Source organism: Heterodontus francisci, unplaced genomic scaffold (assembly GCF_036365525.1).
Source record: "Heterodontus francisci isolate sHetFra1 unplaced genomic scaffold, sHetFra1.hap1 HAP1_SCAFFOLD_573, whole genome shotgun sequence".
In the NCBI taxonomy this organism is placed as follows: domain Eukaryota; kingdom Metazoa; phylum Chordata; class Chondrichthyes; order Heterodontiformes; family Heterodontidae; genus Heterodontus; species Heterodontus francisci.
In genome coordinates this window covers 27,831-99,919 of record NW_027140646.1, presented here as the reverse complement: position 1 = coordinate 99,919, position 72,089 = coordinate 27,831, and the positions used below count along the sequence as shown (strand labels likewise).

At 44.6% G+C, this 72,089-nt stretch overlaps 3 protein-coding genes and 1 pseudogene across 3 annotated transcripts; 1 reads left to right on the top strand and 3 right to left on the bottom strand.

Moving 5' to 3' along the window:
• Positions 1-11,557: 11,557 nt before the first annotated feature.
• On the bottom strand, positions 11,558-12,905 carry LOC137360389 (histone H2B 1/2-like; annotated as a pseudogene).
• A 12,770-nt stretch (positions 12,906-25,675) lies between these two features.
• Positions 25,676-26,053, top strand: LOC137360392 (histone H2B 1/2-like). The gene has a single exon (XM_068025871.1). The coding sequence runs from the start codon at positions 25,676-25,678 to the stop codon at positions 26,051-26,053; it is 378 nt and encodes a 125-aa protein (XP_067881972.1).
• A 3,245-nt stretch (positions 26,054-29,298) lies between these two features.
• Positions 29,299-53,110, bottom strand: LOC137360388 (histone H2A-like). Its single transcript, XM_068025868.1, has 2 exons — positions 52,745-53,110; positions 29,299-29,367 (listed from the first exon to the last, which is right to left on the bottom strand). Exons 1-2 carry the CDS (start codon positions 53,108-53,110, stop codon positions 29,299-29,301), a joined length of 435 nt encoding a protein of 144 aa, XP_067881969.1.
• An 898-nt stretch (positions 53,111-54,008) lies between these two features.
• LOC137360391 (histone H2B 1/2-like) lies at positions 54,009-54,386 on the bottom strand. Its single transcript, XM_068025870.1, has one exon. It carries the CDS (start codon positions 54,384-54,386, stop codon positions 54,009-54,011), a length of 378 nt encoding a protein of 125 aa, XP_067881971.1.
• Between the last annotated feature and the right edge of the window lie 17,703 nt (positions 54,387-72,089).

Genomic DNA, 72,089 nt, shown 5'->3' with positions numbered 1-72,089 from the left:
GTCTCCACAGACTGCACCTCTCCACGGAGGTTGTCACTGATCTCTCTGCCATGATGCAGCTGTGCCCCATGGGACTTGGTGGGCACCTGATGCCGGTGTCACTGAAGGTCACTGTGCCACTGGACTTCTGGATGACCAGATCATTGCGGGGATCCACTGGAGATATGTGTGGAATCTCACAGTCTGTGGTGAATCAGTGCATCAAGGAGGTCACCAATGTCCTGTTCAGGAGGGCCGGCGACTATGTGCACATTGATCCAAACAGTCAAGCTGAGAGGGCTATAGGATTTGGGGCCATCGCTGGATTCCCCCAGGTGTAGGGTGTCATTGACTGCACCCATGTGACCATCATGGCTCCTGCAGACCAGCCAGCAGCCTTCAACAGGAAGGGCTTCCATTTGCTCAGTGTGTAACTAGTCTGTGACCATCACAAATGGATCCTCCAGGTGTGTGAACAAATCCCGGGAAGCAGCCGCAACGCCTGCATGCCAAGGCAGTCGTAGGTGCCTGAACTTTTCCGTGGCCCCATGCGCTTTCTGAGATGGATCCTTGGAGACAAGGGCAACCCAGTGAGGACATGAGTACTGACGCCTGTGAGGAACCCACACAACTTTTCAGAGGAGAGGTACAACACCTGCTGCGGGTCAACCCGAGTGACCATCAAGGAGGCAATTGGACTCCTGAAGATGAGATTGAAGTGCCTGGATTGTTCCAGTGGAGTCCTTCAGTATGTCCCGGCGAGGGTCTCGCATATGACGGTGGTTTGCTGTGCACTGCACAATCTGGCATTACAGAGGGGTGAGGTGTTGACAAGTGAGGATATCATGGAGTGTGATGTCTCCTCTGATGATGAGGATGTGGAGGAGGACGCTGCTCAGGCAGTGCCAGATGAAGGACCTCAGGCACAGCAGGAAAGCCACCATGAGATGCACACAAGGGAGACACGAGACACCCTTATACATTCACGTTTCCTTTGAGCCTTACCCCCTTCTGGAACCAAGGCAATAAAGTCTTAGCTTTAAACAGCCCTGTTGTCGCCTCCTTCCTTCTGCACGACAGCGCCCAGGTACACATCGCACAGTGGCAAGGCCAAAGCTTTGTGAACTCAGGGCTTGGTCCCTCACTTCCAGCCCCTTGGGAGGAGGATTTAAATGAAGTCCCAAAGGGCATCAACAATTAGAAGGAGACATAGTGAGAGAACATCATTTCTTTATTCTGTGTGACACCAAACACAACCCTATCCATCTGGAATGTGCATTCACCTGTGAACCCCTCAGTGAATCTAGGTGCTCTTCTTAAATCTTTTCCGGGTGCTCCTACGTGGTGCTCCCCCTGCTCTGGCAGCTGAGGTGGAGACAGGCTGCTGACCTTGCTGCCCCATGGCTTGGGATGACATTGGTGTCCGTCCTCTGGCAGCCTGAGGCCTGGAGGGCCCCGGCACACTGAGGGCCTCCTGCACAGGTACAGGGACCCCCCTCTGTCATCGAGGATGATGGAGGCACTGGCATCACTGGTGTCACTGGCAGAGGGACTTTCGAGCTACTGTCCACACCAGGAGCACCCTGAGAGGAGGTCCCACATGTAGCAGCCAGCTGCTCCTCCCCCTTATAAGACACTCTTGAACCTCCCTGCTGACCTGAGAGGGACGTGGACCTGGTGGAGAATTCAGGTGCCTTGTCCCCCCTCTCACCTTGTCACCGCCGGATGGAGCTCATGGACAAAGTGATGGAGTGCAGGTCTGCGAACATCTCTGGCAGCCACTGATTGATCGGCTGGATCTGGCTCTCCATGAGAGTCACCAATCTCTCAATGGAGGAAGCCAGACACACCCCCATCAGAGACAGTGCAGCATCCAAGGCCTGGATGGACTCCTCCACCATCCTTGTTTGGGTACACATAGCCTCTGGCAACTCTGCCAGATGTTACCTGACCTCTCGCTGCAGCTGCGGTATTTCCCGTGTTGCTGGTGACACCAGAGGCATGTCATCAGCCTGGGGCTCAGTGTGGGCCTGGCCTCCCACAGACCACCAACTGTCAGTGGCCTTGGCTGTCACAGCCTCCGTCAGCTGCCCGGGCCTGTCTGTGATGTGCTCATCAGTTTGCGTGAGCGTTTCTGTTCTGGTGGAGGGTGAAGGGGAATGATGTGATGGTGCACCATCTGAGGCTCCCTCCTCCTCCTCAGACGTGTCCGGCTGTCTCCCAGTCTCTCCAGCTCTTTGCTTTTGTCGTTCATCCGGACCTTCAAGAGAAAACAGGGACATTGAAGGGTTACGGTCTGCCCATCGTGACATTCCAACCACTCCTACTGTGCAGCTCCATTGATGCAGTGGTGAACAGATGAGCAGTGTGGCTCTTTTGCAGCAGATGCTCCCTTGTGCCCCAGGCGATGTTCACTCACTCTCTTGGGTAGATGCCCCTGTCTCTCCATCAGCTATGGAGCAGCTGCTTTGCTGCCCTGCCTGTTCCATGGCCTCCTCCTCCATCGGGATGAGGACATGGAGATAAAGCATCCACCGCCAGTCTTGACACGCTCTTTCCAATTGTGGGATGTCTTCTCCTGCAGCCACTATGATGAACAAAGTTAGCCTCCCAGCTGGGACAAGCCCAACATCTCTGATGGTGATAGTCCAACAGTCCATGATGTGGACACACATATGCCTCCTGCATGCGGCCCCTCTCGAGGGACTGTGTGAGGTTATATAATGACTGACGTGTGCCTCTCCTGCTGCCCTTCCCTAATACACATGACTGGGTGTTCACTCCCTTTCCACTAATCATTCCCTCTCACTCTGCCACATGCAATGTCCAAAGGGTCCAAAGTGTTTTGAGTTGTCGCCTGAGCAACCTGGATCAGGTCATTGACCAACTTCCTGCACTGGATCCATGTCCTGGGGGTGAACCCATGGCTGCTGACCTCACCTACTATCTCCAGCCAGCTTTGCTTGGTCAAGTGGACAGGTCTCCACCCCCCATCCCTGGGGAAGAGGATCTTCCACCTTTCTCTTGCCACCTGGAGGAGAACCTGCAGGGAGGCATCGCTAAAACATGGGACCATGGTCAGGGCAGGCTGGCATTCAGCTCCTTACCCATCAGGCAACAGAGGCAGCAGAACGGGTCCTGGGACAGCAGAGGCAGCAGAACGGGTTCTGGGACAGCAGAGGGCTCTCAGGAAGACACTTCTTTAAACCAGGCAGCAGTGAATGCAGGGCTGGCAACCCTTTAAATATGGTGCCAGCACCTGCCGTTGTGTCAGGTGTCGGTGCCATCGGCACCTCGTTCCCTGCCTCTGGTCCTTGTTTACATGGGCCCCACGCCTCCCCTTCATTAATTGGTTGGCTGCTCCGTGATCGGGGTCGGCCAGCCACATTTCACTCGTGTCGTGACGACACCTGCTTCCGGTGCCTCTGCCGAGAGCCGCACCGTTAGTTTAAAATTCAGCCCATGTGGTCAAGAGTGGAAAATCTCCCCTCTGATTCTCTCTACTTAAAATGAAGGAGACACCAAATTAAAACTGATGAAACCAGGGATTGTATCCTGGTTCTTCAATCTAGTGTTCTCCCAACTGAGCTATTCCATCCTCACTGTGAACTCATCTTCATTGGAGACAAATATAACTCCAGGTGGAATTTCCCACCCGTCCATTCCTCACTTCAGGGGAATGGGACCCGAGCAGATCGCGGAACTCAGATTATGTTCATGTTCTGCTCTTGATATCTTCATATTATTTTGCGTTTGAGCCACTTTTAATCAGGTTCACGGACAAATTCTTCCATCATCCCTTCTCCCACATTCTCTCTCTCTCATTCATTCTTTATTCCTCACAATCCAGAAAGGGTTAGGAATCAGAGCTCACCTCCAAACCCTCTGCACACAGACCTCTGTCTGTCACCCTGTTTGCTCCAAGATCCAAGAGACCAGTCAATAAATTACACTCTTTATAAACACAGAAAGCTGCCTCACAGTGTTGGACACAGAGTTAAATACACTGAAGTCTTTTGAAAAAAGTTCATCTTACGGGTTGTGTTACTGAGCCCACAGAGCAGGACAGGCCCAGGCTCCAGCCCCAGCCCCACCTGGGCTGTGTTAGCTGATGTCACCTGGTGTGATACTGAGCCTCATGGAGCAGGAAAGGGCCTGGTTGTATTCATGGCCTGTGTTCAGTTAACTGAACCCACCCAATGTTGTAGGAGCCACACAGAACAGAATGGGCCCAGGCTACTTCCTCAGCCTGAGGGATGATAGTTCATCTCACACGGTGTTGTACAGAGCCCCACATAGAACAGGAAAATCCCAGGCTCCATCCCCGGCCTGTGGTATTTTTCTTCAACACACCTGGTATGGTACGGAGTCCCCAGAGCCGGAAAGATCCAGCTTCCATCTCCGGCCTGTGCTGAATTAGCTGATCTGACCTGGTTGGCACTGAACCACAATCAGGAGAGGATGGGCCGAGGCTCCCTGGCCTGTGGTGTGTTAGTTATTCTCATTTGGTGAGGTACTGAGCACCATCTAGAGCAGGAAGGGCCTGTGCTCAGTGAGCTGATCTCACCTTGTGCCGTCCTGAGACCCACACACAGAGCAGGACAGGCCTAGGCCTCATCCCCGGCCTGTGTTCAATTTGCGGATCTCAGCCAAAATATTTTGATAAGGTTCCACACAAGAGGCTTCTCTATAAGATTAACGTCCCTGGTATCAGTGGTAATATATTGATCTGGATTGGGAACTGACTGGCACGACGTAGGCAGAAAGTAGTTACAGATGGATCTGGATCTGTTTGGAGACCAGTTACCAGTGGTGTCCCACAGGGATCGGTGTTGGGTCTGTTGCTCTTTATTACTTTTATTAATGATCTGGATGTAGGTGTAGGGGGAACCATCTGTAAATTTACAGATGATTTGAAGATCTGTGCGAGTGTTCAGACTGTAGACGATGCTCGACTGTTTCAGGCTGATCTTAATGTGTTGGGAGATTGGGTTCATGACTGGTAAATGATGTTTCGCTTGGGTAAGTGCAGTGTCATTCATGTGGACAGGGCGAATGCTCAACATTCATACACCCTTCAGGGAAAAACATTAAAGCAGGTGGAGAAAGAAATTAATTTTGAGCAGAGATCTGGATGTTCCAGCGCACAGATCTCGAAAGGTACAGCAGCAATGCTGTGAAGTGATAGCTGGAGCAAATAGGGGGTTGGGCTGCATTCAGAGGATAATTGCATCTAAGATGGGGCATATTCTTTCATGGGATGTGAGCGACACTGGCAAGGCCAGAATTTGTTACCTATCCCTAATTGTCCTTGACAAGGTGGCGGTGAGCTGCCTTCTTGAATTGCTGCACTCCATGTGGTGTAGGTACACCCACAGTGCTGTTAGGAAGGCAGATCCAGGATTTTGACCCAACATCAGTGAATGAACAGCGATATTGTTGCAGATCAGATGGTGTGTGAATTGAAGGGGAATTTGCAGATGGTGGTGGTTCCATGCATCTGCAGCCCTTGTCCTTCAAGGTGGTGGAGGTCTTCGGTTTGGAAGGTGTTTTCGAAGGAGCCTTGGTGAGTTGCAGCAGTGCATCTGGTAGATGGTACACACTACTGCCACTGTGCGTCACTGGTGAAGGGAGTGAATGTTTAAGGTGGTGAATGGGGTGACAATCAAGGCAGCTGCTTTGCCCTGAACAGTGTCGAGTTTCTGGAGTATTGTGGGAGCTGCACTCATCCTGGCTTGTGCCTTGTAGATGGTGGACAAGTTTTGGAGAGTCAAAAATCACAAAATTATTACAGTGCAGAAGGAGGCTATTCGTCCCATTGCGTCTGCATAGAATCATTGAACATCGAAAATTCGCAGCACAGGAAGGCCAAAAATCGAGCAACCCAGCGGAATCCCATTGTCCAGCATTTGGACCGTAGCCCTGCAGGTTCAGGTACTTGAGGTGAACATCCAGACTCCTCTTAAATGAGTTGAGGGTTTCTGCCTCAACTACCCTTATAGGCAGTGAGTTTCAGACCCCTCGCACCCTCTGGGTGAAAAAACGTTTCCTCATCTCCCCTCTAATCGTTCAACGAATCACTTTAAATTAATGCCCCTTAGTCATTGACCTACCTGCTGAGGTAAATAGACCCTTCCCATCCACTCTATCCAGACCCCTCACAATTTTATACATTTCAATCAAATCTCCCCTCAGCCTCCTCTATTCAACCCCAGCCGATCCAATCTTTCCTCATCGCTGCATTTTTCCAGAGCTGGCAACATCCTCGTAAATCTCCTCTGTAACCTCTCGAGTGCAATTACATCCTTTCTGTAATGAGGTGACCAGAACTGCACACAGAACTGAAGTTGTGTCCTAACTAATGATTGATACAGTTCCAGCATAACCTCCCTGCTCTGATATTCTATACCTCGGCTAATAAAGGAAAGGATTCCATAAGCCTTCTCAACCAACTTATCAACCTGTCCTGCTACTTTCAGGGATCTGTGGACATTCACTTCAAGGTCCCTCACTTCCTCTACACCTCTCATTATTCTCCCATTAATTGTGTATTCCCTTGCCCTGTTTGACCTCACCAAAGGCATCACCTCACACTTCTCCAAGTTGAATTCCGTTTGCCACTTTACTGCACACCTGACCAGTCCATTTTTCCAGCTCTCCAAATGAGCATTTCACCTCGTGCCGAGAGCTGAATTATTCATTGCAGAATTCTCACTATCTGTTTTACCCTTGGTGCCACAGTATTTATATGAATGGTCCAGTTAAGCAAGTGTCTATGGTTACCCCCAGGATGTTGATGGTGGGGGGATTCAGCGATGGTAATGCTGTTGAACGTCAAAGGGAGATGGTTACATTCTCTCTTGTTGGAGATGGTCATTGCCTGGTACTTATGTGATGTGAATGTTACTTGCCACTTAGCAGGCCAAGCCTGAATGTTGTCCAGGTCTTGCTGCTTTTAGACACGGACTCCTTCAGTATCTGAGATGTCCCGAATTTGTCCTTTTATGAAACCTTGGTCAGGACTCACTTGGAATATTGTATCCAGTCTTGGTCTGCTCACATGATGGGTGATATTGAGGCTTTTGACAGGGTACAGAGGAGAGACATTAAACTAATTCACAGTGTCAGACATCTTCGTTATCAAGTTAGACTAAAAGAGTTGGGACCCTACACCTTAGAGAAACCTAGACTGAGGGGTGATACAATTGAGGTTCATAAGTTTTGAAGGGTCCAATTTAGCATGGGAGAGGAGTCATAATTGTATATTGTAAAAGGCCAGATGTCACCCGGATCACATTAAATTTCATTTTCAGCAACGGGTTAATGAACCAGGAGGGCTGAGTGGTTAAGGTGTTGGACTTAAAATCCAATGAATTTATGTCTGTGTGTGTTCAAACCCCACTCCTGGTATCTGTGCTGGCCAAATGTTACTTGTTGTTACCCTGACTTTTGCCTTGCACCATCATCTCTTCTGTCATTTAATCACTGCTGCCTTCCAACCGATCATAGCTTCCTATTATTTGCCCCAGCACCGTTCCTTGTCTCTGCACTTGCTTATAAGCTGGTAAACCTTGAACTTAATCTCCTCTGTCCCCTCACAATGACCTTCTCATCTTTCCTGAACTGTGGTTCCTCACAGGATCCGCTGCCTCTCCGACTCCCCTCCAGGGGTCACTGAAGGTCCTGAGCCTGGGTCGTGCTTTATCCGCTTGCTGGTAGTTGAGTCCTTGCATGTCCAGACTCCTCCAGGAAGGGCTTGCCATAATCTTCCAATCTTCCCTGGATAAGGGGATTGGAGAGTGGCAAATGACACCCTTATTCAAGAAAGGGTGTAAGGACAGTCCAAGCAACTCCATGCCAGTTAATTTAACATCAATGCTGGGTCAGGTTTCAGAAATGATAATCGGGGAAAATATCAATGGACATTTGGAGAGGTTTTAGTTAATTAAGGATATCCAGCATGGATTTGTAAAAGGCAGATCATGCTTCACTAATCTAATTGAATTTTTTGATGAAGGAGCAGAGACGTTTGATGAAGGAAATGCAGTGGATGTTGTTTCCATGGATTTTACGAAAGCATTTGATAAGGTATCACATAAAAGGCTGGTTAACAAAATTGAGGCTCATGGAATAGGAAGGTCAGTGTCCAATTGGTTAAAAAATTGGATTCAGGGCAGAAACAAGCAAGTTGTAGTAAATGGTTTATTTTCAGACTAGGGGATGGTCGACAGTGGTGTTCCCCGAGGGTCAGTGCTCGGATCACTGCTTTTCTTGCTATGTATAAAATATGTGGATCTTGGAATACGGAACAGAATCTCAAAATTTGCTGACAATACCAAACTTGGAGGTGAGGCAAACAGTGAGGATATGAACCGCCTGCAATTGGACATAGATAGGCTAGCAGAATGAGCAGAGAGGTGACGGATGGAATTTAATACTGTTAAGTGTGAGGTGATGCATTTTGACAGAAGGAATAGGGAGAGGCAATGTATACTTAATGGCACAGTTCTAAAGAGTGTTCAGGGACAGAGGGACCTGGGGGTGCATGTGCATCGATCTTTGCAGGTAGCAGGGCATATTGAGAGAGTAGTAGTAAAATATATGGCATCTTGGGCTTTATACAAACATACATGCATACGAACAAATGAATTAGGAGCAGGGGTAGGCCACTCGGCCCATCAAGCCTGCTCCACCATTCAATAATTTCATAGCTGAACTGATGACCCACATTTCCAGCTACCCCTGACCACCCCCTTGCTTATCAAGAATCTATCTACATCTGCCTTAAAAATATTCAAAGACTCTGCTTCCACTGCGTTTTGAGGAAGAGAACTGCAAAGACTCACAACCCTCAAAGAGAAAAAAATTCTCCTCATCTCTGTCTTAAATGGGCGACCCCATATTTTTAAACAGTGACCCCTAATTTTAGGTTCTCCCACAAGGGGAAACATCCTTTCTACATCCACCCTGTCAAGACCCTCAGGATCATATGTGTTTCAATCAAGTTGCCTCTTACTCTTCTAAACTTTGGTGGATACAAGCCAAGCCTGTCCAATTTTTCCTCATAAGACAGCCCACTATTCCAGGTATTTGTCCAGTAAACCTTCTCTGAACTGCCTCCAATGCATTCACATCCTTCCTTAAATAAGGAGACCAGTTCTGTAGACAGTACTCCAGATGTGGTCTTACCAATGCCCTGTATAGCTGAAGCATAACCTCCCTACTTTTGTATTCAGTTCCCCTCGCGATAAACACGAGCATTCTATTAGCTTTCCTAATTACGTGCTGTACCTGCATACTAACCTTGTGCGATTCATACACGAGGACACCCAGATCCCTCTGCATCTCAGGGCGCTGCAATCTCTCACCATTTAGATAATATGCTTCTTTTTTATTCTTCCTGCCAAAGTGGACAATTTCACACTTTCCCACATTTTACTCCACTTGCCAGGTTGTTGCCCACTCACTTAACCGATCTACATCTCTTTGTAGCCCCCTTATAAGAACATAAGAAATAGGAGCAGGAGTAGGCCATTCAGTCCCCAAAGCCTGCCCCACCATTTAATAAGATCAGGGATGATTTGCCCCAGACCTCAACTCCTCTTTCGTGCCAGCTCCTCATAGCCCTCAACTCCCCAATATTTCAAAAATCTATCTACCTTCTCTTTAAATGCTTTCAGTGATTTAGCCACCACAACTCTCTGGGTAGAGAATTCCAGACATTCACTACCCTCTGAGAGAAGAAATTCCTTTGCATCTCAGTTTTAAATGACTGTCCCCTTCTTCTGTAACTATGTCACCTACTTTGAGATTCCCCCACTAGTGGAAACATCTACCCTGTCAAGCCCCCTCAGAATCTTATACATTTCAATAAGATCACCCTTATTCTTCTAAACTTTAATGTATAAAGGCCTAACTTGTAAGCCATTCTTGTTCAAGAAGGGGAGTAGAGACAGCCCTGGTGATTATTTGCGATAGTCAGCACGGTTTTGTGACGGGTAGGTCGTGCCTCACAAACTTTATTGAGTTTTTCGAGAAGGTGACCAAACAGGTGGATGAGGGTAAAGCAGTGGATGTGGTGTATATGGATTTCAGTAAGGCGTTTGATAAGGTTCCCCACGGTAGGCTATTGCAGAAAATACGGAAGTATGGGGTTGAAGGTTATTTAGAGCTTTGGATCAGAAATTGGCGAGCTGAAAGAAGACAGAGGTTGGTGATTGATGGCAAATGTTCATCCTGGAGTTTAGTTACTAGTGGTGTACCGCAAGGATCTGTTTTGGGGCCACTGCTGTTTGTCATTTTAATAAATGACCTGGAAGAGGGTGTAGAAGGGTGGGTTAGTAAATTTGCAGATGACACTAAGGTCGGTGGAGTTGTGGATAGTGCCGAAGGATGTTGTAGGGTACAGAGGGACAGAGATAGGCTGCAGAGCTGGGCTGAGAGATGGCAAATGGAGTTTAATGCGGAAAAGTGTGAGGTGATTCACTTTGGAAGGAGTAACAGGAATGCAGAGTACTAGGCTAATGGGAAGATTCTTGGTAGTGTAGATGAGCAGAGAGATCTTGGTGTCCAGGTGCATAAATCCCTGAAGGTTGCTAACCAGGTTAATAGGGCTGTTAAGAAGGCATATGGTGTGTTAGCTTTTATTTGTAGGGGGGTCGAGTTTCGGAGCCACGAGGTCATGCTGCAGCTGTACAAAACTCTGGTGAGACCGCACCTGGAGTATTGCGTGCAGTTCTGGTCACCGCATTATAGGAAGGATGTGGAAGCTATGGAAAGGGTGCAGAGGAGATTTACTAGGATGTTGCCTGGTATGGAGGGAAGGTCTTACGAGGAAAGGCTGAGGGACTTGAGGTTGCTTTCGTTGGAGAGAAGGAGGAGGAGAGGTGACTTAATAGAGACATATAAGATAATCAGAGGGTTAGATAGGGTGGATAGTGAGCGTCTTTTTCCTCGGATGGTGATGGAAAACACGAGGGGACATAGCTTCAAGTTGAGGGGTGATAGATATAGGACAGATGTGAGAGGTAGCTTCTTTACTCAGAGAGTAGTAAGGGCATGGAACGCCCTGCCTGCAGCAGTAGTAGTTTCGCCAACTTTAAGGGCATTTAAGTGGTCATTGGATAGACATATGGATGAAAATGGAATCGTGTAGGTCAGATGGTTTCACAGGTCTACGCAACATCGAGGGCCGAAGGGCCTGCACTGCGCTGTAATGTTCTAATTCTAATTCTAATTCTAATTAAAATAAATGTCATCCTTAGTCAAAGATTTGAAGTCCCATCTCCAGATTTTGTTTTATTCAACTTGTATAATGTGATTTAAATTTTGACTCATTCCACAATCGCTTTCAAACTGTCCCGGGTGGGGGCTGCATTGACCTGAAGTGAAATACTCAGTTTAGTTTTGAATCAGAGCCCAGTGTCCTTCTCTGAAAAGAGGGAGCCGGATCAAGTCCTCAAACGGCCCTAAACTTGCTCTGTAATAATCCCATCCCAGGCTGTTACACTGCGGAGAATTGCTGTTAATAAAATTATTAATCAGTGAAGGGATTAAGGTCTAATCCTTGCCGCTGAAATCAACTGTTAATGCGGTCATTCAGGGGCTGTGAAAAAACAGAAACAGAGCAGCTTTAGGCAAAAAAAGTGAAGGCGGATGATCAGATTATGGGTTCGTGTTCGGTTAATAACAGGAGATACAAACACAGCAGTGGGACCGTTATTATATTATACATTGTCTTAAAGTGATTTCATAAAGATGTCGGATGCAGCTTTTTCAGAGATTGTGGGTGGCTCTTAAAAGAGCCGTTGTGTTTGGGATGTTTTTCAGTCCATTGTATAGTTTTACTTGGAGCTGGTGTCCCTTCCGACACGGCGTGCTTGGCCAGCTCCCCGGGCAGCAGCAGGCGCACGGCGGTCTGGATCTCCCGGGAGCTGATGGTGCTGTGCTTGTTGCAATGGACCAGGCGGGAAGCCTCACCCGCGATGCGCTCGAAAATATCGTTCACAAACGAGTTAATGATGCTCATGGCCTTGGAGGAGATGCCGGTGTCGGGATGAACCTGCTTCGTCACTTTGTAGGAGTGTCCTTGGAGTAACCCTCCTTCCTCCGCTTCTTGCCGCCCTTTGTTGACGGTTTATTTAAGGTTTTCTTGGCGCCCTTCTTAGGAGCTGCTTTCTTTTTTTTTATTTCCAAAATATACTTTATTCATAAAAATCTGTAAAAAATACATTGCCAAACAGCACCAAAAAATACAAACATTGCAAGGGAGATCAGTTTCCTTCAATACAATCATGAGTTGCTTCACAACCCTTCCATTTCACATTTGTCATGCCAATTACATTTTTACATTTACAGCAAATGAAAATTTTCCCGATACAGTTCGAGGGGTTTCCCAGGGGTCCAGCCCCTCAGTTCAGCTTGGTGGGGGGACCTTACCATTTTCAGTTTCAATTTCAGATACAGAAATAAACCAAACCCCTTCCGAGTGCGGATTAAATAGACAATCCCACAGCTCTATGCTAATGAGGGATGGGAGAAAGTAATGATTGTGATGGGTGATTGGCAGTGATGTCAGAATAGTTTTCTATCTGCAACCAATCACAAACTCTCTCACTGCATTCAGGAATTCCATTTCCCAAAGACTCTCTCCAGCCCCAGTTTCTATTGAAAAATACACCGGGAAATGACGCCTGACTGCGAGGGTCTCTTATTTTCAGCAGCTTCTCACATTCCGGCCTCGAAATTGAGCGCTTTGTTGGGCGGAAATATTTATTCAGGCAATTCCAACAGCTCAGAGCCGACACTGGGTTAGAAACCAGAAATGGGAGTAAGGGTCACAAACAAGGAGTTTATGCTGAACCTTTATAAATCTCACTGGTTATTGGCCTCAGCTGGAGCATTGTGTCTAATTCTAGGTTCCACATTTTAGCATGGATATCAAAGCCTGAGAGAGAGTGCAGAGGAGATTGACTAGAATGGCACTAGAGATGCGTGAAAGAATAGCAAAGCTAGGGTCGTTCTTCTTGGTGCAGAGATGTTAATGTAATATTTAATAGTTGTGTTCTACATTCTAATGGGTTGAAGAGGAACTGTTCCCACTGGCAGAAGGGTCTGTGACCAATGGACACAGAATTGTTAAAAGAATCAGGGGGAGATGAGGTGATATTTTAACACGCATTCTGATGATCAGAAATGTACTGCTTGAAAAGGGAGGTAAAAACAGATTCAATAATAACTTTCCTGAGGGAATTGGATCATTATTTGATGGGGAAATTACAGGGCAATGTGAAAATGACAGGGAGGTGGGACTGATTGGACAGCTCTTTCAAAGAGCAGCACAATTGTGCAAATGAACTCTTTCCGTGTTGTAAAATTGTGATTTTTGCTGTTCAGAAACATCCTGACACATCCTGAAACATCATGTCGCCTTTCAGTTCACCAGTTTTAAACACCTGGAACTGAGCTGAGTATTTTATTGGCTGTGATTATGGCATCAGAGACCAAAAGACAGCGGCCCAGTCCCAAAATCCACAGAAAGACTCAATGTATTGCTCCATGTGAGCGATGCTGTTGGAGCAGTGAGCATAGCTGCCTTCCAAACAGCTGGAATAAAAACAGAAAATGCTGGAAATACTCAGCAGGTCAGGCAGCATCTGTGGAGAGAGAACAGAGTTAATGTTTCAGGTCAATGACCTTCCAAGCAGCTGTGCCCGGGTTTGATTCCCAGCCATTACAGTTTGGCGTTCCTTAAATTCCTCAGATGAGAAACTGAAAGATAGGAACTGAGTTGGGTGCTGTCTCAAAGGAATTTTGTTTCCCAAACCAAGAAGTGTATAATTTGAATAAACATATTTCCAACACTGATTTCCTTCAAATTAAAGTTAAATTGAACTCTGATTTTACTCCTTTTTATTGATAATTATTATTTGACCTGAATCATACAGTGGACTCAGAATAGAATTACTCAGATTCATTTTCCCACAGCTATTCCCGTTCCTTATAAAAAACAATTCCTGGATTCTGGAAGCTGTGGATTGGAGGGTAACAAACATATCCACACTATTCGAGAAAGGAAGGAGAGAGAAAGCATGGAACTAAAGGCCAGTTAGCCTGACATCAGCAATGGGGAATATGCTACAATCTATTATTACAGACGTGGTAAAGGGTGATGTGGAATATCAGAATATGGTTGGGCAGAGTCAACATGGATTTATTAAAAGGAAATTGTCAATGACAAACTAATTAGAATATGTTGATGTTGTAACTGTCAGGGTAGATAAGGGGAACCAGTGGATGTAGTCTGTTTGGATTTTCAAAAAGCATTCAATAAGTTATCAAAACAAGAGGTTATTACACCAATGTAGGTCCCATGCGATTTGGGGATAATATATTAGTATAGATTGAGTAGTAGTTAACAGACAAAAGACAGAGAGCAGGAATAACCGAGTCATTTTCGGCAGGAGAGCTGTAAGTAGTTGGATACTGCAAGGATTGGTGCTCGGGACTCAGTTATCTCCATTCTGTATCAATGACTTAGATGAGGTGACGGAATGTAATGTTATCCATGTTTGCTGATGATATAAGGGAAAAAAGGGATTTAGACAGACTAAGTATGTGGGCAAGAATGTGAGAGATGGAATGTAATGGGGAGAAGTGTAAAGTTACACACTTTGGCAGGAAAACAGCAATACAGAACATTTTTGAAATTAGTGAGAGACTGGGAAATGTTTATATTCAGAGGGACCCGAGTGTCCTTGTCCAGGAATCACTGTAAGTTAACGTGCAGGTACTCAACAAATAATATGTTTGTCTTTATTGCAAAGAGATTAGAGTATGAGTATTTATTGCAATTATACAGGCCTTGGTGAGATCACGCTTGGACAGCTGTGCAGTTTTGGTCCCCTTATCTAAGGAAGGATATACTTGCCTTAGAGGGAGTACAGAGACGTGCCACTAGGCTGCTTCCGGGGATGAGGGGATTGTCCTCTGAGAAGAGATTGAATAGACTAGGCCTCAATTCCCCAGAATTCAGAAGAGTGAGAGGTAATCTCACTGGCAGATAAAATGCTTGACATGGTAAATGCTGGGAGGATGTTTCCTCGAGCTGGGCAATCTAGAATGAAGGGTTACAGTCTCAGTATAAAGGGCTTGGTCACATTTGACTGAGAAGAGGAGATTTTTTTTTCAGTCAAAGGGTTATGAATCTTTTGAATTCTCTACCCCCAGAGAGCTCGGGATGCTCAATCATTGTGTCTATTCAAGAGAGATCGATAGGTTTTTGGATACTAAGGGAATCAAGGCGGCTGTGCCAGTGTCGGAAAATGGAGTTGAGATAGGAGATCAGTTGTTATCTTATTTCGATGGGCAGAGTGGTCACTCCTGCTCTTATTTCTTAGATTAGAGATACAGCACTGAAACAGGCCCTTCGGCCCACCGAGTCTGTGCCGAACATCAACCACCCATTTATACTAATCCTACACTAATCCCATATTCCGACCAAACATCCCCACCTGTCCCTATATTTCTCTACCACCTACCTATACTAGTGACAATTTATAATGGCCAATTTACCGATCAACCTGCAAGTCTTTTGGCTTGTGGGAGGAAACCGGAGCACCCGGAGGAAACCCACGCAGACACAGGGAGAACTTGCAAACTCCACACAGGCAGTACCCGGAATCGAACCCGGGTCCCTGGAGCTGTGAGGCTGCGGTGCTAACCACTGCGCCACTGTGCCGCCCCATGTAAACTTTTATTCCCTCCCAGGGATTGTTTTATTCTTCAAAAAGAGAAATACTGCAGCCGCTAGAAATCTGAATCACAGAAGATTCTGGAAACACTCAGCAGTTCCAGCAGTATCTGTGGGGAGAGGAAGGGAGGAGCAATGTTTCAGGTCTATAGACGGGTCACAGAACTGGACCACTAACCCGAGCTTCTCTTCTCCACAGTTGTTTCTGGACTGGCTGACTGTTTTCAGTATTTTAGCTTTTTTTCTTTCTATATGTTATCTCTTTCCCTTTTGACTGTTTGCTGTGAAACTTTCAGCATTGTGCTCAGTTCTTTGTGTAGTTATGTTTTCTTTATTTGAAGTAATGCAAATAGTATCCTGAAAAATCAGACAGAAATACTGCTCAATGTAGTGTAATATATAACAGGGCACATTTACAAATATCAGATCAATGTAGTAAACATTTTTATTAAGAATTGATTACTTTTATTTTCAGCATAAAAATGTGAAGCAATATGAGTTTATTACAAAGTTTATTACCTCACATTACCTGTTTATTAACCCTGACAGACTGTGCCAATTTCTGCTTCTATTTGGCAGTTCTCACTTTCAGCTAGCAAATGTCAGCAATCTGTGATGCAGTGCAGTTTACAGATCAGACAGTTAGTCACAACATGCAATAATTGTTCAGATTATGGAGGACAGGTGGGATTTAGAAATACTGGGAATGGAGATGAGTTGTTATTGCACTGAGTTTGCCCAAAGATTAGAGACACCATTGTGGCAAATCAGTCTGTTGTCCTGTACATGAGAATGAGAATCATTCTTTATTTGTGACTATCTGTCAGTCTCTATTACTGAGTGGGAGTGTGGGATTCATGCAGCATTGGTCAGCCTCTGGTACAAAGTGTGATATTCACTCTGAATGTATAAGGCTCTGGAACTGTTTGTGTGTGTGGAATTCATTCTGTATCTGTCAATCTCTGGTAATATATGTGAATGTGGCATATATGTTATAGCTCTGTGTCACTGTATGTGTGTGTGGGTTTCATTTGATACCTGTCAGCCTCTGTTTCTGTACATGACTGTCAGATTCATACTGTGCCAAAATGTCCCTGTTGCTGTATGTGACTGTGTGATTCATTCTGTATCTGTCATTCCCTGGTACTATGTGTCAGTATAGACTCATTCTGTATCCCAGTCACATGCACTATATTTGAGAGTGCGATTAATTCTGTACCTTTAAGTCACTGGTATTATATGTAAGTGTTGGATTTCTGTTGGATCTCTCAGTTATTAGTTTCTGTTGTGAATTTGGGATGAACATAACATCTGTCAGTCTCTGGTACTGCCTGTGAGTGTGTGTTTTGTTCAATATCTGTCAGTCTCAGGTACTGTCCGCGTGTTTACTTTTTGTTCAATGTTTTCAGTTTCTGGGACTGCCTGTGAGTGTCGGTTATGTTCAATGTCTGTCAGTCTCTGGCACTACCTGTGAGTGTAGGTTATGTTCAGTATCTGTCAGTCTCTGGCACTGCCTGTGAGTGTAGGTTATGTTCAGTATCTGTCAGTCTCTGGTACTGCCTGTGAGTGTGGGTTTTGCTCAATATCTGTCAGTCTCTGGTACTTCCTGTGAGTGTGGGTTTTGTTCAGTATCTGTCAGTCTCTGGTACTTCCTGTGAGTGTGGGTTTTGTTCAGTATCTGTCAGTCTCTGGTACTGCCTGTGAGTATAGGTTATGTTCAGTATCTGTCAGTCTCTGGTACTGCCTGTGAGTGTGGGTTTTGTTCAGTATCTGTCAGTCTCTGATACTTCCTGTGAGTGTGGGTTTTGTTCAGTATCTGTCAGTCTCTGGTACTGCCTGTGAGTGCGGGTTTTGTTCAGTATCTGTCAGTCTCTGGTACTGCCTGTGTGTGGGATGCATTCAGTAGCCATTAATCTCTGGGTTAGTTTGTCATTCTGGATTCACTCTACACAGAATTACATAGTATTTACAGCACAGAGACAGGCTTTTCTGCCCAAGTGCTGGCAGTTCCAATGAGGTTACTCCAACCCTACTTCATCTAATCCTATCAGCAAATCTCTCAAATTGTTTCTGCGTCATTTAATCATTTAGCTTGACGTTAAATGTAACAATGTTTAGCAGCTCAAGTGCTGTCAAAGCAGGGTAAAGAAGTTTCCCCGAGTTATTTATTTAATTTATTACTGACTATTTCATATCGACAGCTTTGGACTCCACCACAAGTGGGAAACATCTTTACCTCTACCCTAACGAAACCCTTCATATTATGCAATGCTTCTATTAGGTGACCACTCAGAGAAAAGAGCCCAGGCTTGTTCAATAGTATGAACTCCTGTGGAACATATAGTTCGGTTTGCATTTATGGAATAAATACTGTATCTCAGTCTGAAACTGTATGTGATTTTAGATTGGCATATAGTGTGTAGCTCAGGCTGCAATAAATAACTGAGACAATATCTGTCACTCGAACACTATAGTTTTGTGGAGTGCTATGTTATCTGTCATTCAGTCTGTTTTGATAGAATATATAATGTTACCTTTAAGTCTGAGGCAATGGGGGTCAGGTGCAGGGTCCGGGGGGGCCCAATGGGGGCGGTTTCAGCTTTGAGGGTGGCCCTCCATGGGGAACAGGGTGCCTAATCAGGAAGAACCCCCCGCAGCCCGCAAGAAAGACGCATGGTTTTATCAGGCAGGGTTCTTGGTGCCTTTGCCACACTGCCTCCCCGCCCCCAACCCAACCAAGGATAAAATACCTGCAGCAGAGAGAGGAGGCCCATAAGTGGCTGTTAATTGGCCAATTAAGGGCCTTGATTGGCCTGGGGCAGACAGGCTGTTTCTCCCCACCGCCGTTCCGTGCAATTTTGCAGTGGGTGTGGGAGGGGGTCAGAAAATTTCCATCAGATTGGAAGTTGGAAAATGTTACACTGCTTTTCAGGAAAGGAGGGAGAGAGAAAACTGTGAACTACAGGTCAGTTAGCCTAATATCAGTCCTTGGGAAAATGCAGGAAGTCTGAACAATGCACTGAGAAAAGCATTCAAACAAGTCAACATGATTTTCCTGAAGGGAAATCTTGTTTGACAAATTTATGAGAGTTTTTTGAGGATGTAACTAGCAGGGTAAAGGGAAACTAGTCGTATTCCTGGATTTACAAAAGGCATTCAATAAGGTGCTACATAAAAGGTTAATAGAGAAGATAAGGGACTCATGGAATTGTGGTTAATATATTAGCATGGATAGAGAATTGGTTAATGGACAGGAAGCAAAGAGTGGGTATAAACAGATTGGCAGGCAGTGAATTGGCAGGAGTGTCGCAAGGATAAGTGCTGGAGTCTCAGCTATTTACAATCTAAATTAATGACTTAGATGAAGAGACAGAGAGTCATGCATCTAAGTTTATTGATGATACAAAGGTAGGTAGAAAGGGAAGCTGTGGAAGGACATAGAGAGGCTGCAAAGAGATATAGACAAGTTCAGTGAGTGGGCAAGAAGATGGTAGATGGAGTATAATGTAGGGAAGTGTGAAGTTCTTCACTTTGGTCATAAGAATAGAAAAGTAGAATATTTGATAAAAGGTGTGAAACTTGTAACTGTTGGTGTTCAAAGAGACTTGGGTGTACTTGTACAAGGAATACAGAAAGTTAGCATGCAGGTACAAGAAGCAATTAGGAAGGCAAATGGCGTGTTGGCCTTTATTGCGAGGGGATTAGAATACAGCAATAAAGAAGTGAGTTACAATTGTACAGGATTTCGGTGAGACCACATCTGGAATACAGTGTGACGTTTTGGTCTGCACACTTAAGAAAGGATATATGTGCATTGGAGGCGGTGCAGCAAATGTTCACTAAATTAGTCCCTGGGATGAGGGGATTGTCCTATGATGAAAGGCTGAGTAAATTGGGCCTATACTCTGGAGTTTAGAAGAATGAGAGGTGATCTCATTGAAACATACACAATTCTGAAGGGACAGGATAGGGGAGACACTGAGAGATTGTTTCTGCTGGTCAGAGAATCTAAAACATGGGGACACAGTGCCACGATAAGAGGCTGATGATGAGCAGAAATTACTTCACTCAAAGGGTTGTGAATCTTTGGAATTTTCTACTCCAGAGGATTGTGGATGCTCCATCATTCAGTAAAGCTGCGATGGACAGATTTTTGATCTCTCAGAGAATCAGGGGATAAGGCGAGCAGGCGGGAAAGTGGAATTGAAGCCTCAGATCATCCATGATGGTACTGAATGGCGGAGCAGGCTCCACGGGCCATATGATCTACTCCTGCTCCTATTTTGTGTGGTTTTATGTTCCGACTACTTCTGCTGTCGGTGATTGTGGAATTGATGTCTCTGCTCTCTGTGACTGATACTGTACTTACTGTGTGTGAGGAGCTGGCTGCACTTCCCCTTGTGTCGAGGAATCACTACATTTATTCAGCTTCCTCAAGTATTGCCTGTAGAAAGAAAAAGTATTTATTATAATTCAGGAAGAGATGTGGTGGAAGTTACAAGAGAGACCAAAACAATTTTTCAATGAATAATCATTGTGAACAATCACAAAGGAAACCCAGCAACACAAACAGAGTCAGTGTCTGATTCCACTGCAGTCCTGCAGCCCCCAGCTACTGCATACCAGGGGCTTTGGCCATTTTACAACAATTAAATAACATCCAGAAACAATCCACTGGGCCATGAATGGGACTGACCGACGGAACAGGGACTTTTACACAGGTCAGATTTCCTGTTCCCGCTCCCATGGTCTAACCGTTCAAGCGAAACCAAACAGCCGCTGTTTAAAATGTGTCCTTCACACTTCTCACCTGGTGCTTATAATAGATTCTCTTTGTGTAACTCCCCACATCCTGACTGTCCGTTTCTGTTTCCACACTTCACTGTCCAATAACAACAAACTGTGGGAACAGGCTATATCCCTCTCATTCCGCTGGCGCGGACACGATGGGCCGAATGGACTCATTCTGTGCCGGAAGTTTTCCACGTTTCTGGCTGAAGTGCTGCAGAAATCTGGGCCTGCGCTCCCCTCCCCCAGCACTGCCTGTGAGCGGATGAAGATGGTTTAAAACTGCCGAGAATGGAGAGATCCCGGTCCCGGGGCAAGGCAGCAAACAGCAGCCTCCTTCCAGCAGCACATCGCTTTGGGAGCATGTCCGCAGATAGCCTCAGAGATCAGCATCGAGCCCGGGGCAAGTTCAGGGGCAGACGGGGGCTGTTTGTAAGAGGCGGAGTGGATCTGGAACTGGTCTCGGAACATGGAGTGAGTGGAGAGGCCATTCTAGGGTTGTGTGTGGACAAGGGGATGGAGACAGAATGGGAAGAAACTTATTGTAGTGGAGTGAAACAGTGACAATATTTGTGTTGCGGTGGTTCTTTTGCGGGTATCCATAATGATTATTATTTGAGAGATTAAATTCATTAAAACTCTATATCTTTGATCTCACTTGTATTTTAGTTACAAACATACTTTTGTTCAAACAGGCAAATGATTGAATGAACCAGAATAAATGGGCTATTTCCTCCACCCAAGTTACAAGGAAGAGTGCCACCAGCTTCTTCTCACACACAATACGTACATTATCACTCACTGAGTGCAGAGACACAGACAGGTCATCAGTTCCACAGTCACAGACAGCAGAAATTGTTCCAGAGACACATTTTCAATCCCTCAATCAAATAGAGCAGGAGAGACAGACGTTGTTTCCATGTCACCCCAACTCATTACCACTGACAGGTAGATACATACATCCCAGTCCAACTTCTCACTCACTATCAAATTATCAGTGTGTCAATCCCACAATAGTGCAACCTCAGCTACAAATGAAACACACAGAGAACTGACACGTGGTTCCTGTTTCAAAGTTACAGAATTAACCTCAATCATGTACTCTGAGATTTAAGTTAAATACCAGCCCAATATTTACACAGGTTATGAGTTTATTATCAGTATTAATTCCCATCATGTTTCCAGACATATACATTAGACTCAAGTCCATAATCAGATTGAGAGATTCTGAAATATCGTATAACCTGAGATACAAACTCAGATTCCAGTTTAAAACTCATCCGGATTGTGAAACTAAAAGATACATTATAAATTTGATCAGTATATTCTGAGCTATAAGTTACATACCAGTCCTGAAATCTCGTACAGTGGCAGATGGAAGATACTGTACAATTCCAGACTGAGCTCATTTTACATGCAAATCCAAGATACTCACTCAGACTGAATGGCACTGATCAAATTGATTAGTACAGCCTGAATTACACTTGCACACCAATCCTGTATCAGATTATAGGATACATTATCTTTCACTGTTGTGTTCACAGTGACAGATATTTAATACTAAGCAAAACCTCAAATATATTGTCTGCTTAAAACCTACCACATCAGTGGCCTGTTGCTGTACTGACATTTTATTGAGAATAAATCCAGACTTGCCATCAGTCTCAGGGACGGAAGATTATATAATGAATCCCACACTCACACAGAGTACCAGATACTGACAGATAGAGAGTTTTGCTGAAACACATGCTCAGTGCCAGATGCTGAAAGATATAGGTTGATTACTGCACTCAAAAACAGTATTTCAGCCTGAGTCATCTAAAGCAACCTAACACACAAAAAATAGCAGTGAGAGAGTAAGAAAGAGTCCAAAACTCACATAGAGTACCAGACACTGATAGATACAAACTGAAAACTACACACACATGGATATAGGATTGGCTAACTCACAGGAAACAGAGAGTGGGGACAAATGGGGCATTTTCAGATTGGAAAACTGTAACTAATGGAATGTCACAGGGATCAGTGCTGGTGCCTCAACTATTTATGGTCTATATTAATAATTGCAAGAAGGGACTGAGTGTACTGTTGCCAAATTTATGGATGGTACAAAGATAGGTAGGAAAGAAAGTTGTGAGGAGGACATAAAGTGTCTGCAAAGAGATATAGATAGGTTAAGTCAGTGGGCAAAAGTTTGGCAGATGGAGTGTAATATAGGAAAATGTGAGATTGTCCACTTTGGCAGGAAGAATAGAAAAACAGAATATTACTTACATAGAGACAGACTGCAGAATGCTGCTGTACCGAGGGATCTGGGTGTCCAGGGACATGAATTACAGAAAAGTTAGCATGAAGGTATAGCACGTAATTAGGATGCAAATGGAATGTTGGAATTTTTAGCAAGGGGAATGGAGTATAAAAGTAGGGAGGTTTTGCTGTAACTGTGCAGGGCATTAGTGGCATCCCAACTAAAGTTCTCCATACAGTTTTGGTCTCCTTACTTAAGGAGGGATATACTTGTATTGGAATCAGTTCCAAGAATGTTCACTAGGCTGATTCCTGGGATGAAGGGTTGACTTGTGAGAAAAAGCTGAGCAGATTGGGCCTCTACTCACTGGAGTTTAGAAGATTGAGAGGTGATCTTATTGAAACCTATAAGATTCTCAGTGGGCTGGACAGGTAGATGCTGGGAAGATGCTTCTCCTTGTGGGGGAATGTAGAATTATGGGCCACAGTTTCAAGATAAGTGGTCTCCCATTCAAGAAAGAGATGAGGAGGAATTTCTTCTGTCAGAGGGTTGCTCATCTTTGGAATTCTGTTCTCCAGAGGACTGTGTAGGCTGGGTCATTGAATATATTCAAGGCTGTGATAGACAGATTTTTTGATGTACAAGGGAGTCACTGGTCAATGGGCACAGGCAGGAAAGTGGAATTAAGGCCTCAATCAGAACAGGCATGATCTTATTGAATGGCAGAGAAGGATTTATGGGACACATGGCCTTCTGGAAGCGATCCTGAGTGTCATTGTCGATATCTGCCCTTGGTGACAGGAGGTTCCCAAGGTATGAGCAGTGATCCACATTGTCCAGTGATTCGCCGTGGATCTTAATAGTCGGGGGCAGTGTCGGGGAGCAGGCTGGCAGAGGACCTTACCTTTCCGGATGTTTTGCTTCAAGCCAATTCTTTCATGCGCCTCCATGAATGCATCGATGAGGGTTTGAAGCTTGGCCTCTGAGTGTGCGCATATGCAAGCATTGTCAGCATACTGCAGCTCGATGACAGATGTTGGAGTGGCCTTGCTTCAGGACTGCAGGCAATGTAGTTTCAATAGTTTCCCACTCGTCCGGGAGAGTAGATCTGCTTACACGAACTAAAGAACAGCTGATGGGCTGAAAGAGTGCAGGAAATACAGCAACTTGCTGACAGCCACGACATGTGTGTATTCTTCAGCACCGTCAAGACCATTTATGGCCCAAATTACCAAGGACCTACCCTACTGAGAGTAAAGAATGGAGTGACACTGATCAAGGTCGGAGAGGCAGTCAGCACTCGTTGGAAGTAGCACTTTGAAGATCTCCTTGATGCAAGTGCCACATTCCACAGCTTGTTACCCACCATGACGTCAGCACAATCCCAGCCCAACAGAAATTGAAAAGGCAATCTGACAGGTAAAAAAAAATGAAGGCCACCGGCATCGATGGAATTTCCTCTGAAAATTTAAAATACGACAGAGAAGAACACTGAACACAAATACATGGTCTCATTTCCCTCAGCTGGAAGGACGAGAGCACGCCAGGTTTCTCTGAGATGCTGTCATTGTGATCATCACCAAAAATGGTGGCAAGACCGACTGTGGTAATGACAGAGGGGTATCCCAGCTGTTCACTACAGGGAAGGCCATCACAAGAGTCCCTCTCAACTGTCTCCTCCCCGTGCCTGAAGATATCCTACTGGAATCACAATGTGGATTCTGTCCATCAAGAGACACAGTGGACATGATCTTCACAGCAAGACAACGCCAAGAAAATGTAGGGAGCAGCAGCAACCTTTCTACCTGGTCTTCTCTGACCTGACAAAGGCCTTCGACTCTACCAACCAGGAGGGATTATGGAACGTCTTCTCAAATTTGGCTGCCGGAAAAATTCGTCACCAACCTCCAACGACTGCATGATGACATGCAAGCTGTAATCCTTCCCAACGGACCTTCAACTGACCCAATCCCAATGCAAACTGGGGTCCACTAAGTCTGTGTCATCGCACAAACGCTCTTTTCCATCTTCCTCGCACCAACACTCCGCCTCAACTCCTCACACTCAAACACAGCAACAGAGATTGACAGATACAGAATGGATGTCACACTCAAACACAGTACTAGAGTCTGACAGATACAGTGGCGCAGTGGTTAGCACTGCAGCCTCACAGCTCCAGGGCCCCTGGTTCGATTCTGGGTACTGCCTGTGCGGAGTTTGCAAGTTCTCCCTGTGACCAGTGGGTTTTCGCCGGGTGCTCTGGTTTCCTCCCACCGCCAAAGACTTGCAGGTTGATAGGTAAATTGGTCATTGTAAATTGCCCCTAGTGTAGATTGGGATTACTGCAGGGTTAGTATAAATGGGTGATTGCTGGTCGGCACAGACTCGGTGGGCCGAAGGGCCTGTTTCAGTGCTATATCTCGAAATAAATAAATACAGAATAAATCCATGCAGCACCAGAGACTGAGAACTGCTGAATGACAGAACACACTCAAACACAGGAGCAGAGAATAAAAGAAATGGAATTAATTGCACACTCACATGCAATAGCAACGACACAGAATCATCAATCAGCGTCCTCTCAACGACATGCAGAACATTTCCAGAGAGCGTGACACAGGGAGCGGCACTTTCAATGTAAACTGCAGCTGGAGAGAGTCTTTGTGAAACATACTTCCTGATTGCAGTACGAATGTTTGTGATTGGCTGCAAAGTTTGAATGTGATTGGATGGCGAAGGACACCAATTATAGTATTACAATAGAAAACCATTGTGACATCAATCCCAATCACCCAATCACAATCTTTACTTTTCCCCATCCCTCATTAGCATAGAGCTGCGGGATTGTCTATTTAATCCGCACTCGGAAGGGGTTTGGTTTATTTCTGTGTCTGAAATTGGATCTGAAGATGGTTGAGGAGAAGAAGAAAGCAGCTGCTGAGAAGGGCGCCAAGAAAACTGTGAGTAAACCGTCAGCAAAGGGCGGCAAGAAGCGGACAAAGTCGAGGAAGGAGAGTTACTCCATCTACATCTACAAAGTGATGAAGCAGGTTCACCCCGACACCGGCATCTCCTCCAAGGCCATGAGCATCATGAACTCGTTTGTGAACGATATTTTCGAGCGCATCGCGGGTGAGGCTTCCCGCCTGGCCCATTACAACAAGCGCAGCACCATCAGCTCCCGGCAGATCCAGACCGCCGTGCGCCTGCTGCTGCCCGGGGAGCTGGCCAAGCACGCCGTGTCGGAAGGGACAAAGGCGGTGACCAAGTACACCAGCTCCAAGTAAGACTGCACAATGGACTGAAAGTTAAGATTGTGATTGGGTGATTGGGAGTGATGTCAAAACGGTTTGAAATTGTAATTCTCTAATTGGTGCCATCCAATCAGAATAAATATTTGCAACCAATCACAAACACCCTTCCTGCAATCAGGAAGGATATTTCACAAAGATTCTCCAGTCCCCGTTTATAGTATAACAGTCGTTCCCTGTGTAAAGCTCCCTGGAAATGTCCTGGCTGTTGTTGGGAGGACACTTATTGACTGATTCTGTGTCGTTCTGTCTCTGCTATTGCATGTGAGTGTGCAATTAATTCCGTTTATTTTACTCTCTGCTACTGTGTTTTAGTGTTTTATGTAATCTGGTAGCTCTCAGTCTCTGGTTCCGTGTCAGTGCGCCATTTTCCCACACTCTCTTGGCCAGTCTGGACATAGCAGTGGAAGCCTTTCCCATGTGCTTGTTGACTTCTGCAACGGGAGACAGGTTACTGGTGATAGTTGAGCCTGGATAGGTAAACTCTTGAACCACTTCCAGAGCGTGTTCACCCATATTGATGGATGGAGTATTTATAATGTCCTGTCCCATGATGTTCGTTTTCTTGAGGCTGATGGTTAGGCCAAATTCGTTGCAGGCAGCCGGAATGCTGTCAGTGAGTCTCTGCAGACACTCTTCAGTGTGGGATGTTAATGCAGCATCGTCAGCAAAGAGGAGTTCCCTGATGCGGACTTTCTGTACTTTGCTCTTCGCTCTTAGATGGGCAAGGTTGAACAAACTGCCATCTGATCTTGTGTGGAGGAAAATTTCTTCTTCTGAAGACTTGAATGCATGTGAGAGCAGCAGGGAGAAGAAGATCCCAAACAGTGTAGGTGCGAGAACACTGCTATGTCCAGACTGGCCAAGTGAGTGTGGGGAAATGGCACACTGACACGGAACACAAAAGTCCAAGTATATCAAGCCTGAGTCCTCAGTACTTTGCTCTGCGGCAGCGAGGCCTGGACAACGTATGTCAGCCAAGAGCGACGTCTCAATACATTCCATCTTTGCTGCCTCTGGAGAATCCTTGGCATCAGGTGGCAGGACCGTATCTCCAACACAGAAGTCCTTGAGGCGGTCAACATCCCCAGCATATACACCCTACGGAGCCAGCGGCGCTTGAGATGGCTTGGCCATGTGAGCCGCATGGAAGATGGCAGGATCCCCAAGGACACATTGTACAGCGAGCTCGTCACTGGTATCAGAACCACCGACCATCCATGTCTCTGCTTTAAAGTCGTTTGCAAACACGACGTGAAGTCCTGTGACATTGATCACAAGTCGTGGGAGTCAGTTGCCAGTGATCGCCAGAGCTGGCGGACAGCCATAAATGCGGAGCTAAAGTGTGGTGAGTCGAAGAGACTTAGCAGTTGGCAGGAAAAAAGACAGAAGCTCAAGGGGAGAGACAACTGTGTAACAGCCCTGACAACCAATTTTATCTGCAGCACCTGTGGAAGAGTCTGTCGCTCTAGAATTTGCCTTTATAGCCATTCCAGACGCTGCTTCACAAACCACTGACAAGCTTTTGCGCTTACCCATTGTCTCTAGAGACAAGGAGGCCAAAGAAGAAGAAGAAGAAAAGAAGTCTCCTGTGCTGTGTGGATTCATTCTGTATCTATCAAACTCTAGGACTGTGAGTGTGACATCCATTCTGTATCTGTCAGACTCTGGTACTGAGTGTGACATCCATTCTGTATCTGTCAGACTCTGGTACTGTGAGTGTGACATCCATTCTGTATCTGTCAGACTCTCGTACTGTGAGTGTGACATCCAATCTATATCTGTCAGACTCTAGGACTGTTAGTGTGACATCCATTCTGTATCTGTCAGACTCTAGGACTGTGAGTGTGACATCCATTCTGTATCTGTCAGTCTCTGGTACTGTGAGTGTGACATCCATTCTGTATCTGTCAGTCTCTGGTACTGTGAGTATGAGGAGATGAGGTGGAGTGTTGCGGCAAGAATGATGGAAAAGAGCATTGGTGCGATGACACAGCCTTGCTCGACCCCAGTTTGCATTGGGTTTGGGTCAGTGGTAGGTCCGTTGGGAAGGATTACAGCTTGCATGTCATCATGCAGTCGTCAGAGGATGATGATAAATTTCTCTGGGCAGCCAAATTTGAGGACGTTCCATAATCCCTCCTGGTTGGTAGAGTCGAAGGCCTTTGTCAGGTCAGAGAAAACCAGGTATAAAGGTTGTTGCTGCTCCCTACATTTTCTTGGAGTTATCTTGCTGTGAAGATCATGTCCATTGTGCTTCTTGATGGACAGAATCCACATTGTGATTCCAGTAGGAGCTCTTCAGCCACGGGGAGGAGGCAGTTGAGAGGGACTCTTGTGAAGGCCTTCCCTGTGGCGGACAGCAGGGATACCCCTCTGTAGTTACCACAGTCAGTCCTGTCACCTGCTTTAAAGATGATCACTATTACAGTGTCTCGGAGATCGCCTGTCATGCTCTCCTCCTTCCAAATGAGGGAAATGAGCCCATGTATTTCTGTCAAGAGTGCCTCTCTGCCAGATTTTAGAATTTTGATGGGAATTCCATCTATGCCAGCGGCCTTATTGTTTTTTAGCTGTAAGATGGCCTTTTCAATCTCTGTCAGCCTGGGATTGTGCTGACAGCAAGGTGGGTAGCATGCTGTGGAATGCGGTCAAGGGCACTCGCATCAAGGACTTAGTCACAATTGAGGAGATCTTCAAAGTGCTCCTTGCAACGAGTGCAGACTGCCTATCTGTCCTTGATCAATGTCACTCCATTCTTTTGCTCTCAGTGGGGTAGGTCCTTGGGTACATGTGCCGTGAATGGTCTTGACTGTGCTGAAGAATCCACACATGTCGTGGCTGTCAGCTAATGTTTGTAGTTCCAGTGTTCTTTCAGCCCATCAGCTGTTCTTTAGGTCGCATGTGTAGATCTACTCTTCAGGACGAGTGGGAAACTATTTAACCTATGTTGCCTCCAGTCCAGATGTAAGGCCACTCCAACCTCTGTCATCAAGCTGCAGTATGCTAACGACGCCTGCGTATGTGCACACTCAGAGGCCAAGCGTCAAACCCTGATCAATGCATTCACGGAGGTGTATGAAATAATTGGCCTTAAGCAAAACATCCAGAAGAAAAAGGTCCTCTACCAGCCTGCTCCCCGACACTGCCCCTCGACTATCAAGATTCACGGTGAACCACTGGGCAATGTGGATCACTGCTCATACCTTGGGAACCTCCTGTCACCAAGGGCAGATATCGACGATGACACGCAGCATCACCTCTAGCGTGTCAGCATAGCCTTCAGTCATCTGAGGAAAAGAATGTTTGATGACAAAGAACTCAAATCAGCCACCAAGCTCATGGTTGACATGGCTGCAGTGTTACCTGCCCTCCTGTATGTGTCAGAAATATGGACACTGCACAGCAGACATCTCAAAGCCCTGGAGAGATAGCACCGGTGGTGATTCAGCAAGATCCTGCAAATTCAGTTGCAGGACAGGCGCTGCAATATCAGTGTCCTCTCTCAGGCCAACATCCCCAGTATCCAGACACTGGTCATGGCTAGTCAGTTATGTTGGATGGGCCACATCATCCCCATGCCTGACGCCAGAGTCCCAAAACAAGCTTTCTACTTTGAACTCCATCAGGGCAAGAAGCTACCAGGAGGGCAGAGGAAACATTACAAGAATTTCCTTCAAGACATCCTGAAAAAATGTGACATCTGCACTGATTCATGGTCATCTCTTGCCTGAGACCACCCAAAATGGAGAAGAAGCATCCGCGAAGGTGCCAGACAGTTTGAAATTCGTCAACATGCCCAGGAAGCAACCAAATGCAAACAGCGGAAGGAGTATTTGGAAATTGGAGAATCCCATTCACCCACTTCACCAAGCACCATCTGCCCCACCTGTGGCCGAGTGTGTGGATCAAGAATTGGACTATTCAGTTGCCTAAGAAACCACAGACCTGGAGTGGAAGAAAGTCATCCTCATTCCCGAGGGAGTTCCGAAGAAGAAGTTTAGTGTGACATCCATTCTGCATCTGTCAGTCTCTGGTTTTGAATATGAGTGTGGGATTCATTCAGTATCTGTCAGTCCCTTGTACTGTGCATGAGTGCAGTTTTCAGGCTGTATCTATTAGTATCTTGTGTGTGAGCTTTGTATTCATCTGCATCTTTCAACCTCTAACACATTATTTGAGTTTTGTAGTCATTCTGAACTGATCCTTGGTAATATATGTGTGTTTGAGGGTGATTGTTTACCTGTTAATCTGTTGTACTGTACATGAGTGTGAGATTCATTCTGTATAACTCTATCTCTGTTCTTGTTGTGTGTGTGTGATTCATTCTGTATGCTCCATCTCTGGTGTTGCGTATATGTGTGGTATCAATTCCATTTCTGTCATTTCTGGTACTGTATGTGAGTGTTTACTTCATTCTGTAACTGTCAGTCTCTGGCACTGTCTGCACGTTCTGGATCCATTTTGTAACTATCAGTCTCTCGCAGAGTGTGAATGTGGAATTAATTTTGTATCTCTCCATCTCTAGTGTCATGTGTAAATTTGTAGTTCATTCTGAATTGGTCATTGGTACTGGATCTGCCATTCTCGAGTACAGTTTGTGAATGTGGGATTCGTTCTGTACCTGTCACTCACTGGTACTTTGTGAAAGTGTGTGATACATTCTGTATCTGTCGGCCTCTGGTCGTGTGTGTGATTGTGGGATGAATTAATTAGCAGTCAGTGGTGCTCGATGTGAATGTGGAAATCATTCTGTAACTCAGTCTGATATTGTTCTGTGAGGTTGGGAATCACATGTATCTTTCAATCCCTGGTGCTGTGTGTGAGCATGGGATTCATTCTGTACCTGTCAGTCATACTGTATGTATCTGTGGGATTTATTCTGTACCTTTCAGTCGCTGGTATTTTGTACAAAAGTGGGATTAATTCTAGATCCACTGCCACACACTGGTTGAGTGTGTGTGTGTGCAAGAAGATAAAAAGATACGAAATAGGAGCAGGAGATGGCCATTTGGCCCATCGAGCCTGCTTCGCCATTCAATAAGATCGGGGCTGTTCTGATTGTGGCCTTAACTCCACTTTCCTGCCTGCGCCCATGACCATTGACTGCCTTTTAGATCAAAAATCTGTCTATCACAGCCTTGAATATATTCAATGACCCAGCCTCCACAGTCCTCTGGAGAACAGAATTCCAAAGATGAACAACCCTCTGAGCGAAGAAATTCCTCCTCATCTCCTTCTTGAATGGGAGGCCACTTATCTTGAAACTGTGTCCCCTAATTCTACATTCGCCCACAAGGAGAAACATCCTCTCAGCATCTCCCTGTCCAGCCCACTGAGAATCGTATAGGTTTCAATAAGATCACCTCTCAATCATCTAAACTCCAGTGAGTATAGGCCCAACCTGCTCAACTTTTTCTCATAATTCAATCCAACTTCCTAAGTATCAGCCGAGTGAACCTTCTCTTAACTGATTCCAATGCAAGTATAGCCCTCCTTAAGTAAGGAGACCACAACTGTGTGGAGTACTTTAGTTGGAATGTCACTAATGCCCTGTACAGTTACAGCAAATCTTCCCTACTTTTAAACTCCATTCCCCACGCTAAAAATGCCAGCATTCCAGTTGCCTTCCTAATTACTTGCTATAGCTGCATGCTAACTTTTTTGTAATTCATGTATCTGGACACACAGATCCCTTGGTACAGCAGCATTCGGCAGTCTTTCTCTATGTAAGTAATATTCTGTTTTTCTATTCTTCCTGCCAAAGTAGACAATCTTCCATTTTCCCATATTATACTCCATCTGCCAAACTTTTGCCCACTGATTTAACCTATCTATATCTCTTTGCAGACACTTTGTGTCCTTCTCACAACTTTCTTTCCTACCTATCGTTGTACCATCCATAAATTTGGAATTACACTCGGTCCCTTCATGCAAGTTATTAATAAAGACAATAAAGACTGAGGCACCAGCACTGATCCCTGTGGCACTCCATTAGTTACAGTTTGCCAATTTCAACATTCCCCAATTATCCCCATTCTGTTTCTTGTGAGTTAGCCAATACTATATCCATGTGCATGCAGTTTTTAGATTGTGTCTATCAGTGTCTGTTATTCTGAGTTTTGGACTCTTTCTCAATCTCTCAGTGCTACTATTTGTGTGTTAGGTTGCTTTAGATGACTCAGGCTGAGGTACTGTCAGTGAGTGCAGTAATCAACCTATACCTTTCAGCATCTGGCACTGAGCATGTGTTTCAAAATCACTCTCTGACTGTCAGTGTCTGGTACTCTGTGTGATTGTGGGATTCATTATATAACTTTCCGTCCCTGGGACTGGTGCAAGTCTGGATTTATTCCACATAGAAATTCTGCATAGCAACAGGCCACTGATGTGGTAGGTTTTAAGCAGACAGGTAGATACATAAATCCTGTTTGAGGTTTTGCCTAGTATTAAATAGTATCTGTCACTGTGAACACAATAGTGAAATATAATGTATCCGACAATCTGATACAGGATTGATGTGCAAGTGTAACTCAGGCTGTACTGATAAATTTGATCAGTGCCACTCAGTCTAACTCTGAGTGAGAATCTTGGACTTGCATGTAAAATGAGCTCAGTCTGGAATTGTACAGTATCTTCCATCTGACATTATATGAGGTTTTAGGACTGGTACGTAATTTGTAGCTCAAACTATACTAATCAAATTTATATTGTATCTTTTAGTTTCACAATCCAGATGAGTTTTAAAGTGGAATCTGAGTTTGTACCTCTGGAATCTGATTATGCACTTGAGATTTGTATCTAATGTATATGTCTGGACACATTATGGGAATTAATACTGATAATAAAGTCAAAACCCGTGTAAATATTAGGCTGGTATTTAACTTGAATCTCGGAGCACTTCATTGAGGTTATTTCTGTAACTTTGAAACAGCAACCATGTGTCAGTTCTATGTGTATTTAATTTGTAGCTCAGGTTGCTCTATTGTGGGATTGACACACTGATAATTTGATAGTGGGTGAGAATTTGGACTGGGATTTGTGTATCTACCTGTCAGTGGTACTGAGTTGGGGTGACATGAAAACAACGTGCGTCTCTCCTGCTCCATTTGATTGATGGATTGAAAATGTGTCTCTGGATCTGTTTCTGCTGTCTGAGACTGTGGAACTGATGACCTGTCTGTGTCTCTGCGCTCTGTGAGTGATAATGTACGGACTGTGTGTGAGTTGGAGCTGGTGACACTCTTCCATGTAACTTGGTGGAGGAAACATCACATTTATTTTGGTTCATTCAATTATTTGCCTGTTTGAACAAAAGAATGTTTATAATTCAAATACTGGTGAGGTAGAAGATACAGGATTTTAATGAGTTTAATCTCTCATAATAATTATAAACGCCCACAAAGGAAGCCCAGTCATACAAATATTATCATTGTTTGACTGCACTGCAATAACAGTTTCTTCCCATTCTGTCTCCATCCCCTTGTCCACACACAACCCGAGAATGGCCTCTCCCTTCCCCCACTCACTCCATGTTCCGGGACCGGTTCCCGCACAACTCCGCCTCTTACAAACAGCCCCCGCCTGCCCCTGAGCTTGCCCCGGACTCGATGCTGATCTCTGAATACATCTGCGGACACGCTCCCAAAGCGATGTGCTGCTGGAAGGAGGCTGGTGTTTGCTCCCTTCCACCGGGACCGGGATCTCTCCATTCGCGGCTGTTTTAAACCATGTTCTTCCGCTCACAGGCAGTGCTGGGGGAGGGGAGCGCAGGCGCAGATTTCTGCAACAATTCCGCAAACAGAAACATGGAAAAATTTCCGGCACAGAATGAGGCCATTCGGCCCATCATGTCCGTGCCAGCGCAAAGAGAGCGATCCTGCCTCATCCCACAGTTTCTTGTTATTGGACAGTGAAGTGTGGAAACAGAAGTGGACAGTCAGGATGTGGGGAGTTACACAAAGAGAATCTATTATAGGCACCAGGTGAGAAGTGTGAAGGACACATTTTAAACAGCGGCTGTTTGGTTTCACTTGAACGGTTAGACCATGGGAGCGGGAACTGGAAATCTGACCTGTGTAAAAGTCCCTGTTCCGTCGGTCAGTCCCATTCATGGCCCAGTGGATTGTTTCTGGATGTCATTAAATTGTTGTAAAATGGCCAAAGCCCCTGGTATGCAGTAGCTGGGGGCTGCAGGACTGCAGTGGAATCAGACACTGACTCTGTTTGTATTGCTGGGTTTCCTTTGTGATTGTTCATAATGATTATTCATTGAAAAATTGTCTTGGTCACTTTTGTATCTTCTACCACATCTCTTCCTGAATTATAATAAATACATTTCCTTTCTGCAGGCAAATACTTGATGGAAGCAGAATAAATGTCGTGATTCCTCGACACAAGAGGAAGTGCAGCCAGCTCCTCACACACAGTAAGGACAGTATCACTCACAGAGAGCAGAGACATCAATTCCACAATCGCCGCCAGCAGAAGTAGTCAGACCGGCACTGATCCCAAGTTCCAGAGACCAACAGTCAATGCAACAGTCACACAGAGCAGGAAAGATTGAACTTGTTTCCATTTCACCACAACTCAGTCCCACTGACAGGTAGATACATCAATCCCAGTCCAAAATCACACCCACTATCAGATTGCAAGACACTGTGTCACTCTCACAAGAGAGCAGCCTGAACTACAAATTCAATGTCAGATGGAACAGACAAACAGTACCTGATTGTAAAATACAGAATTAATCTCAATAATGTACCCAGACCGCAGACTGAGCTACATGTTACACACCACTCCACAAATCTCACAAATAGTCAGTGTGGAAGACACAGTATTAATTCCATTACTGCAAACTGAATGAACCTGACCATTACATACCAGGACATAAAACATATTGTAAGATGAAAGGACACAGACCTGAAATGTTAATTCTGTTTCTCTCTCCACATATGCTGCCTGAACTGTTGAGTATTTTGAGCATTTTTGTTTTTTTAAATTTCATATTTCCAGCATCTGCAGAATTTTGCTTTTATTTTAGAGTTAAAGAAACATTGCATTGTGAGGTGAGAGTGACTGCCCTTGACATCAAGGCAACCTTTGACCATTAATGGCACCAAGGAGCCCCAGCAAAACTAGTGTAAATGGGAATCATGGCAAAACTCTCTGCTGGTTGGAGTCATACCTAGCACTAAGGAAGATGGCTGTGGTTGTTCAGGTCAATCATCTCAGTCTCAGAACATTACAGCTGGAATTCCTTAGGCTCGTGTCTAGGCCCAACCATCTTCAGCTGCTTCATCAATGACCTTCCCTCCGTCACAAGGCCGAAAGTGGGGATGTTCACTGATGATTGCGCAATGTTCAGCACCATTCATGACTCTTCAGCGACTGAAGCAGCCCGTGCCCAGATGCAGCAAGACCTGGACAACATCCAGGCTTGGGCTGATAAGTGGCAAGTAACATTCGCGTCAGTTAAGTGCCAGGCAATGACCATCTCAAACAAGAGAGAATCTAATCATCTCCTCTTGATGTTCAATGGCATTACCATCACTGAATCCCCCACCATCAACATGGGGGGGGGGGGGGGGGTTACCATTGACCATATACTGAACTGGACCAGCCACATAAATGCCGTGGCTACAAGAGCAGGTCATAGGCTAGGAACTCTGTGGTGAGTAACTTACCTCCAGTCTCCCCAAACCTATCCACCATTCACAAGACACAAGTCAGGAGTATGATGGAATACTCTCCACTTGCCTGGATGAGTGCAGCTCCAACAACACTCAAGTAGCCTGCTTGATTGCCCCCAAGCACCACCTTCAACAATCACTCCATTCACCATTGATGCACAGTGGCAGCAGTGCGTATCATCTACAAGGTGCACTGCAGCAACACACGAAAGCTCCTTTGACAGTACCTTCCAAACCTGGAACTTCTACTACTGAGGAGGACAAGGGCAGCAGTTGCAAGGGAACACAATCACTTGAAAATTCCCCTCCAAGCCACACAACATCCTGACTTGGAACTATATCGCCATTCCTTCATTGTCGCTGGGTAAAAACCTGGAACTCCCTTCCAAACAGCACTGTTGGTGTTCCTACATCTCAAGAACTGCAGCAGCTCAAGAAGGCAGCTCACCACCACTTTGTCAAGGGCAATTTGGATTGGGCAATAAATGCTAGCATAGTCAGTGATGCCTACATTCCACAAACAAATGAAAAAAGTGAGGAAATAGTGAAGGGCTTTTATAGAGTACATGGAGACATGCTTCCACTTGTGGTGGCGTCTGAAACAAGAGCCAAAATATAAAATCGTCATTCATATAACCAATGAGGAATTCATGAAAAATGTATTTACGCAGTGAATGGTTCGAATCTGGAATTTGTTATCACAGGGAGAGGTTGTGGTGAATAGTATCGATGCACTGAAGGGGAGGTGGAACAAATGAACAATTGTATGTGGAGAAAGGAATCGTGGGATATACATATCGGGCTTCATTTTTGAAACATTTTTGCATGTGAAGCAGGATGGCTGGAAATATATGTAGAGCATAGAGCAGTTGGGACGATCCCAGTGCAGTGTTTTGTCTGGATGGATCTGCCCAGAACACTTGCAATGCAGGAGCTGGGAGCTTCAGTACTTCAGTGCAGGCAGATAATGACACCGGTTTTCATTTGTGGATGTTCTTAATGATTATTGATTGAGAAATTAAATTGACCTCTTTGATATTATGCACCGCATCTGTTCTTGAGTTATCAGATATATCTTTTTCTTCATACAGGCAAATACTTGAAGATATTGTGATGAATGTGATGGTTGCTGCACTCGAGGCACAAGGAACAGTGCAGCCAGCTCCACTCATACACAGTAGGTACATTATCACTCAGAGTGCAGAGGTACAGATAGTTCATCAGTTCCCTGGTCTCAGACTGCAGAAATAGTCAGGCTCACATTGATCCCAAGTTCCAGAGACACATTTTCAATCCAACAACCAAAGAAAGTAGGAGAGAAAGAAGTTTTTTCCATTTCACCCCGATTGAGTCCCACTGACAGTCAGATACTTCAATCCCAGGTCAAAATCACACCCACTAGCAGATTGAAATGCAATGTGTCAATCTAACAAAGAACAAAGAACAGTACAGCACAGGAACAGGCCATTCAGCCCTCCAAGCCTGCCTGCCTAAACTAAAACCTTCTGCAGTTCCGGGGTCCGTATCCCTCTATTCCCATCCTATTCATGGATTTGTCAAAATGCCTCTTAAACGTCGCTATCGTACCTGCTTCCACCACTTCACCCGGCAGCAAGTTCCAGGCACTCACCACCCTCTGTGTAAAGAACTTGCCTCGCACATCCCCTCTACACTTTGCCCCTCTCACATTAAACCTATGTCCCCTAGTAACAGACGCTTCCACCCAGGGAGAAAGATTCTGACTATCCACTCTGTCCATGCCGCTCAGAACTTTGTAAACCTCTATCATGTCGCCCCTCCACCTCCGTCGTTCCAGTGAACACAATCCGAATTTATCCAACCTCTCCTCATAGCTAACGCCCTCCAGACCAGGCAACATCCTGGTAAACCTCTTCTGTACCCTCTCCAAAGCCTCCACGTCCTTCTGGTTGTGTTGCGACCAGAATTGCATGCAATATTCTAAGTGTGGCCTAACTAAAATTCTGTACAGCTGCAACATGACTTGCCTATTTTTATACTCTATGCCCCGACCGATGAAGGAAAGCATGCCATATGCGTTCTTGACTACCTTATCCACCTGCGTTACCACTTTCAGTGACCTGTGGACCTGTACGCCCAGATCTCTCTGCCTGTCAAATATAATGCAGACTGAGCTAGCAATTAAATATCAGATAGAATTGGCACACGCTACTGATTGAATGGCACAGAATCTAACCTAGTGATGTACCCTGAGATTTAAATTAAATATCATACCCAAAGCTCACACCCATTCATTATAAAGGATGTTTAAACATCCCCATAGTGTACCCTGAGATACAAGTTACATACAAGTACAACATTCATTGCAGTGAATGTTTCAAAGGTGCTGAAAGATATTGTAAGCTGAGACACAAATTAGATACCAGTTCAGACCTCGCCCACACTGTGAAATTGAAAGAGACAGAACCAATTCCATCAGTGTAGATTGATATAAACATCACATACCATTCTAAAAAGTGATGCAATATCAAACTAAAATACAGTATCAATTCCACCAGACCCCCACCAACCTCTGGCTAAAAAATATTTTCCTCATCTCCCCTGTAATCTTTCTGCCAATCACTTTGAATCTATTTCCCTAGTCACTGATCTCTTTGCTCAGGTAAACAGGCCCTTCACTTCAATTCTATCCAGACTCCACAAATTTTGTACATTCCAGTCAGATCTCCCCTCAGCCTTCTCTGTGCCAAGGAGAATAACCCCAGCCTATCCAATCTTTCCTCAAAGCTGCATTTTGCCAGTCCCGGCAGCATCCTCGTAAATCTCCTCTGTACCCTCTCTAGTGCAATTACATCCTTTCTGTAATGAGGTGATCAGAACTGCACACAGTACTCAAGTTGTGGCCTTACTAATGATTCATACAGTTCCAGCATAACCTTCCTGCTCATATATTCTATACCTCGGCTAATAAAGGATATGATTCCATATTGCCTTCTTACCACCTTATCAACCTCTCCTGCTACCTTCAGGGATCTGTGGACATTTACTCCAAGGTACCTCACTTTCTCTCCACCTCTCAGCATTTTCCTCTTAATCGTGTATTCCTTTGCCTTGTTTGACCTCCCCAAATGCATCACCTCACACTTCTCTGGATTGAATTCCATTTGTCATTTTTCTGTGCATCTGACCAGACCATGAAGATCTTCCTGCAGCCTACAGCTATCCTCCTTGCTATTTACCACACAGCCAATCTTTGTGTCATCTGCCAACTTCTTGATCATGCCCCCTACATTTACATCCATGTAGACTACATCAACTGCACTACCCTCATCTATTTTCCTTGTTAATTCTTCAACATTTCAATCAAGTTGGGTAGACAAGATCTTCCCTTAACAAATCCATGCTGACTATCCTTGATTAATCTGTGCCTTTCTAAGTGACATTTTATCCTGTCACTCAGAATAGATTCCAATAATTTGCCCACGGCTGAGGTTTGACTGACTGTCCTGTAATTATTCGGTCTATCCCTCACTCCCTTTTTAAACAGAGGTACAATGTTCACAGTCTTCCAATCCTCCAGCATCACACCTGTATCCAGTGAGGTCTGGAAAACGATGGTCAAACCTTCCGCTGTTTCCTCTCTTGCTTCTTTTAACAGTGTGGGGTACATTTCATCCATCCCTAGTGATTTATCAACTTACAAATATGCTATTCGTATGTCCTGTCACTAATATGTCCTCTCTCCCTCTGTTGATCACATCCAATACTTCATACCCTTCTTCCTTAACTCCAATATCTGCATCATCACCCTCTTTTGTGAAGACAGATGCAAAGTATTTATTGAGAACAGTGCCAACATCTTCTGCCCCGACACATAGGTTACCTTCATGATCTTTTATGGGCCCTACTCTTTCCATAGTTATCCTTTTTCTGTTAATGTATTGATAAAACATCTTTGTGCGAACCTTGATTTTGATTGCCAATATTCTTTCATGCCCTCTCTTAGCTTTCCTAATTTCAATGTTGATTTCCCCCCTCCACATTCTATACACCTCTCGGCTTTCAGTAGTATTGAGTTCTCTGAGTCGGGCATAAGCTTTCCATTACTGCCTTATAATACTACCTGATAAGATCCATGGGGCTCCAGATTTGGCCTTCCCACCCTTTTTCTTTGTGGGAACATATTGACTCTGAACCCCTGGAATCTCCCCTTTGAGTGCTTCCCACTGCTCTGACATTGATTTACCTTCAAGTTGCTGTTTCCAGTCCACTTTTGCTAACTCACTCCTCAGCTTAGTATAGTTGTCCTTGCCCTAACTGAAAACGTTAACTCCTGTTCTATCCTTGTCCTTTACATAAGTATGTTAAAACTGACTGAATTATGATCACTGCCACCAAAATGCTCTCCCACTGCCACTCCTTCCACCTGCCTATCTTCATTTTCTAAAACTACATCTAAACCTGCACCCTCTCTTGTTGGACTTGCTAAATATTGGCTAAAAAAGTTCTCCTGAATGCACCTCAAGAATTCTGCTCCCTCAATTTCTTTCACACTAAAAGTATCCCAGTTCATCTTGGGGTGGTTAAAATCTCCTACTATTACTGCCCTATTGTTCTTGCACTTCTCAGAGATTTGCCTACATATCTGCTCTTCTATCTCCTGTTTGGGGGTCTATAGCACACTCTCAGCAGTGTGATTGCCCCTTTTTTGTTCCTCAGCTCAATCTATACGGCCTCATTTGATAAACCTTCCAACATATCATCCGTCTTCACAGCTGTAATAGTTACTTTGAGCAAAACTGCCACTCCCCCTCCTTTCTTATTCCCCTCCCGATCACATCTGAAAACCCTGTAACCAGGAATGTTGAGCTGCTATTCCTGTCCCTCCTTAAGCCATGTTTATGTAATAACTGTGATATCATACTGCCACATGTCTATTTGTGCCCTCAGCTCATCTGCTTTATTTGCTATTCTCCTTGCATTGAAATAGATATGCTTGAGCACTGCCAAACTCTTTTTAAATTTTCTAACCTTTGTTTCCGCTTTCTTCCAGACTCATCCATTAATTTTCTGCCTTCCATTTTCATTTCTGATTTTGTCCCATCTGACTCTACCTTCCGGTTCCCATCCCCCTGCTAAATGAGTTTAAACCCTCGCCAACAGCACTAGCAAAATGTCCCGCAAGGAACTCTGTCCAGGCTCTGTTCAACTGCAATCCCTGTGACCTGTCCCAAGAATCTAAAGCCCTCCCTCCTGCACCATCTTTCCAGACACACCTTCATCTGTCTTATCCTTTTATTCCTGTACTCACTTGCACGTGGCACTGGGAATAATCCGGAGATTACGACTTTTGATGCCCTGCTTGCTAATTTCTTACCAAGCTTCATAAATTCTGACTTCAGGACAACATCCTTATTTCTACCTATGTTGTTGGTTCCGATGTGGACCACAAATGCTGGCTGTTCACCCTCCCCCTTCAGGATGCTCTGTAACTGCTCAATGACATCCTTGACCCTGGCACCAGGGATGCAACACACCGTTCCTGGATTCACGTCTGTGGCCACAGAAACAGCTGATTGTTCCCTTCACTATTGAATCATCTATCACTATGGCTTTTCCAATCTTCCCTGTACCCACCTTTGCAGCTGAGTCACCCATGGTGCCATGGACTTGGAGCTGGCTGCACTCCCCAGGTGAAGCATCACTGTCCTCCGTATTCAGAACTGAATACCTGTTGGAGAGTGAGATGCGCTCAGTGTGTCCTGCATTACTTGCCTGATTCTTTTTGACTGCCTTGTGGTCACCCATTCCCTCTCTCCATGCAAACTCTTCAGCTGTGGGGTGACCACATCTATGAACATGATTTCCATGTAACTCTCCTCATGAATGCACAGCAGTGTATCCAGCTGCTGCTCAAGTTCCAAACCCAGAGCTCAAGCAGCCGCAATTGACAATACTTACTTGCACAATTTTTTTTTTTATTTCCAAAATATACTTTATTCATAAAGATCCGTAAAAAATACATTACAAAACAGTTCCAAACAGCACCAAGTTAAAAAATACAAACAGTGCAAAGGAGGTCAGTTTCCTTCAATACAGGAGTGAGTTGCCTCACAACCCTTCCATTTCATTTTTCATGCCATATACATTTTATGGCAAACGAAAATTTTCCCGCTACAGTTTGAGGGGTTTTCCATGGATCTAGCCCCGAAGTTCAGCTTGGTGGGGGGAGCTTACATGATGGTCTTTCCCCATTGAGCCTTTGCTGCGGCTGCCCCAAGCTTTAGTGCGTCCCTCAACACGTAGTCCTGGACCTTGGAGTGTGCCAGTCTGCAACGTTCGGTCGTGGACAACTCTTTGCGCTGGAATACCAGCAAGATTTGGGCAGACCAAAGAGTGCCTTTCACCGAATTGATCGTCGTGCAGCAGAAGTTGTGGTTATCTCGGTGTGCGTCCCTGGGAACAGCCCGGAGAGCACAGTCTCCTGTGTTACAGAGCTGCTTGGGATGAACCTCGACAAAAACCAATGCATCTCTTTCCACACCTGCTTTGCAAAGACACATTCCAGAAGAAGCTGGGCAACCATCTCATCCCCACCGCAGACACTTCGAGGGCATTGAGCGGAGAGGGTGAGACTTCGGGCGTGCAGGAAGGATCTGACGGGGAGGGCTCTTCTCACCACCAGCCAAGCTACATCTTGGTGCTTGTTTGAAAGTTCTGGTGATGAGGCATTCCGCCAAATGACTTTGGCGGTCTGCACGGGGAACCATCCGACAGGATCCCCCGTCTCCTTTTCCCGTAGGGCCTTGAGGATATTCCGTGCAGACCACTGCCTGATGGATTGGTGGTCAAAGGTGTTTTCCGCAGAAACTGTTACACGAAGGATAGGTGGTACGGCACAGTCCAACTAGATGGAGCGTTCCACGGCAATGTGACCAGGCCCTTCCTTCACAACACTGGGGACAGATAGAATCTCAGCACGTAGTGACACTTGGTGTTGGTGTATTGGGGATCTGCACACAGCTTGATGCAGCAGCACACGAAGGTAGTCATCAGGATGAGGGCCACGTTGGGTACATTTTTCCCGCCCTTGTCCAGAGATTTGAACATCGTGTCCCTCCGGACCCGGTCCATTTTAGATCTCCAGATGAAGCAGAAAATGGCTCGGGTGACTGCCACAGCGCAGGAGTGGGATATGGGCCAGTCCTGCGCCACGTAGAGCAACAACGTGAGCGCCTCGCACCTAATGGCCAGGTTCTTACCCACAATGGAGAGAGATTGCTGCCCCCACATGCCCAACTTTTGTCGTACCTTGGCTACTCGCTCCTCCCATGTTTTGGTGCACGCCCTGGCCCTTCCGAACCATATCCCCAGCACCTTCAGGTAGTCTGACCTGGCGGTGAAGGGGACAAAGGATCGGTCAGCACAGTTCCCAAAGAACATGGCCTCGCTCTTGCCGTGGTTAACATTGGCTCCCGAGGCCAGTGTGAACTGGTCGCAGATGCTCATCAGTCTGCGCACAGACAGCGGGTCCGAGCAGAAGACGGCGACGTCATCCATGTACAGGGAGGTTTTAACCTGAGTGCCTCCACTGTCTGGGATTGTTACCCCTCTTATACTCGCATCCTTCCGGATAGACTCAGCATAGGGTTCAATACAGCAAATAAACAAGACGGGAGAGAGGGCAGCCCTGTCTGACTCCAGATTGGATCGGGAAACTTTCTGATTCCCACCCATTGATTGAGACTGTGCTGCTGATGTTTGTGCAGAGCAGCTTGATCCAATTGCAGATTCCCTCCCCAAACCCCATTTTGGAAAGTATGTCCATCATGCAGGTGTGCGATATCCTGTCAAAAGCCTCTCCTGGTCCAGGCCGATGAGGCACGTGTCCACCCTCCTGTCCCTTATGTGGGTGATCGTGTCCCTGAGTAGGTACAGTACAGGTCTGATCAGGGTGGATCACCAACTCCAGAGCAGACTTGACTCGACTGGCTATGACTTTTGACAGTATCTTGTAGTCAGCATTAAGCAGTGAGATGGGCCGCCAATTTCTGATTTCTGCCCTCTCCCCCTTCCCCTTGTAGTTGAGGGTGATGATGCATTTCCTCATGGATTCTGACATGCTGCCGGCGTGGAGCATACTCTCGTATACTTCCAGCAGATCCGGACCGACCCAGTCCCACAGGACCAAATACAACTCAACCGGTAAGCCGTCGCTTCCAGGAGTTTTACTTATCTCGAAGGACTTGACGGCCTTAGTCAGCTCATCCAGATTTAGCGGTTTGTCCAGTCTCTCCCTCCTGCTGTCATCTAAGACCTCTGTGATAGATGACAGGAAGGACTGGGAGGCTCTGCTGTCTGTGAGCTTCGCGTCATACAGCCCAGCATAAGAGGATTTGCTAATCCTTAGTATGTCGTACTGCAAAGACGTTACTGAGCCATCCTCTTCCTTCAGGTTGCTGATAACAGAGTTCTCTCTGTGTATCTTTTGGAAGAAGTAAGACGAGCACATCTCATCCTGCTCAATAGAGCGGACTCTGGACCGGAAGATGATCTTGTCGGCCACTGTGGCAAAGAGCGAGGCCTGCTGGCTCTTCACCTCATGAAGGTCCTCCTTGACCTTGACCCCCATCGACTGAAGCCAGAGCAGATTTTGCATACTTATGTGGAGTCGTGACATTTCCATCTGTCTCTCTCTCTCGCTCTCTGAACCCCTTTGAAGATAAAGAACCTCTTGATGTTCTCCTTGATCACTTCCCACCAGTGAACAGGAGACTCAAAGGTGGGGTTTCACGGTCCTCCAACCTTTGTAATCCCTTTTGAGTTCCTCAACATTCTCTGGGGTTTGCAGTGTAGCATTGAGCTTCCATGTCCCCCTGCCAACCCGCTGGTCATCCTGTAAGTGAAAGTCAGCCAGTAAAAGGCAATGCTTGGAGAAGAACACCGTCTTGACGTCGGTGGATCTGACCGTGAAAACACGGGACACAAATAGGAAGTCAATCCTGGAATGGGCAGACCCGTCCGTTCTTGACCATGTGTATCTTTGCTGCGCTCCGTCTGCAGGTTTGCTGAAGACGTCGTGCAGTTTGGCATCTTTTACTGTTTCTATTAAGAATCTGGACATAGCTCGTGGTGTTAACGGGTAACATATTATTTATTGTATTTATTTTGAGATACAGCACTGAAACAGGCCCTTCAGCCACCGAGTCTATGCTGACCATCAACCACCCATTTATACTAATCCTCCATTAATCCCATTACCCTCTCACATCCCCAACTTCCCTCAAATCCCCTACCACCTACCTATACTTGGGGCAATTTATAATGGCCAATTTACCTATCAACCTGCAAATCTTTGGCTGTGGGAGAAAACCGGAGCACCCAGCGAAAATCCACGTGGTCACAGGGAGAACTTGCAAACTCCGCACAGGTAGTACCCAGAATCGAACCCAGATCGCTGGTGCATGCTTACTAACAAGAAACAGAGAATTAGGATAAATGGGTCATTTTCAGGTTTGCAAACTGGAACTCGTGGAGTGCCACAGGGATCAATGCTGGGGCCTCAACTACTTCCAGCCTATATTATTGATTTGGATGAAGGGATCGAGGGTATTGTAACTAAATTTGCTGTTGACACAAAGAAAGGTGTGAAAGCAAGTTGTGCGGAGGACACAATGAGTCTGCAAAGAGATAAAGACAGGTTAAGTGTGTGGGCAAAATTTGGCATTTTAAGTATAATGTGGGAAAATGTGAAGTTATCCACTTTGGTATGATGGAGAGAAAAGAAGAATATTATTTAAATAGGGTGAGATTGCAGAATGCTGTGGTATAGAGGGATCTGGGTGTCCTCTTATATGAATCACAAAAAGTAAGCATGAAAGTACAGCAAGTAATTAGGAAGGCTATTGGAATTTTGGCCTTTATTGCAATGGGGTTGGAGTAGAAATGTAGGGATGTCTTGCTACAACTGTACAGCGTGTTGGTGAGACCACACCTTGAGTGTGCATACAGATTTGGTCTCCTTATTTAAGGAGGAAAATACTTGCATTGGAGGAAGTTCAGGCAAACATCACTGGCTTGATTCCAGGGATGAAGATGTTGTCTTATGAGGAACGTTTGACCTGGTTGTGCTACACTCATTGGAGTTTAGAAGAATGAGAGGTGATCTTATGAAACATATAAGATACTGAAGGGGCTTGACAGGGTATTTACTAAGATGATGTTTCCCCTCAGTGGGGATGATGTTTCCCCTCAGACTCGGTGGGCCGAAGGGCCTGTTTCAGTGCTGTATCTCTAAACTAAACTAAACTAAAACTAAACTCATGAGGGAATCAAGAACAAGGGGGAACAGTTTCAACATAAGGGGGCTCCCATTTTCGATGGAATTGAAGAGGAATTTCTTCTCTCAAAGGGTTGTTGTTCTTTGGAATTCTCTACCCAAGAGGATGGTGGAGGCTGGTCATTGAATATATTCAAGGCTGAGTTAGACTGACTTTTGATCTACAAGGGAGTGAAGTGTTATGGGGGCAGGCAGGACAGTGGAGTTGAGACTATGATCAGATCTGCCATGATCTTATTGAATGGTGGAACAGACTTGAGTGGCAGAATGGCCTAATCCTGCTCCTAGTTATTATGTTCTTGCATTATAATGCCAGGTGGAATTAAAAACCTGACTTGTGCAAATATCCCTGCTCCAGCAGGTATTCCCATTCATGGAGCAGTGCAGATGTTGGGTTGTTCCTGGATGTCACTAAATTGTTATAAAACTACCAAAGAAAACCTGATCAGCAGAAGCTGAGTGCTGCAGTGGAATCAGACACTGACACTCTTTGTATTACTGATCATCCTTTGTGGTTGATCATAATGATTATTAATTGAAATATTACATCCATGTCTTTTCTAGCTTCCACTTCAAATGATCTTGTGTTACAAGAAATATTTATCTTTCTTTCTGTCGGCAAATACTTGAAGGACCCAGAAGGAATGTGATGATTCCCCGGCACAAGAACATGTACAGTCCACTCCTTCTAACACAGAGTAGGTACACTATCACTCCCAGAGCTCAGAGACACAGACAGGCCATGAGTTCCACAGTCACAGAGAGCAGAAGCAGTCAGACTCACACTGATCCCAAGTTCCAGAGACACATTTTCAATCCAGCAGACAATCAAACAAAGCAGGAGAGGCAGAAGTTGTTTCCAATTCACCCCAACTCAGTACTGCTGAAAGGTAGGTCCATCAATCTTAGTTCAAAATCACACCCACTATCAGATTGAAAGGTACCGGATCAATCCCACAAGAGTGCACCCTAAGCTACAAATTAAATATGAGGTAGAGCAGCTGATGGAAAGGTACAGAATGAATCCTAATAATGTAGCCCAGACTGCAGACTGAGTGACAGATTACAATGTAGTACAAACCTCTGATGCAGTATCAAAAGGAAAGTTACAGTATTATGTCAATTAGTGCACACTGCACTACACATTACATACCAATCCAATAATCTCTCTAAGAGCTGTACTGAATGATATCATATCAATTGAATGATTCTGATTATACTGAGCATGCCATGTGTGAGTTTGAAATATATGTTGTCATTCACAAATGTGTTCATACAGTTCCAGACTAAATACTAGTCCAAAAAGCTCAAACCACAACTCAGTAATACACACAGTTAAAATGTGCAGTGATCTATATTTTAAAATACTAGTGAGACAAGAAAATGGTGATACATTATGGCATTAAACAAATAGTTCTCAATACCATCCCTGAGATACATATTAAGTACTGGTCCAGGAGAATTCCACACTCATACAGCACCAGCGTCACATAGATACAGAATGTATCACACTTGCAGACATAACCAGCAACTGAGAGATACAAAATTAATCCCACTGTAATGGACTGTCCAAGAGACAGACACATAAAAAATGAATTGTAACGCATATTCAGCACCAGAGACTGCCAAATGCAAAATGAGCCCTGGATATGCGCATGCAGACTGTACCAGAAACTGACTGATACAGAATGAGACCCATACTCATATGCGGTACCAGAGGCTAACAAGTAAAGAATAAATACAATATACACTTCCAGTACCAGAAAATAATATATGCATAACAGATATCACTCACATACATTAGCAGAGATTGACAGACAACAGAATGAATCCCACAATCTCATTCAGTACCAGATACTGACAGGTACAGAATGAATCCCATACACACTGTACTAGGCACTGAAAGACATAGGAGGAATTGCACATTCGCATACAATAGAAAACACTGACAGATACTGCAGGAGTCACATGCTCACAGTCAGTACCAGATACTGTTGAAAAGAGAGTTAATCCCACACTTGCATTCATTGCGAGAGACTGACAGATACACAAAGGATATCCACACTCACATAGAGTAACAGAGACTGACATGCAAAACTTGAACCACACATATGCATAGTACCAAAGTCTGAAAGGTATTGAGTCAATCCCATAATCAGATACAGTGTCAAAGACTGACAGGCACATTCGAGTTCACTTGCATAGAATACCAGAGATTTTCACGTACAGAATGAACCTCATTTCTCATTCAGTCTGGATACTAATAGATGCACAATGAATCCTACAATCATACTCGATACCAACTTCAGATAGACACCATATATATTCCCCTCTTATTCACAGTATCATAGACTGACAGGCACAGAGTGAGTCACAAACTCAATTAATTTCAGAGACCAGCAGATAGAGAGTTAATCTCACTCTCACAGAAAGAACCAGAGATTGACAGATATACAGTGAGACCATAAAATGACTCACAAAAATGACAGACACATAATTAAAACCACTGGCATATATAGTACCTTAGACTGACACATGGAGAATGAACCACACAGTCACATTCTGACTGTAAGATTGATGCATACACAATGAATCTCACACTCACATTTAGTTCTGGACACTGACAGATACCGAATGATATCCACATTCAGCCAGAATAGCAGATAGATACAGAAGCTGCCACACATTCACGTACAATACTCATGATTGACATGCAGAATGAATCACACAATCACATTTAGTTTCATAGACTGACACTGAAATAATCTCACACTCAGACACAGTACCACAGACAGATAGATGTAGAATTAAACTCGCTGTCACATAATGTACCAGAAAGTGTGTCAAAATTAATCTCATACAGTACAAAAGATGGATTGAATTTGTCTCACACTCAATGTAATAGGTTTTAAGCAAGTGAAGGCGGGGGGAGGTGGGGAAGAGAACAAAAGGTAAGGTGTGTAATAGGGCAGAGGGCAGGAGAGATTAACTGACAAGGAGGTCATGGGGCAAAGGCAAAGGGAGTGTGCTAATGGTGTCGTGAAAGACAAAATATTAGTGCAGAGAGAGTGTTAATGACAGAATAATCAATAGTTCTGTCCAAAAGCGCATACTTGAAAAACCAAGTTTAAGGCAGGCACATGGTTAAAAAAAAAGATAAAATAAAATAATAAAAAGGGTTGAGAGCCCTGTCAACCACAGTGAGGTGGAAATCGGAAACGAAGTTGATGAAATTTTCCAGTTCAGAGCGGAAGCAGGAAATGATACTGATCCAGTCATCATTGTGCCGGAAAGAGAGCTGGGGGTGGAATCCTGAGTAGGACTGGAAAAAAGAATGTTTGACATACCCCACAAAAAGACAGCCATAACCATTTACAGAGATAGGGCACAAAGAATCATCATGGAAAGAGGCATGAGCTTCAAATCCAAAGCTGAAGTGACAGGATCAGAGGAACAGCTGTTTGTTCTGCAGTGTGGACTTCGGTCAGATCTGTAAACAAGTAGTTGCACAACAAAGGGAGAGAACTCAAAAATTAGAGTTCTGCCTTTCAGGAATATTGCCGGAAAGCACTTTTTCACACAAAGGGTAGTGGGAACCTGGAATTCTCCCCGAAAAATCAGATAAACCTGAGGGTCAATTGACAATTTCCAACCTGAGATTGAGAGATGTTTATCGAGTGACGGTCTGAGGGTTTATGAAATCACAGCAGGTAGCTGGAGTTAAGATACAAGTGAGCCAGGATCTAATTGAAAGGTGCAGCAGGCTCGAGGGGCTGAATGGCCGACCCCCATTTCTATGTTCCTATGGCTGCAACAGGGCAGAAACAGCTGCGAACATACGTTGCATTTCACATTTAACAGCAAAAATACCAGCAGTCAGGAGCTGAAAAGGGAAAGATGACCCCTCGATGACCTGAGAATAAGTACAGAATGGCCTCCTTCAGAACTGGTGATTTTATCAGGATAAGATGCCGAACATTAGAAATTAATTCAACGGGAATCGCCATCTTCCGCCTCCAGGAATTGGACAATATAATGCTGGGATGTGGGAGTTTGGTTTGGGCAGGGGGTTGGCTGTGACACCACGAACACTCCCTCTCCACCTCCTCACTCCATCACCCCACCCCCTTCCCCTCTCCATGGGCACCCGGCATCATCCGATCCACAGATACTTTCGAGCAGACATTGCTGGGGAGTGACCGGAGTCCTGGTTCTCTGTCTCCACTTTCCCAGTCCCACCCATGGCCACTGAGGCTCCTCTCCCCCCACCCACCCTGAGAGCAACTAACCCACCTTGTCCATAAATTTAAACTGGAAAAGTACTCGTAAAGAGCAGGAGCAGAGGGGAGGCTGTAACCCATCAGAGAGGATTGTGTTCCTGAATCCCCAACTCTTTTTGCCATGTTTCCATTCAATGTCCACACTCTCTCCTTGGTCTGTCCCTGGAGACCTGTCATATCACGATTCTCTCCAGGGAATTTCTAAAGATATTTTCCCCATCCCTCCAGGATTGGCCTGGAGTCCCCAGCACTCCCTCCATTGCAGTACTTTCTGAAATACTACCGTGCCATGTAATAGTCAAGTGAGACAGTGGGGAACTAGGCAGATCAACAGGATGTCTGGCAGATTCAGTGTGAGACGGTAACACTGCCGGGTAAAGACCGCTTTCCAACTCCAATCTTAACACAGGAGATTCCCCAAACAGCTGCAATAAGGTGTTTGTAAATTGCTGGGAGAGGATGTGTGTGGAAATGGTGACGTTACTGAGTAGGTTATTTGTTATAGAATGGACTGTGTTTAAGTGGGAATATTACTGAGTGTTAATTGTAGTGGAACCATATTTAAAAGCTCCGGCTTTCTGGAAAGCCTTGACTATGAAGGCCGAGTCTGGAAGGGTTTGTGTGGAGAGCTGGGTTTCGGTTCCACTGTTAATAAAGGGTTTGAAATTGGCGAACCAGAGGAAACTGGAGGTGGAGCTGAAAGATGAGGGGCCGTTCTCTCTCCGTCTGTCACTCTGGGTATCTCCTCCCCATCTGCTCTCTGTTCAATCTTCACTCTGTCTCCTCCCCTTCCTGCTCTCTCTCTGCCATTCTCAGACAGGTCCGGGCGGTCTGTGTAAAGTAGAGCCTGCAAGAGTCTGCTTCTTATATTGTGTAGTGATCTGAGTGAAGAATCATCATGTCTGGCAGAGGTAAAGGAGGCAAAGGACTGGGCAAAGGCGGAGCAAAGCGGCACCGCAAAGTGCTTCATGATAATATCCAGGGCATCACCAAACCAGCAATCCGCCGCCTGGCTCGCCGTGGCGGGGTCAAGCGGATCTCGGATTTGATCTATGAGGAGAATCGCGGGGTGTTGAAGGTTTTCCTGGAGAATGTGATCAGGGATGCGGTCACCTACACTGAGCACGCCAAGCGCAAGACGATCACTGCCATGGATGTGGTGTACACTCTGAAACGGCAGGGCCGCACTCTCTGCGGATTCGGCGGTTGAACAATTTGACCCTTTCCAGCAAACACAAAACAAAGGCTCTTCGAAGAGCCACCCACCACCTCACAGAGAGAGCAGTGACCGAGAAATGGGAGCTGGGATAGGCTGTTCAGAACAGTTCAATCAATCTGAAATATTTCAGATTTCCAGCATCCGCTGTATTTTGCTTTTAATTCTTTGTTCAATCAATCTGCTGTGTTCGGGGAAAAAAAAAAACTGGAAACCCCGAATTTTACATTTCATTTGCAGCAAGGATGTGCAGTGGATTTGATTTTCTAAACGGGCTGTGTAAACAGTGCCCGAGGCTCTACACTTTGTTATTTCCCCAGTCGACACATGCCCTCAGTGAAAAGCCACATCACTCCTCCAGAATCACTCATTGTTTTCATAGAATTTCAAAATGATTTCGCTGCAATGAGGGAATCCGGGAGTTTTGCAGCAGCCGTTGAATCGGTCACTGGAACCAGACCCACTTGTGATGTTATTTCCCCCGAGACGGTGTTTCCTGCACTGAAACTGACAGGGTTTGTGAAACTGATCAGTTTCAGCTCAATCATTCAGGGACGTGGAATTCCCACAGCTTGAGCCCGCGCGATCCAGAGCCCACTTCTGATTGGTCACCCACGTCTCATTCACATGTCTTAACCAATCGCAGAGCCTCGAATTAGAAAATACAGCAAATCACTGGCTTAAATTGGCAGAAAGTTTGAATTCGAAAAAGCCGCCAATTTCAGTGTCGGAAAGAAGCCAATTAATGGTAAATCAGGCGTTAATTTAAAGTTGTTCGTAAACTCGTGCCAGGACCTTGTGCTGATAAAAGCGGAATAAAAAAAAGCTTTTGATGGATTATATATATTACGAAGTTTTAATCTGTAATTTTTTTGTCTACTTATCTGTACATGGCAGTAAGACTCTATTCAGCAATCTGTAACGGGACAAATAACTCACTCAGTGTGGAACTAATAAATTAGACAGGCTTTGGGGTGACAGTGGGAAATCACTGAAACAGATGCTTAAACATTTGAAATAGTTCTCATTCGGTCCTGTTACTGACATTTTGGAATCAGACAGTAAACGGCCCTTTCACAGAGACTGTGGGTGGCTCTGAAAAGAGCCTTTGGTTTATTAGGTGACATTTTGGCCGCTTTACTTTTTCTGGGAGCTCTGAGCGCTGGTTTTCTTGGGCAGCAGCACGGCCTGGATATTAGGCAGCACCCCGCCCTGAGCAATAGTCACTCCCCCCAGCAACTTGTTGAGCTCCTCATCGTTGCGGACGGCCAACTGCAGGTGTCTGGGGATGATGCGGCTCTTCTTGTTGTCCCGGGCCGCGTTACCGGCCAGCTCGAGGATTTCAGCGGTCAGATACTCAAGCACAGCAACCAGATAGACCGGGGCTCCGGCACCCACACGCTCAGCAGAGTTGCCCTTTCTCAGGAGCCTGTGAACACGGCCCACCAGGAACTGCAGTCCAGCCCGGGAGGAGCGAGACTTGGCCTTGGCCCGAGCTTTCCCGCTGGTCTTTTCTCTTCCAGACATTTCCACAATCTCGCAACGACTTTCACAAAGAACAGATACTTTCCGCCGCATTTACTTTACTGATAGACTGAAAACTCTCCCCATTGGTCGCTACTAAATTCACCTCATTTGCCTATATTCTTCACCAATCAGGTCACTGACAACAGTAGTGGGCGGGGTTTACCGCCAAAACATCAGAAGCAGAAAATTTGTCAATTTCAAAAAGACCGCCAATTTCATTGTCAGAAAGGAGCGGATTAAAATAAATGTCATCCTTAGTCAAATATTTAAAATCCCTTGTCTTTATTTTGTTTTATTCAACTTTTTCCGTCACGAATTACAGACGCGGGTTTAAAATGTTATTTAAATTGTGGATCTTTCTTCAATTGCTTTCAAACTGTCCCGGAAGGTACTAAATCCCTGTTCACAGCATTTCCCTGAAGGGAAACATTCAGTTTATCTTCAATCAGAGCCCAGTGTCCTTCTCTGAAAAGAGGAAGCAGGATCGAGTCCTCAAACTGCCCTTCGTCTGCTGTGTAATAATCCCATTCCGGGCTGTTACACTGCAGAGAGTTACTGTTAATAAAATGATGAATCAGTTCACATTTCAGGAATAGAGTGAAGGGACTGAGGTCTGACACTTACCGCTGAAAGCAGCTGTTAATGCGGTCATTCAGGGGCTGTGCAAAACCACAATAACAGCTGTAAGCAAAAAAGTAAAGGCAGATGAGCGGATTATGGGTTTGAGTTCGGTTTATGGGACAGCAGACAAAAACACAGCAGTGGGACATTTATTATGTAACACATTGTCTTAAAATGATTTCATAGAGTTGTTCGGATGCAGCTTTTTCAGAGAGATTGTGGGTGGCTCTTAAAAGAGCCGTTGTGTTTGGGATGTTTTTCAGTCCATTGTGCAGTTTTACTTGGAGCTGGTGTACTTGGTCACCGCCTTTGTCCCTTCCGACACGGCGTGCTTGGCCAGCTCCCCGGGCAGCAGCAGGCGCACGGCAGTCTGCATCTCCCTGGAGCTGATGGTGTTGCGCTTGTTGTAATAGGCCAGGCGGGAAGCCTCACCCGCGATGCGCTCGAAAATATCGTTCACAAACGAGTTCATGATGCTCATGGCCTTGGAGGAGATGCCGGTGTCGGGGTGAACCTGCTTCATCACTTTGTAGATGTAGATGGAGGAATTCTCCTTCCTCGACTTGCTCCGCTTCTTGCCGCCCTTTGCTGACGGTTTATTTAAGGTTTTCTTGGCGCCCTTCTTAGCAGCTGCTTTCTTCTTCTCCTCAACCATCTTCACTTTCAATTTCAGACACAGAAATAAACCAAACCCCTTCCGAGTGCGGATTTAATAGACAATCCCACAGCTCTATGCTGATGAGGGATGGGGGAAAATGAAGATTGTGATTGGGTGATTTGGAATGGTGATCCCAACAATTTAATATTGTAATTCGACATTTGGTCTCTTGCGCCATCCAATCAGATTAAATATTTGCAACCAATCACAAATCCCCTTGCTGCAATCAGGAAGTATATTTCACAAAGACTCTCTCCAGCCCCAGTTTATGTAGAAAGAGCTGCTCCCTGTGGAGAGCTTCCTGGAAATGTCCTGGCTGTTGTTGGGAGGACACATATCGACTGATTCTGTGTCGTTGTGTCTCTGCTATTGCATGTGAGTGTGCAATTAATTTCCTTTTTAGTCTAGGCTACTGTGTTTGATTGTTTTATGTAATTTGGTAACTCAGTCTCTGGTGCTGGATGGATTCATTCTGTCTCTGTCAGGTACTGTGTTTGAGTGTGAGGAGATGAGGTGGAGTGTTGCGGCAAGGAAGATGGAAAAGAGCATTGGTGCGATAACAGCCTTACTTGATCCCAGTTTGCACTCGGATTGGGTCAGTGATAGATCCGTTGGCAAGGATTACAGCTTGCATGTCGTAGTGCAGTATGTTTGAGGAGGACATTCCATAATCCCTCTCAGTTGGTAGAGTCGAAGGCCTTTGTCAGGTCAGAGAAGGCCATGTATAAAGGTTGCTGCTGCTCCCTACATTTTCTTGAAGTTGTTTTGCTGTGAAGATTATGTTCACTGTGCCTGTTGATGGACATAATCCACATTGTGTTTCCAGTAGGAGCTCTTCAGCCACGGGGAGGAGGCAGTTGAGAAGGACTCTTGTGATGACCTTCCCTGTGGTGGACAGCAGGGATACCCCTCTATCGTTAACACAGTCGGTCTTGTCAACTTTTTTTTAAAGATGATCACAATTACCGAATCGCGGAGATCCCCTGTCATGCTCTCCTCCTTCCAGATGAGGGAAATGAGACATGTATTTGTGTCAACAGTGCTTCTCTGCCATATTTTAGAATTTTTATGTGAATTCTATCTATTCTGGCAGTCTTATTGTTTTTTGGCTGTCCATCTCTAACGTCATGTGTGAATGTGGGATTCATTCTGTACCTGTCACTCACTGGTACTTTGTGTAAGTGTGAGTTACATTCTGTATCTGTCAGTCTTCAGTATTGTATGTGAGTGTGGAATACATTCTGTCAGTGGCACTGTGTATGAGTATTTGATTCATTCTGTCAGTCTCTGGAATGTTATGTGATTTGGGACTTTGTCTGAATCTGTCAGTGGTTCTGTATGTGTGGAATTCAAGCTATATCTGTCAGTATCTCAGTGTGTGTGTGTGAGTTCATTCTTTATCTGTCAGTCGCTGGTAATTTGTGTGAGTTTGGCAGTCACTGAATCTGCCAGGTACTGTAGGAGTATTTGAGAATGATTTTGTATGTGTCAGTCTTTGCTACTACATAGGAGTGTGGGATTAATTCTGTATCTGTCAGCCTTTGGTAGTGTGTGTGATTGTGGGATGAATTAATTCGCAGTCATTGGTGCCCAGTATGAATGTGGAAATCATTCTGTAACTCAGTCTGATATTGTTATGTGTGGGTAGGAATCACGTGTATCTTTCTATCCCGGGTGCTGACTGTGAGCATGGGATTCATTCTGTACCTGTCGGTGGTACTGTATCTATCTATGGGATTAATTCTGTACCTTTCAGTCACTTGTATTGTGTATGAAAGTGGGATTAATTCTAGATCCGCCACACATTGGTTGTGTGTGTGTGTGTGTGTGTGTGTGTGTGTGTGTGTGTGTGTGTGTGTGTGTAAGAACATAAGAAGATACGAAATAGGACAGGAGTAGACCATTTGGCCCATCAAGCCTGCTCTGCCACTCAATAAGATCATGGCTGTTCTGATTGTGGCCTTAACTTCACTTTCCTGCCTGCCCCCATAACCATTGACTCTGTTGCAGATCAAAAATCTGTCTATTGCTGCGTTGAATACATTTAATGACACAGCCTCCACAGTCCTCTGGAGAGCAGATTTCCAAAGATGAACAACCCTCTGAGAGAGGAAATTCCTCCTCATCTCCTTCTTGAAAGAGAGACTGCTTATCTTAAACTCTGGCCCCTAATTCTATAATCCCCCACAAGGAGAAACGTCCTCTCAGCATCTACCTGTCCAGCCCACTGAGAATCTTACAGGTTTCAATAAGATCACCACTCAATCTTCTAAACTCCAGTGAGTATAGGCCCAACCTGCTCAACTTTTTCTCATAAGACAATCCAACATCCCAGCAATCAGTCGAGTGAACCTTCTTTGAACTGATTCCAATGCTCCATATTCCTTCTTATGGAAGGAGACCAAAACTGTATGGAGATGGGATGTCACTAATGCCCTGTAAAGTTATAGCAAAACTTCCTTACTTTTAAACTCCATTCCCCTTGCTAAAAATGCCAACATTCCATTAGCCTTCCTAATTACTTGCTATACCTTCATGCTAACATTTTTGTAATTCATGTACCTGGACACCCAGATCCCTCAGTACAGCAGCATGCTGCAGTCTCTCTCTATGTAAATAATATTCTGTTTTTCTATTCTACCTGCCAAAGTAGACAATCTCACATTTTCCCATAGTACACTCCATCTGCCAAATGTTTTCCCACTGACTTAACCTATCTATATCTCTTCGCAGACACATTGCGTCCTCCTCACAACTTGCTTTCCAACCTATCTTTGTACCATCTACAAATTTGGCAACAATATACTTCATGCAAGTTATTAATATAGAGCGTAAATAGTTGAGGCCCCAGCACTGTACCTGTGGCACTCCATTAGTTACAGTTTGCAAATCTGAAAATGCTCCATTTATCCCTACTCTCTGTTTCCTGTGAGTTAGCCAATCCTATATCCATGTGCGTGTAGTTTTCATTTTATATCTGTCAGTGCCTGGTACTCTATGTGAGTTTTGGACTCTTTCTCAATCTCTCAGTGCTACTATTTGTGTGTTAGGTTGCTTTAGATGACTCAGGCTGAGGTACTGTGAGTGAGTGCAATAATCAACCTATACTTTTCAGCATCTGGCACTGAGCATGTGTATCAGCATCACTTTCTCTGTCAGTATCTGGTACTCTGTGTGAGTGGGGGATTCATTATATAACCTTCCGTCCCTGGGACTGTTTGCAAGTCTGGATTCATTCTGCATAACATGTAAGCACAGCAACAGGCCACAGATGTGGTTGGTTTTAAGCAGACAATATGTTTGAAGTTTTGCCAAGTATTAAATATCTGTCACTGTGAACATAATAGCGAAAGATAATGTATCTTTCAATCTGATACAGGATTGATGTGCAAGTGTAACTCAGGCTGTACTAATCAATTTGATCAATGCCATTCAGTCTGACTCTGAGGGAGAATCTTGGACTTGTGTGTAAAATGAGCTCAGTCTGGAATTGTACAGTATCTTCCATCTGGCACTATGAGGTTTTAGGACTGGTATGTAATTTATAGCTCAGACTAAACTCATCAAATTTATAATGTATCTTTTAGTTTCACAATCCGGATGAGTTTTAAACTGGAATCTGAGTTTGTATCTCAGGTTATACGAAAAATCAGAATCTCTCAATCTGATTATGCACTTCAGATTTGCACTTGTATCTAATGTATATGTCTGGACACATTATGGGAATTAATACTGATAATAAACTGATAACATGTGTAAATATTGGGCTGGTATTTAACTTGAATCTCAGATTATATTAGTTTAGTTTAGAGATACAGCACTGAAACAGGCCCTTTGGCCACCGAGTCTGTGCCGACCATTAACCACCCATTTATACTAATCCTACACTAATTCCATATTCCTACCACATCCCCACCTGTCCCTATATTTCCCTACCACCTACCTATACTAGAGGCAATTTATAATGGCCAATTTACCTATCAACCTGTAAATCTTTTGGTCATGTGGGAGGAAACCGGAGCACCTGGAGGAAACCCACGCAGACACAGGGAGAACTTGCAAACTCCACACCGGCAGTACCCAGAATTGAACCCGGGTCGCTGGAGCTGTGAGGCTGCGGTGCTAACCACTGCACCGCCCTTAATTCGATAACTTTGAAAAGGGAACCATGTGTCAGTTCTATGTGTATTTAATTTGTAGCTGAGGTTGCTCTATTGTGGGATTGACACACTGATAATTTGACAGTGGGTGAGAATTTGGACTGGGATTTATGAATCTACCTGTCAGTGGTACTGAGTTGGGGTGACATGGAAACAACATCTGTCTCTCCTGTTCTGTTTGATTGATGGATTGAAAATGTGTCTCTGGATCTGTTTCTGCTGTCTGAGACTGTGGAACTGATGACCTGTCTGTGTCTCTGCGCTCTGTGAGTGATAATGTACGGACTGTGTGTGAGAAGGAGCTGGTGACACTCTTCCTTGCAACTTGGATGGAGGAAACATCACATTTATTCTGGTTCATTCAATTATTTGTCTGTTTGAACAGAAGTATGTTTACATCTAAAATACATGTGAGATAGAAGATACAGGATTTTAATGAATTTAATCTCTCGAATAATAATGAGCCCCCACAAAGGAAGCCCAGTCATACAAATATTATCATTGTTAGACTGCACTGCAGTGATAGGTTCTTCCCATTCTGTCTCCTTTCCCCGTCGACACACAGCCTGAGAATGGCCTCTCCCTTCCCCCACTCACACCATGTTCCGGGACCAGTTGATTCTCCATTCCGCCTCTGACAAACAGCCCCCGCCTGCCCCTGAACTTGCCCCGGACTCGATGCTGATCTCTGAGTCCATCTGCGGACACGCTCCCAAAGCGATGTGCTGCTGGAAGGAGGCTGCTGTTTGCTTCCTTCCCCCGGGAACGGGATCTCTCCATTCGTGACTGTTTCTAACCATCTTCTTCCGCTCACAGGCAGTGCTGGGGGAGGGGAGCGCAGGCGCAGATTCAGGCAACAATTCAGCAAACAGAAACATAGAAAATTTCCGGCGCAGAATGAGGCCATTCGGCCCAACATGTCCGTGCCAGCGCAAAGAGAGCGATCCAGCCTGTTCCCACAGTTTATTGTTGTTGGACAGTGAAGTGTGGAAACAGAAGCGGACATTCAGGATGTGGGGAGTTACACAAAGAGAATCTATTATAGGCACCAGGTGAGAAGTGTGAAGGACACATTTTAAACAGCGGCTGTTTGGTTTCGCCTGAACGGTTAGACCATGGGAGCGGGAACTGGAAATCTGACCTGTGTAAAAGTCCCTGTTCCGTCGGTCAGTCCCATTCATGTCCCAGCGGATTATGTCTGGATGTCATTTAATTGTTGTAAAACGGCCAAAGCCCCTGGTGTGCAGTTGCTGGGGGCTGAAGGACTGCAGTGGAATCGGACACTGACTCTGTTTGTGTTGCTGGGTTTCCTTTGTGATTGTTCACAATGATTATTCATTCAAAGATTGTTTTGGTCTCTCTTGGGACTTCCACCACACCTCTTCCTGAATTATAATAAATACTTTTTCTTTTTACAGGCAAATACTTGAAGGAAGCAGAATAAATATAATGATGCTTCAGCACAAGGGGAAGTGCAGCCGGCTTCTCACACACAGTAAGGACAGTATCATTCAAAGAGAAAACAGACATCAGTTCCACAATCACTGCCAGCAGTACTAGTCAGACTGGCACTGATCCCAAGTTCCAGAGACTAACAGTCAATCCAACAGTCACACAGAGCATGACAGACTGAAGTTGTTTCCATTTCACCCCAACTCCGTCCCACTGACAGGTAGATACATCAATCCCAGTCCAAAATCACACCCGCTATCAGATTGCAAGGCACTGTGTCACTCTCACAAGAGAGCAGCCTTAACTACAAATTCAATGTCAGATAGAACAGACAAACAGTACCTGATTGTAAAGTACAGAATTAATCTCAATAATGTAACCAGACTGCAGACTGAGCTACATGTTACACACCACTCCACAAATATCACAAATGGTCAGACTGGAGGATACAGTATTAATTCCATTACTGCAAACTGAATGCACTGTTATCTACCAGGACATAAAGCATATTGTAAAATGAAAGGACACAGACCTGAAATGTTAATTGTGTTTCTCCCTCCACAAATGCTGCCTGAACTGCTGAGTATTTCCAGCATTTTTGTTTATTTCATATTTCCAGCATCTGCAGACTTTTGCTTTTATTTTAGAGTTAAAGAAACATTGCATTGTGAGGTGGGAGTGACTACCCTTGACATCAAGGCAGCCTTTGACATGTATGGCAACAAGGCAGCCCTAGCAAAACCAATGTAAATAGAAATCGGGGCAAAATGCTCTGCTGTTTGCAGTCATACCTAGCACTAAGGAAGATGGCTGTGGTTGTTCATGTCAATCATCTCAGTCTCAGGACATTACAGCTGGAATTCCTTAGGCTCGTGTTATAGGCCCAATCATCTTCAGCAGCTTCATCAACGACCTTCCCTCCATCACAAGGCCAGAAGTGTGGATGTTTTCTGATGATTGCCCAATGTTCAGCACCATTCATGACTCCTCAGATACTGAAGCAGCCCATGTCCAGATGCAGCAAGACCTGCACAACATCCAGGCTTGGGCTGATAAGTGGCAAGTAACATTGGCATCAGATAAGTGCCAGGCAATGACCATCTCAAACAAGAGAGAATCTAATCATCTACCCTTGATGTTCAATGGCATTACCATCACTGAATCCTCCACCATTAACATTGACCATTGGTTACCATTGACCAGAAACTGAACTGGACCAGCCATATAAATGCTGTAACTGCAAGAGCAAGGTCAGAGGCTAGGAATTCTGCGGCGAGTAACTGACCTCCTGTTTCCCCACACCCGTCCACCATTCACAAGACACAAGTCAGGAGTGTGATAGAATACTGCCCACTTGCCTGGATGAGTGCAGCTCCAACAACACTCAAGTAGCCTGTTTGATTGCCCACATCCACCACCTTCAATATTCACTCCATTCACCACTGATGCACAGTGGCAGCAGTGCGTACCAGCTAAAAGATGCACTGCAGCAACACACCAAGGCTTCTTCGACAGTACCTTCCAAACCTGGAACCTCTACCACCAACAAGGACAAGGACAGCAGATGCATGGGAACACTACCACCTGCAAGTTCCCCTCCAAGCCACACACCATCCGGACTTGGAACTATATCAACATTCCTGCACTGTCGCTGGGTCAAAATCCTGGAACTCCCTTCCAAACAGCACCGTTGGAATTCCTACATCTCAAGGACTGCAGCAGCTCAAGAAGGCAGCTCACCACCATTTTGTCAAGGGCAATTTGGAATGGGCAATAAATGCTGGCATAGCCAGTGATGCCTACATCACATGAACAAATGAAAAAAGTGAGGAAATAGTAAAGGGCTTCTGTAGAATACATGCAGATATGTTTCCTCTTGTGGTGTTGTCTGAAACAAGAGCCAAAAATATAAAATCGACATTCATAAAGCCAATGAGGAATTCATGAAAAAGGTATTAATGTAGTGAGTGGTTAGAATCTGGAATTTGCAACCACAGGGAGAGGTCGAGGCCAATAGTATTGATGCATTTAAGGGGAGGTGGAACAACTGTATGGGAAGAAAGGAATTGAGGGATATATATATGGGGCTTTATTTTTCTTTATTTGTGCATATGAAGCAAGGTGGCTGGAAATATGTGTAGACCATCGAGCAGTTGGGACGATCCCAGTGCAGTGTTTTGTCTGGATGGATCTGCCCACTACTCTTGTGATGCAGGAGCTGGGAGCTTCAGTACTTCAGTGGAGACAGATACTGACACTGGTTTTCATTTGTGGGTGTTTTTAATGATTATTAATTGCGAAATTAAATTCACCTCTTTGATATTTTGCACCTCCCCTGTTCCTGAGTTAAGACATTTTTTTCTTCATACAGGCAAATACTTGAAGGTATTGTGATGAATGTGATGGTTGCTGCACTCGAGGCACAAGGAACAGTGCAGCCAGCTCCTCTCATACACAGTAGGTACATTATCACTCAGAGTACAGAGGGATAGACAGTTCATCAGTTCCCTAGTCTCAGACTGCAGAAGTAGTCAGGCCCACATTGATCCCAAGTTCCAGAGACACATTTTCAATCCAACAATCAAACAAAGCAGGAGAGAAATAAGTTGTTTCCATTTCACCCCAATTCAGTCCCATTGACAGTCAGATACCTCAATCCCAGGTCAAAGTCACCCTCATTAACAGATTGAAATACAATGTGTCAATCTAAATATAATGCAGACTTCGCTATCAATTAAATATCAGATAGAATTGGCACACAGTATTGATTGAATGGCACAGAATCTAACGTAATGCTGTACCCTGAGATTTAAATTAAATACCATACTCAAAGCTCACATCCATTCATGATAAAGGATGTTTAAACATCCCCATAGTGTACCCTGAGATACAAGTTACATACAAGTTCAACATTCATTACAGAGAAAGTTTCTAAGGTGCTGAAAGATATTGTAACCTGAGACACAAATTAGATACCAGTTCAGAACCCATCCACACTGTGAAATGAAAAGATACAGAATCAATTCCATTAGTGCAGATTGATCTAAATATTATATACCATTCTAAAAACTCCTACAATATCAAACTGAAATACAGTATCAATTCCATGAGTGTAGATTGATCTAAACATTGCCAGTCCAAAAATAAAACAGTATTAGATAAGTAATGCTGATAGAAAGTGCAAACTGTGATGTAAATTAGATGCCTGAACTCACCCAGACTGCGGAATTTAAAAATACAGTCGACTGAAATACACATTATTTACCAGACAAAAACATCTCAAACAGTATCAGTGTGAAATAGATTATCAATTCCATTTGTGTAGATTGAAATCCACAGAACAAACCAGTACAAAATCTCGTACAGCGATATGGTGGTTTTGTGGTGACATTACAGGACGAGTAATCCTGAAGTCTCCACTAATGGTCCAGAGAAACAAGTTCAAATTCCATTACAACAGCTGGGTAATTATAGTATCATGGAATCAAAGAAAGTTTAAGGCACAGAAAGAGGCCACTTGGCCCACCCCGTGTCTGTGCCAGATGAAAAACTTTCCACCCATTCTAATTCCACCTTCCAGCATTTGGTCCGTAGCCCTGCAGATTACAGCACTTGAAGTATATATCCAGACTTCTTTTGAATGAATTGAGGCAGTGAGTTCCAGACCCCACCACCCTCTGGATGAAAAGAACTGTTCCTCATCTCCCCCGTAATCTTTCTACGAATCACTTTAAATCTGTTTCCCCCAGTCACTGACCTCTCTGCTAAGGTGAATAGGCCCTTCACTTCAACTCTATCCAGGCACCTCAAAATTTGGTATGTTTCAATGAGATTTCCCCTCAGCCTTCTCTGTGCCAAGGAGAACAGCCCCAGCCTATCCAGTCTTTCCTCATAGCTGCATTTTTCCAATCCCGGCAACGTCCTCGTGAATCTCCTCTGTACCCTCTCTAGTGCAATTACATCCTTTCTGCAATAAGGTGATCAGAACTGCATACAGTATTCGTTGTGGCCTGACTAATGATTTATACAGTTCCAGCATAACCTCCCTGCTCTTCAATCTATACCTCGGCTAATAAAGGAAAGAATTCCATATGCCTTCTTACCACCTTAACGACCTGTCCTGCTACCTTCAGGGATCTGTGGACATTTACTCCAAGGTCCCTCACTTCCTCTACACCTCTCAGTCTTCTCCAATTAATTGTGTATTCCTTTGCCTTGTTTAACCTCCCCAAGTGCATCAACTCAAACTTCTGAATTGAATTCCATTTGCCATTTTTCTGTCCATCTGACCAGACCATGAAGATCTTCCTGCAGCCTGCAGCTATCCTCCTTGCTATTTACCACACAGCCAATCTTTGTGCCATCTGCAAACTCATACCCCCTACATTTACATCCATGTAGACTACATCAACTGTACTACCCTCATCTATCTACCTTCTTAATTCTTCAAAATTTCGATCAAGTTGGTTAGACAAGATCTTCCCTTAACAAATCCATGCTGACTATCCTTGATTAATCTGTGCCTTTCGAAGTAACATTTTATCCTGTCTCTCAGAATAGATTCCAATAATTTGCCCACTACTGATGTTAGACTGACTGGCCTGTAATTATTTGGTCTCCCTCACTCCCTTTTTAAACAAAGGTACAACGTTAGCAGTCCTCCAATCCTCCAGCACCACACCTGTATCCAGTGAGGTCTGGAAAATGATGATCAGCTCTTCTGCTATTTCCTCTCTTGCTTCTTTTTAACAGCCTGAGGTGCATTCCATCCGGCGCTCGTGATTTATCAACTTTCATACACACTAATCCCATTAATATGTCCTCTCTCCCTCTGTATGGATCACATCCATACTTCACACCCCTCTACCTTATCTACAATATATGCATCTTCCCCCTCTTTTGTGAAGACAGATGCAAAGTATTTATTCAGAACAATGCCAGCATCTTCTGCTCAACACATAGGTTACCTTTTTGGTCTTTTCTGTGCCCTACTCTTTCCTTGTTTATCCTTTTACTCTCAATGTATTTATAAAACATCTTTGGGTTCACCATGATTTTGATTGCCAATATTCTTTAATGCTCTCGCTTAACTTTCCTAATTTCAATGTTGATTTCCCCCCTCCACATTCTATACTCCTCTCGGCTTTCTGTAGTATTCTGTTCTCTGTGTTGGGCATAAACTTTCCTTTACTACCTTATTATACCCGTAAACTCCTAGACATCCATGGGGCTCTAGATTTGGCCTTCCCACTCTTTTTCTTTGTGGGAACATGTTGACTCCGAACCCCTTGAATCTCCCCTTTGAATTCTTCCCACTGCTCTGACACTGATTTACCGTCAAGTACCTGTTTCCAGTCCACTTTCGGTAAATCACTCTTCAGCTTAGTAAAGTTGGTCTTGCCCCAATTGAGAACTCTAACTCCTGTTCTGTCCTTGTCCTTTCCATAATTATATTAAAACTGACTGAATTATGATCACTACCACCAAAATGCTGTCCCACTGCCACTCCTTCCACCTGCCCCTCTTCATTTCCTAAATCTAAGTCTAAAACTTCACCCTCTCTTGTTGGACTTGCTACATATTGGCTAAAAAAGTACTCCTGAATGCACCTCAAGAATTCTGCTCCCTCAATGCCCTCTACACAAAAAGTATCCCAGTTAATGTTTGGGTGGTACAAATCCCCTACTATTACTGCCCTATTGTTCTTGCACTTCTCAGATATTTGTCTACATATCTGCTCTTCCATCTCCCTCTGACTGTTTAGGGGTCTATAGTACACTCCCAGCAGTGTGATTGCCTCTTTTTTGTTCCTCAGCTCAATCGATACGGTCTCATTTGATAAACCATCCAACATATCATCCCTCCTCACAGCTGTAATAGTTTCTTTGACCAAAATTGCCACTCCCTCTCCTTTTTTATCCCCTTCTCTCTCACGTCTGAAAACCCTGTAACCAGGAAAATTGAGCTGCCATGCCTGTCCCTCCTTTAGCCATGTTTCTGTAATAGCTATGATATCATACTGCCATGTGTCTAACTGTGCCCTGAGCTCATCTGCTTCATTTGCTATACTCCTTGCATTGATTTAGATATCCTTGAGCACTGCCAACATTTTTTGTTTTGAATTTTCTAATCAGTGTTTCCTCTCTCTTCCAGACTCCATTAATTTTCTGCCTTCCATTTTTATTTCTGATTTTGTCCCATCTGACTCTACCTTCCAGTCCCCATCTCCCTGCCAAACTAGTTTAAAGCCTTCCCAACAGCACTAGCAAAACATCCTGCAAGGAACTCCGTCCTGGCTCGGTTCAGGTGCAACCCGTCCAACCTGTCCCAAAAATCTAAAGTCCTCCCTCCTGCACCATTTTTCCAGCTACACGTTCATCTGTCTTTTCCATCTATTCCTGTACATTCATCTGTCTTATCCATCTATTCCTGTACTCACTTGCACGTGGCACTGGGAGTAATCCGGAGATTATTACTTTTGATGTCCTGCTTGCTAATTTCTTACCTCACTTCCGAAGTTCTGACTGCAGCACAACATCCTTATATCTACCTATGTGGTTGGTTGTGATGTGGACTACCACTGCTGGCTGTTCACCCTCCCCCTTCAGGATGCTCTGTAACTGCTCAATGACATCCTTGACCCTGGCACCAGGGAGCCATCACTCCATTCCTGGATTCAAGTCTGTGGCCATAGAAACACCTGATTGTTCCCTTGACGATTGAATCACCTATGACTATGGCTTTTCCAGTCTTCCCTGTACTCCCCTTTGCAGCTGAGTCACCCATGGTGTCATGGACTTGGCTCCGGCTTCACTCCCCAGGTGAAGCATCATTGTCCTCTGTATTCTGAACTGAATACCTGCTGGAGAGTGAGACGCACTCGGGGTGTCCTGCACTACCTGCCTGATTCTTTTTGACTGCCTGGTGGTCATCCATTCCCTCTCTCCCTGCATAAACTTAAGCTGTGGGGTGACCACATCTATAAACAAAGAACAAAGAACAGTACAGCACAGGAACAGGCCATTCGGCCCTCCAAGCCCGCGCCGATCGTGATGCCTGTCTAAACTAAAACCTTCTGCAATCCAGGGGACCGTATCCCTCTCTTCCTATCCTATTCATGTATTTGTCAAGATGCCTCTTAAACGTCGCTATCTTCCCTGCTTCCACCACCTTCCCCGGCAGCAAGTTCCAGGCACTCACCACCCTCTGTGTAAAGAACTTGCCTCGCACATCCCCTCTAAACTTTGCCACTCTCGCCTTAAACCTATGTCCCCTCCTAACTGACTCTGCCACCCTGTGAAAAAGCTTCTGACTATCCACTCTATCTCTGCCACTCATAACTTTGTCAACCTATATCATGTCGCCCCTCCACCTCCATTCTCAGTTTTGGGAAAAATAGAGTATATGACTGTATCAGTAAGTAGGAAAAGTTAAAATATGTTGTGACCAGTGGAGAAGTGTGATGAGAATAAACAGATCCTCCTCTGATTTCAACTACACAAACATTTGTAATCTGGCTCTTTAGCTTACTTGGTTAAAGCACCTGTCTAGTAAACAGAAGAGCCTGGGTTCCACTCCCAGCAGAGCCTTATTTCACAATTGTGATATGCTTTAGAAGTTTCCTTATTAATCATTTACATCTCTGTTTTGTGAACTTGAACTTGGAATTCAAATTACATGATGAATTTCAGTCACAGGAGAAAACAACCTTTGTGAAGGATGTGAGTTTGGAATGGCTGTTCCTCCTTGTCCAGAAATTCAGTGCTGATACGCCAAAGGCAACTTCTTTGATACAAATTTGTTCACAGTTACATTCAATCTGGAAAACAGCTCGACATTAATCTCACTGAAGGAAAGTGTGACCGCGTTGTATGTTTCAGAGTGTTTGTGTCGTTATGTGTTGCTTTCAACCGAGACTGGGACATGACGCAAGTGGGAGGGTTGATCCGAGGTTTGGAATATTTGTCAATCAGGAACAAGAAAAATCAAAGGAACCAAATAAGAAAACCTATGTCTCGTGGGTGTTGAGAGACGGTGAGAAGATATTAAACTTTTTTCCATTCAATCCGGCTGCGATGAACTTTGAATTTTTCTGCCTTTTATAAACATTATTTGAAGGGTCTCTGTAACAATGTTCAGTGTTGATGAGAGTGGGGTCTGGGTGAGCATCTGCTGAGTGTGACAGGGTCAGGACTGGATGCAGGAAGTTCTCTGACACTCTCTCTCTCTCTCTGATGGCTTTGAGTTGATTTTCAAGTGGCGGCTGTTGCTGTTTGAATAAATGAAGGAAGTTCCCTCCACCCATTTGTTTGGACAGACAGTGTGGTATAAGGATGTAAAGGGTTAATGCTGAAGATAGTGGGATCAACCCCTCCCACTGTCAGAGTGATGATGTAACAGTCACATGAGATGAGGTTTGGGAGAAGAGAGAGCAGCACCAAGGATGCGAGCTTAAGAGGTTTGATGAATGTGTATATAGTATTGTGTAAATTAGAAAAGAGTTCTTAGTTCTTTCAGCAGGAAATGTGTCCAGAAAATATTCAGGAGTCGGAATGCAGGTATTAACTCCAAGTGACAGTTCTGGGTTCATTTAACAAAAAAAAGGTCGAGAATAATATTGCTCACTGATTGAAATCCCCCAGTGAGGAGACAGTTAAACAGGTGATCGGTTGGGGCATCCTTCGATCCAAGGTTTCGGCAGCATTTAATCTCCCTTTTTGGTGAAATTCTCTGTTACTTGCATCTTTTTTTAATCAGCTTTCACGGGTGAGTGAAAAACTCAAAAAAACTGAACAGTTCCATTCTTCCTTCTTCCCATCAGTTTCTCTTTTCTGTCTCAGATCAATATAATGATGAGAATCCCAATTTAATCTGTTGTTTCTGGTGTTGTATCCATTCCAATTAAAATTCAACATTCCAATCAAATCAATTTGTTATTCCACAGTGTCTCTCCATGTGTTTTATTCTGTTGTATTCCCTCACAGTTTGTTTGGTGATCAATGTTACATCTCACTCTCTGTTCTGGTGAAGATCAGAAGCAGTGTTATCTGTTTGCAACACCCGACAAGTCGGCCTGAGGCTGTGTCTCGCCGATCATGTGGAATTAGGAACATCGAAACATAGGAGCAGGAGTCGGCCATTCAGCCCATCGAGCCTACCCCACCATTCAATATGATCATGGCTGATCATCCACTTCAATGCCCTTTTCCACACACTTTCCTCATATTCCCTTATGTCATTTGTATTTAGAAATCTATCAATCTCTGCTTTAAACAGACTCAATGACTGAGCTTCCACAGCCCTCTGGGTTACAGAATTCCAAAGATTCACAACCCTCTGAGGAACAACATTTCTCCTCATCTCTGTCCTAAGTGGCTTGCCCCTTATTTTGAAATTGCGACCCCTGGTTCTCGACTCCCCAACCAGGGGAAACATCTTAGCTTCATCTACCCTGACTGTCCTTTAAATATTTTGTGGGTTTCAATGGGATCACCTCTCATTCTTCAAAACTCTAGAGAATACAGCCCCAGTTTCCCCAATCTCTCTTCATAGAACAGTCCCACCATCCCAGGAACAAGTCTGATGAACCTTCGTTGAACTCCCTCCATGGCAATAATATCCTGCCTAAGGTAAGGAGACCAAAACTGCACACAGTACTCCAAGTGCGGTCTAACCAAGGTTCTATACAATTGAAGCAAGAATTCACTACTCCTGTACTCAAATCCTCTTGTGATAAAGGCTAACATACTATTAGCCTTCCTAATTGCTTGCTGCACCTGCATGTTAGCTGTCAGTGACTTATTGACATGGACACCCAGGTCACCCTTATATTCTATACCTCAGTTAATAAAGGAAAGGATTCCATATACCTGCTGAGCCACCTTATTGACCTGTACTGCTACTTCAGGGATCTGTGGACATTCACTCCAACGTCCCTCACTTCCTCTACACCATTCAGTGTTCTCCCATTAATTGTGGATTCCTTTGCCTTTTTTGACGCCTGCTCTCACTGTTTCCAGCTCTCTTAATGTATCAGTATTTATTTGCCTTGTGTTTAATTTAAAATATGGATTAACTGTATTTTACAGTTGTAGGTTTTATTTGGTAGTCCTGTACAAGTTGTGGATTGGAATTCAATATTTAGCTCTGTGAAAACGATTGTGAATGAAAATATAACTTTCAATCTTATACAGGGGCTGGTCTGCAAGCTCCAAGTCCTTCATTTTGTAGTAATGGAATTGATACTGTATCTTTCAGTCTTAATCTCTGTGGGATTTTTGAACTGGTATGTAATGCATAACTTGGTCTAACGTTCTGAAGTACATTATTGGGATTCAAAGGATGATAGGAAATTGGGGCATTAGGCCATTCAGCCCATCAAGCCTGCTCCAACATTCAAACAGATCGTGACTGATCATCTATCTCTACGCCATTTTTCCCTGCTATCTCCATATCCCTTGATCCCGTTAGTATTTAGATATCTATCGATTTCTGTCTTGAATATGTTCAATGATTGATCTTCCACAGCCCTCTGGGATAAAGAATTCCGCAGATTTCTCACGCCCTGAGTAAAGAAATTCCTGCTCATGTCAGTCTCAAATGGCCTGTCCTTATTCTGAGACTGTGTCCCCTTGTTCTACACTCACTAGACAGAGGAAACATCCTATCCATATCTACCCTGTCACACCCTGTAAGAATTTTGTAAGTTTCAATGAGATCACCTTTCATTCTTCGAAACTCCAGAGAATTTCGGCCCAGTTTCTGCAGTCTCTCATCATAAGACAATCCCACCATCCCAGGGGATTAGTCTGGTGAATCTCTGTTGCACTCCCTCTGTGACAAGTCTATCCTTCCTTCAATAAGGAAACCAAAATAGTACAGAATACTCCAGGTGCAGTCTCAGCTAGACTTTATACAATTGAAGCAATACATGTTTAACCATGTACTCAAATACGCTTTCAATGAAGCCAACATACCATTTGCCTTCCTAATTGCTTGCTGCACCTGCACACTAGCTTTTTGTGTCTCATGAACAAGGACACCCAGGTCCCTTTGGACATCGACTCTTCTCAACCTCTCACCATTTAAGAAATACCCTGTCTTTCTGTTTATTCTACCAAAGTGGAGAACTTCACACTTATTTACATTATATTCCATCTGCCATGTTCTTGCCCATTCACTTACCCTGTCCAAATCCCCTTGAAGCCTCCTTGCATTCATTCTGTGCCTTTCAATCAGGTAAATTTTGTCTGTTCTGTTTCAAGTTTTATATTTAAAATGTGACCATGGTGACAGAGTTTATTGAGATCTGATAGTGGGCTTGTTTTTGGACTGTGATTGATGTATCAACCTGTCAGTTGTACTGAATTGGAGTGAAATGGAAACAACTTCTGTCTCTCCTGCTGTTGTTTGACTGTTGGATTGAAAATGTGTCTCTCGACTTTGGGATCAGTGTCTGTCTGACTACTTCTTTTATTTTTTCCAGTGGAACTGATGAGCTGGCAGTATCTCTGTGCTTTGGGAGTGATCCTGCACCGACTGTGTGTTGGAACGAGCTCGCTGCACTTTTCTTTGTGTCCAAGAATCACCACATCCAGTCAGGTTCCTTCATGTATTTTCCTGCAGGAATGAAAGAACTGGTGAGGTAGAAGATACAAAAACGATCAATGTAATCGTCCCAATAATAATCATTATGAACAATCGCGAAATGAAAACCAGGAACACAAACAGTGTCAGTGTCTGACTCCACTGCAGTACTGCAGCATTCAGCTTCTGTTTACGAGGTGTTTGCAGTGGATTTACAACAAGTTTGTGACATTCAGAAACAACACAAGCCCTGCACTGCTCAATGACTGGGACTGTCCGATAGAGCAGTGACCTTTACACAGTCACATTTCTATTTCAACGGAAAACAAGCAGCCACTATTTAAAATGTGCCTTTCACACTTCTCACCTGGTGTCTGCAATAAATGCTCTTTGTCTAACTGTCCACATCGTTATTTTGCGGCTATTTTCCCCCCACTGTTCACGATCCAACAAACAGTGAGAGACTGGAACTAAAGCAGGAAAATTCCCTCTCCTTTGGGTG

Bases quoted from the DNA above. Each gene is read 5' to 3' on its own strand.
- LOC137360392 (XM_068025871.1), top strand. From the start codon at position 25,676: ATGGTTGAGGAGAAGAAGAAAGCAGCTGCTGAGAAGGGCGCCAAGAAA.
- LOC137360388 (XM_068025868.1), bottom strand. From the start codon at position 53,110: ATGTCTGGAAGAGAAAAGACCAGCGGGAAAGCTCGGGCCAAGGCCAAG. The intron at 29,368-52,744 runs GCTCAGAGCTCC...TCTTTTCCTCAG, and splicing joins TGCTGCCCAAGAAAACCAGC to ATGACTGAAGGCTATGCTGA.
- LOC137360391 (XM_068025870.1), bottom strand. From the start codon at position 54,386: ATGGTTGAGGAGAAGAAGAAAGCAGCTGCTAAGAAGGGCGCCAAGAAA.